At 39.9% G+C, this 72,089-nt stretch overlaps 3 protein-coding genes across 5 annotated transcripts; all 3 read left to right on the top strand.

Moving 5' to 3' along the window:
* Window positions 1-31,162: 31,162 nt before the first annotated feature.
* LOC133823067 (binding partner of ACD11 1) lies at window positions 31,163-33,274 on the top strand. Of its 2 annotated transcripts, XM_062255646.1 has the most exons (4): window positions 31,163-31,522; window positions 31,672-31,747; window positions 32,430-32,543; window positions 32,654-33,274. In XM_062255646.1, exons 1-4 carry the CDS (start codon window positions 31,407-31,409, stop codon window positions 33,080-33,082), a joined length of 735 nt encoding a protein of 244 aa, XP_062111630.1. In that variant the 5' UTR covers window positions 31,163-31,406; the 3' UTR covers window positions 33,083-33,274. The 2 variants fall into 2 exon arrangements, with proteins under 2 accessions (XP_062111630.1, XP_062111631.1); XM_062255647.1 differs by lacking the exons at window positions 31,163-31,522; window positions 31,672-31,747 and adding an exon at window positions 31,804-31,935.
* Window positions 33,275-34,862: 1,588 nt separating this feature from the next.
* Window positions 34,863-39,853, top strand: LOC133823066 (sucrose transport protein SUC3). 2 transcript variants are annotated; one of them, XM_062255644.1, is made up of 14 exons: window positions 34,863-35,377; window positions 35,819-35,884; window positions 36,189-36,287; window positions 36,372-36,436; window positions 36,521-36,605; window positions 36,815-36,848; window positions 37,003-37,102; window positions 37,423-37,498; window positions 37,767-38,111; window positions 38,277-38,420; window positions 38,538-38,771; window positions 38,864-38,927; window positions 39,016-39,059; window positions 39,401-39,853. In XM_062255644.1, the coding sequence occupies exons 1-14, from the start codon at window positions 35,063-35,065 to the stop codon at window positions 39,569-39,571; spliced, it is 1,842 nt and encodes a 613-aa protein (XP_062111628.1). In that variant the 5' UTR covers window positions 34,863-35,062; the 3' UTR covers window positions 39,572-39,853. The 2 variants fall into 2 exon arrangements, with proteins under 2 accessions (XP_062111628.1, XP_062111629.1); XM_062255645.1 differs by lacking the exons at window positions 34,863-35,377; window positions 35,819-35,884 and having other exon boundaries at window positions 36,221-36,281; window positions 36,397-36,436.
* An 8,646-nt stretch (window positions 39,854-48,499) lies between these two features.
* LOC133823065 (homeobox-leucine zipper protein ATHB-13-like) lies at window positions 48,500-50,852 on the top strand. Its single transcript, XM_062255643.1, has 3 exons — window positions 48,500-49,043; window positions 49,146-49,525; window positions 50,130-50,852. The coding sequence occupies exons 1-3, from the start codon at window positions 48,872-48,874 to the stop codon at window positions 50,508-50,510; spliced, it is 933 nt and encodes a 310-aa protein (XP_062111627.1). The 5' UTR covers window positions 48,500-48,871; the 3' UTR covers window positions 50,511-50,852.
* The last annotated feature ends 21,237 nt before the right edge of the window (window positions 50,853-72,089 follow it).

Raw genomic sequence — 72,089 nt, 5'->3', positions numbered from 1 at the left:
AGGCTTAGGGGAAAATATTGTTCTTGATAAAACACGAGCTCAAGTGCCTTGTTCGCAATACTATTGGCAAGCAATGAATGACGGTTATTAAATCCTTGGAACGATGTATGAGTTGTAAGGTTTGTAGCTCGAGTAAAGCCTAGCTAAAATTAGGCATCAAGGAGATCGCCTATAAGAATCAATCAGATATCATGGAGGTCGCTAAGCACTTTTCTTAGAACATCTAAGTCACATCTCAAGCATCTCGATGTTCAGGTAGTTGAAGCCTACAACCCTCCTCCTTAAAGAGTGCATTCAGCTCGCTATAAAACTTCGGAATGCGCAGGCTTGAATTCCTAAGGACTTGGAGATGTTACACGAATCAATGACATATGTAACTGTTGTAATACTGTAACGCCCTACTTCCTTAGAGCCATTACTAAGTGAGTTTTGAAGGCGAAATAGTGTGCAATGAACTCGCTAACCGAGGTTTTGAGCAAAAGTGTGACTAATTAAAAGTTAAGGCTGTAATCTTTGAAAATGCGTCGTTTCATTAAAACTTCTATCATTAAACATTTGGGATCCCAAAATAAGGTTTGAAAACTGATCATATCTTGAAATAAGGTTACAGTTAAGAAATCATAAAATCATAGATTATTACAGCCATTTTTGAATAAACCCCCAACCAAAGCAGCCGGGCAGGCCAAACATGTACGCGTCGCTTCACGCTCTCCGTACTCATGGTTGGTTGACTCAGTCATTGCCCTTACCTGCAACACAGAGCACCCGTGAGCCGAAGCCCAGCAAGAAAACTCATGCAGAACATAACATATGCAATGTATACAGTTTATCATAACAGATAATCCACAATAAACAAGTTAATCATTAGACTAAGCAAACACGGCCAAGCCGCCCCAGAGCCTTACCGAAGCCTGGGGTATCGGTTCTCACCGCGAGGATAACTCATGTATCCCTTGGGTCCCACCCTGAATATAGCATAACAAATGTATCCACCGGGCCCCGCCCTGATTATAGCATCCCATGTGCTAGGTGTTACTTTCGGCCCACGGCCGCCCCGGCTTACGCCGTACTCGGCCCACGGCTGCCCCGGCTTACGCCGTACTCGGCCCACGGCCGCCCCGGCTTACGCCGTACTCGGCCCTTGCCGTTCATTTCATCATAATCACACATATAGTACATTTGAAATAATCATTCACACACATCATGATTCATTTAAGGTTAAACATTTGCACATAATACAATCTGGGGCCATGCCCTAACCTCGGGTGTTATAGTTTTCTTACCTGTATTCCGAGCCTCCTGATGCACTAAAGCCGCGAGCACGGTCCTCTAGCACGAGCCTCACCAACAACCTAGTCACAACACACAAGAAACATCCCTCAATACTAATCAACCCAAAACCACTTCCCGGGACCAATCCCGCACTCTCGGGACCTCTAACCTTAAAACAACACCCCGGAGACATCCCCCGAACCCCCGGAGCAAAGGCCTAAAATTGCCAAAAAATGTGAACCTGAAATTTGCCTTGTGCCGCGGCACACATCAGTCAGGGACTCCCTCGCCGCGGCACGAAAAACCTGTGTCGCGGCACGCCTTCGCAGACCCAGAATTCTGGGTTTTTCCCCTGCATTTTCTCCGAGCTAAAACCTCCCAAATCGTCCCAAACTCACACCCAAGCTCCAAAACCAACTCAAAACTCCAAATAGACCATACATCAACCCATAAACATCATAACCCAACTCAATAACACAATCACACTCAAAATCACCCATTTGATTCCAAATTTCAGAAAACTCAAACCCAAAGGCCAAAAACACAACCCAAGCTTGACAAACCTAAACCATGGCTTCAAAATCTTAAACCACAACAGAAAAGAAAACCCAAGGATGTTTAAAACTCTTACCTCAATCAAGAATCCAACCTTAAGCTTCCTTGGTTCATCCCCTTAGTCTTCAAGTTTCAGCTCCCTTCTTCTTCTTCATGCCCTAGCTTTTTCCCTCTCCTTCTTCTTCTCTTCAAATTATCAAAGCATCAAATGACCAAGCCCCAAACCGTGTACCCCTTAATACCCAGCTGCCATATATCCAATTCCCAGCCAAATGACCATTTTACCCCTCCTTGCCTATCCTTTCCCAACTAACCTCAAGGGCACTTAAGTCCTTTTACTTCTATTTCATTTCTACCATTTTCTATCTAGAACTTGTTACTCTCAGTAGTAACTAATGGTTACCCAGGTTACTCAATCACCAATAACCATTACCCGCTAAATCTCAATCTTAGCCATAAAATTCCCGAAGTACCCCTAGGCTCCTCCCGAGCTGGGTATAGAAATCCCGTTGTGACTCTTAAGTTAATTTGCTCTCTAGGACCGTCTCGTCACGTGCATCAAAATAATACCACCACACTCACGTGGTACAAATCACGGAATACAATTATCACATATATGCCCTCAGCGGCTAAAATTACAATTATGCCCTTCAAACACAATCAGGGCCTACATGCATACTAATACACATAGTCATGCATCTCAGATAAACAATTAGTCAAATAACATGCTTTAAATCATAACCATGCATTTAACTCATAAAATCACACATAAATCCCAACATGCCTTCCTGGCACACTAATCAAGGCCCTTAAGCCTTAATAGCGATTTTGGGTCGTTACAAATACCTTCCAGTTAAATGTATAATATTAGGTAGTTAATGTTTTTATTACATTTATTTGTACGTTTGGAGAGTAACTCAAACCTGTATGCAGGGGTGGACAACATCCAATCCAATCCAATCCAATCCAATTATAAATAATTGGATATCCAATTACAATTGGATTGGATTTTAATTGGATGGATGGCACTGTCAAAATCCAATTAAAAACCGTTCCAATCCAATTACGTATAATATATATTAAAATTATTTAAAAATATTTATATTTTTTAATATATTATTATTGGCTAACTATCAATCTTCCCCTACACACTTCCACACCTAAGTGGAGGAGAAAACACTAAAAATATGCATCTATTCTCCTCATTCTCTCTCTTTTTCAATACTACTTCAAATATTTAGTTCGATTAAACTTGTAAGGTTGATAACTTTATGTAGTTTGAACCTAAATGAATTGTGTTGTTTAGTTTTAAGTGAGTTTTTTTTGTATATTTTTCAATTAATATTAAAAATCAAGTTCCAACTCAGTTAAAAAAAATCAGGTTCCCACTCAAAATCCAATTAAAAAACCAAACCAATCCAATTACTAATTTGATTGGACTAGATTGAATTTTGATGCTTAATTGAATTGGATTGGATTAGATTAGTACAAAAATGTTGGATAGGATTAGATGCCCATTCCTACCTGTATGTTACTCATATGTAAACGGTCACTGAATTATGTCCATTGAACCCCTATAAATAGAGAGGGAATGGACTTAAAAAGGGATCGAAATTTTGTATGTCGAAAATTTGCTAAAATTGTCATAAACAATTTTCTCAAAAATCATAGAGGAATAATACAGACTCGTGGACTAGGTGAACACTGAACCAAGTAAAACTTCTAAGTGTTCTTATATATGGTTTATATAAAGCCTAATTCCTCATTCTCGAACTTCTTAGTTCATTGTTGACGAAAAACCGCGTCAACAATAACAATTTAAAATTCTTGTATAAAAACAGATATTTTCATGAAAGATGAAATTACATGTTTTATGGCTTTTTTTTAACAAATTTATAAAAATATGGTTTTTTGTAAAAAAAAAAAAAACTTATTTATGACTTTTTTTAAGAATTTTAAAGTCTATGGATTTAGTGTACCATATTTTTGTATAACAATTGGTATGCCATATTTTTACTCTTAATTAAGTGTATTTAGATTAGGAGGTTATTTTAGTCATCTCAATATTTTTTATTTGATTATTTATATATTAGTTTTATTATACAATGTTCATTTAATATAAAATGGAACTTAAAATATTTTATTATTTTTATATTATTTAATCTTTATTTTTCGTAATTTAACATTACAATTCAAAATCACAAATACATTTTTACTTTATGATTTTCAGTTTTCATCTCTTCAACTTCTCTTCTCTGTGAAGTCTTCTTTCTTCTCCCTCTTTCGTCGAACCTTTTTGGAGAAAGCCTCCTATTCAGTCGTATCATCTTCAACTCAAAATATTTCATTATTTCTTATCATTTTTAATAGTGTACTTATTTTTTTACTATATATATAAAAATTGTTGACGCGGTTTTTAGCCAACAGTGGATTATGAAAATAGCTGGGATAGATTAGTGCTTAATGGTAAACCGCAATAAGAAAATAATACTTAAGAATACCAGAAAAGGTCTCTCAAGAACACTTGTCTTTTTTACGTGGTTTGGGGGTTAAATCAACCTAGTCCATGAGTCTATATTATTACAGTTTTCCTCTCTAAATTTTGACAGAGATTTTGTATTACAGAAAATCCACCACCCTTTTCTATCCAAGATCCTAATATTTATAGAGAAAACCCTTGATAGGCTATGAGGTCATCACGTGACTTAACCCCCCCAGTGTGATCTGTACCACATAAATTATAAATATTACAATTTACCCTAAGGTATGGTCATATCATTAGGTAGAACTAATCATGGATCCTCAGAGATAATCAGACATGCGATGCCTGATCATGCATGATTATATTACATGTCCGGGATTTCAAGGATTTGTGGACGTGCTATGTCTGACCATGCACGTCTATATAATGTATTTGGGTTTATAAAGACCCAAGGATACATCAAGTCTCTAGCGTACCTCGAGCTGAGTGCATCGTCAACTCGTGTCTCGGATGCTATGCCTTATAAACGTTACAAGCTCGTGCTTATCGCTTTGCATTCTCCAGCTCGTGCTATTGACTTGGGGAACTGTGCTGCCTTTATGGAGGGAATGCGGACTTATGGATCATTTATTATAATTCTTTACTTGCCAGCTGTACACGAGCTGACTAAAAGACTCATGCTAAATCTTAGGACGCACATTTGCCCCCCAAGTCCTTGCTCGTGTTTTATGACATCATCTCCTGACTTACACGGTGGGGACTTTTAAACTTCCGTCGCTATTGCCTAGTCTTGCCCACTATTCGAGTACTAGACACGTGGAACGCTACGATTGGCGTCTGTTCGGGTTTCGAGGACTGCAATAATGGTCTAGCCAACTTTTTGCTGCCGTTTCGTCTTTCGAAACAGTACCCTCGGATCTTGGACTGGTTTGATTGGATGGTCCACGTTGTTTTATGCCTTTTATGTATAAAAAGGGACAAGTCAATTCCACAGTTTACCATCTTTCATTCGAAAAATTTCCTCGTCTTCTATCTTCTGTGTTCTTAAACCTTCTTCCTTTTCAGAGAAAAGAAAAGCCTTCAAAAACCCTCTATGCCCAAAATCTTTCGAAGACCCAGCCGTTCAGCTACCCAGGAGTGAGTTTTCCAAACCGTATGAAGCACACCTCTTACATCACTTCTTATGGGCTCTTTCCTTATAGATTTCTGCATTTCATTTGTCACGTTCTTTCATGCTTCGCCGTAGTCAATATTAGGGGGTCTTCTTAATTTTTGGCACATAGGTTTCAATTTTAGGTTTACACAGAAGGTTTTGAAGCTTTCCTAAGATTATGATATTCATAACATAGGATATTTTCTGGGTGGATTTGGGTAACCTTTGACAACTTTACCCACTCGGTGTATAGAAGATGAAAGGTTAGGGTTCAAAGAAAATCAGATTGCTTAGGAAACACGTTTTTTTTTTTCTGGGTGGTCTTTCTCTAAACCCCCCCAAGGACAATAGTGGCCGGATTTTCTGACACACGGATCCCTAAACACCAAGGGTCTGTTGGGAAACCTAGGCGCGTAGCATAGGTAGCACGTGGCATCACGCAACGGGCTAAAATTAACTTAGCTCGGGCATCAAAAGCACCAATCTTCCTTCGTGCTTTCTTGCCTTTATCTTTATAAAATATTAGGTCGCCTATTACGTGACTCGTCATTCTTGCTCGCTAGGCGATCTAATGGCACCCAAGAAGAGTGCAGCCGGCTCATCATCTCAACAAGCCAACAAGGGAAAGGAGGTCGCTTCTAAATCCCCTACTCCTCATTTCGGTCCCGTGGTGGAGAAGGAGGTCGTGGTCGAACCTAATGCATTCTTCGAGGCAGAGACAACTGTCTCCAAGATCACGACCCAAGGAAGAGTCAACAAGATAATGTTGTCCCATAACATTGAGGTCGGGACCGGCGTCCTTATAGCCCGACCTCCGTATGAAGGGGAAAGGAGCTGCGCGCCTCTCCAGGATGACTTCGCAGCCTGGAGTGACGAGCATCTAAAGGTGGGGGCCTTCCTTCCTCTAGACTAGTACTTCGCTGACTTTCTCAATTACGTGAAGTTGGCGCCGTTTCAGCTTCCCCCAAACTCATACCGACTGCTGGCGAGGTTGAAATATCTCTTCTTGAAGCATGAGTGGGAAGTCCCTACTCCAGCGAATATTCTTTATTTTTTCTTCCTCAAGGCCAGCCCAGAACAATGTGGGCGAGGTGATGGGTTTTATTATTTGACTCATTTCTCGAACTCGCCCTCGGTCATCGAGCTCCCCAGCCATCCCAACGACTATAAAGATCAATTTTTTATGTCGAATGGGTTCCGCAACTGCGAGCATCAATACTTTAACCATCCTCGTAAGTCTCTTTTCCTGGATCTACTTCTCGTGTATATACTAATTAAGTAGTATTTTTGTGCAGCCATATTCACGAGGACTGACAAATCTGTGACCCTCGGGGGTCAATATGACACGCTATCTAGGCTTTCGCCTAGTTTGAAGGATTATCGCCAGCTCATGACCGAAGACACAATGTTGGCATGTAAGTTAATCGCTGAAGGCCAAACTCTGGCCTTGAGGAGGACACGAGCTAATCTCCTGGTGGTCCGCGAACTCCCGCCTATCCCCGAAGGGGATGCTGAGGCCGCTGAAGCCGAGGAGCAAGAAGAAGTGGAAGTACCTCTTGTCCAGAAGAGGCGGGCTCCCGAGGCTACTCGGGACCTTGTGCTAGAGCAAGATTCTTCGAGGGCAGTAGCTGGCCCCTCTGGCCAAGGTAACCCATACCCCTTTAGGGATTTAGACAGGGTTGTCGCAGACCTTAGGTTAGTTAGGTTTAATCCAAACCAGCTCGTGCATCGCCATCCTAATGACCCAGACCATAACATAACCCTGCTCCAATGCGTAGAACACTTAGTGTTACGCCATGACATGGGCTATCCTAGAGGCACCATAGTTGTAGATAACACCCTATCCTTTAGGTCAGTCTTTTTTGAAGAGTATGGGACCAATCTCAGGTCGTGGCCCTCTTTGCTCCAGGGTATCCTTGCCCCTGGACTTAGGCAATACGTAGAGGAGTCTAGCCCCGAGATAGAACCCCAGCCTGAACCTCCCCTAATTCAAGAAGTTGTAGACTTAAGCTCCCCCTCTCCTCCAGCGGTTCCAAGGCCGGAGGTCGTGGCAATAGACTCCTCCTCTAGCCCTAAGGGTAGGACCTTTTATTGTACTATATACGTGTACATATTTTATGTAAACTGATAACCTTATATGTATATTAACGTATTTCTCATTCTTTTCAGGCGAGGAGATGGCACAACCAAGGGTTCTCGATATCCGCACGATTTTCCAGGAGGGAAAATCCAGCTCGGGGCCAGTTGTAAAGAATCCCCGGTATACAACAAAGAAGGCACCTCCTGCGACAGAGACTACCTCCAAATCCCTGGCTAAGGGGAAAGGCCAGAGCTCGGCAGCTCCAGCTGCTGATGCTCAGGATAAAAGGGGTCCACCTCCGCCTCCTCCTCGATTTCCACCTGCCTCTGCTCGGGATCAGGTAGCACCAGCTGATCCCACAGTGTCTATTGTCCCTGCCACCACCGTATGCATCCCAGTCAATGCCCAGGACTTGGAGAAGATCCCTGATACCTTTCGGGGGACTCTCTACGAGACGGCGAACCATGTTGTGGAACATATCTACTGTTAGAGAATATATATTATTGCTCAATGGAATTATGGAAAAACCAAATACAACTCTATGCAAAAATACAATGGACAAGATAATATTGATTAAATAAGTATTACAACTCAATTGCTCAAAATACAAGTAAATAAAAGGATGTAGAAGAAGAAGATTACAAACTCAATACTATAATAATACAAGTAAATAAGAAGAATAAAAGAATGAAAACACAAACAAACTCTCACACTCAACCAAAGTGTAGAGTAGTGGGGATCACCAACTTGAACAAGGCTCAAGACCTTTGTCCAAAAGCTTATTTCCCCCTATTCTCTAAGAACTAAGGGATCTCTCAAGGAAATAGCTCTCTGGAATTATCAAGCCTCAAGGTGTATTTTTCAGCCAAGTGCTTTGTGGATGAAAAATGGTGTTGTCTTACAAGTGAGCATTAGGCTCCTATTTATAGAGTTTGAGATACCCCTTTGAATTTCAAATTCCACCAACCCTCATGGTTGTTACCAATGTTTAATTGGATGTTTATGGAATTAAAATGGAGATTTGGGAGTTATTTGGGATGTTAGAACCGTTCAATTTGGAAAAAACTGAAAATTCACATAGGCTGTCAGCCTCACTGGCCGCGGCCACGACTTTTCAGTGGCCGCGGCCACTAGCTTCTGTCCCTCAGGGCGCGGCCACTGAAAGTCAATGGCCGCGGCCACAGGCCATTTTCAGCACAAAAAAGTCATTTTTCCAAAACGTCCCAAATCCTTTCCCACATGATTTTGTAACCTCTAAACACCTATTGGGAGTTAAAAACATGTCTCCAACAGTCATATATCATCATGACTTTGTGAAATCCAATCTCAAATGTGTAACATATAATATACACATTATTGGGTAATATTTGGGAGTTACAAATTTGTAACTGATTTTGTAACTCCAAAATATGTCACATTTGGGCACACACATGTGTCTAATTTTTGTGACTCAATAATATGTTACAAGGTGTGACAAATCACATTTGTGTGACAAATCACATTTTGTCACATTATTTAATCTAATATTATATTATATGAAATAATATAACATCTACAAGGCCAATATGAAGGACCTGAGGGTAATCAAGGAAAGGAGCCCGGAGAACGTCCTGGAATCCGCACTAGGGATGAATCTCACAGTAAGCCAACTTTCCTTAGCTGAACATACACTCTTTTGATTTTACCCCAGTATGTGCCTAACTTGTTTCCTTGCTTTTTGCATTTGGTCTTGGCTCAGCACCGTAGCATAGCTCATGCCAGGGCTAGGAACGAAGAGCTTCGGGCTGAGCTCCAGGCTGCTCAGACCGCCCTAACTGTTGCCCAAGCTGCCCTCACAGTTGCTCAACAAGGCGAGCTCGATGCCAAGGCTGCCCTTGCATCGTCTCAAGAGAGCGAGCAGGCTACAGAGGCTGCCTTGGCTGCTCTTCAAGTTGAGGTCGCGGAGGCCAAAGCCAAGCAGCTGGAGGCCAAGATTGCTACTAAGGAGGAGAAGGCGGCCTCACTATCCTCCATGGAAAGCATGCTATATCACTACTGGGCCTTCAACTAGGATGGCAACTTCTCCTTCCTAGCTTATGAAGTGTGGGATCCATACCTTGAGAAGTTCAAAGCTCGGATCCTACAAGAGCAGTCTGAGACCGGCGATGCTTCCACTGCGGGCGAGCAGGAGATCGAAGAGGTTACATCCTCAGAGCGCCCTGGAGGGGCTTGATTTTCTTTTTCTTTATCTTCTTTTTTTTTTTGTAAACATTTGCTATTTGGCCTGGTGCGAGGTTATTTTTCCTCAAGACAAACTTGTATTCAGTTTTTATGCCTGTCTTTTTTTATCTATTTATCTTTTCCTTAACTGTCTTATGTTTATGCCTTCTCAGACTCGTACATTTGAGATTTTAGGAATCGATTTTTAGATCGGGATAGAAATTTTTAAGCTTAGTTATATCCAAACTTATTTTGTTTGATTTATATCATATCTGTTAGGAATCAGGCCTTGGGCCCGGTTGTGTTCGGGATTTTAAAATTTTCAAAACTTAGTTCGTGTTAGATTTATTGATATCTCGAGCTTCTAGGGAAGCTATCGAATTTTCAATTTTTCTAACTTCAAAGTTTTGGACCTGGTTGTATCCACGGCTTTAAACTTAGTTCGTGCTAGGTCTATTGACATCTCGAGCTCTTTAAAAAAGCCGTCAAATATCAATTTTCCAAACTTCTAAGTTTTTGACCTGGTTGTATCCAGGATTTTAAGTAATTTAAACTTACATCGTGCTAGGTCTATTGACATCTCGAGCTCTTTTTTTTTTTAAAAACCGTTAAATATCAATTTTCCAAACTTCTAAATTTTTGACTTGGTTGTATCCAGGATAGTTTTGTACCTGGTTATGCCCAGGATTTTTAATGATTTAGATGTTCAGATCCATCTCAGGTTATATGCCCCCTAAGTAACCAGAAAGTGAACTTTCTCGGGTGCTTGGACAAATGCTATCACATGAACTAATATCTAAATGAACTACATAAAAGACAAGAAATACATAACGATCCCTTCATTCCTTAATTAAATGGCTTCTATAACTAAGACTTACATAGATGGATGGTATCATCATTGATAATATTTCTTCAAGTGCATGGTGTTCCAGGTCCGTGGGACTGTTTCTCCACTAGGTCGAGCTAATTTGAAAGTTCCTTCACACACGACCTCCATTATCTGATAGGGCCCTTCCCAGTTCGGACCTAAAGCACCGTCTTTGGGGTCCTTGTTTGCCAAAAAGACCCTTCGGAGGACTAGGTCGTCCAAACCAAAACTACGCCTTTTGACCTTGGAATTAAAATAACGAGTGATTTTTTGTTGGTAATGCGCGAGCTGTAGCTGCGAATCCTCTCATTTCTCATCAATTAGGTTGAGAGACACATTGACCAACTCATCATTCCGCTCCTGGTTGAACATCTGGAGCATGTGCGTGGTTACTTTTGTCTCGACGGGAAGGATGGCCTGACTCCCGAAAGTCAGGGAAAAACGGGTGTGTCCCATGGAGGTCCGGTGGGAGGTTCGATATGCCCATAGTACCTACGAGAGCTGCTCAGGCCAGACTCCCTTGTCTTCGTCTAACCTTTTCTTAAGGCTTGCTTTGAGGGTCTTATTCACGACCTCGACCTACCCATTGGCCTGTGGGTTTGCAACCGAAGAGAAACTTTTAATTATGTCGTGCCTCTCACAGAACTTGGGGAAGAGATCGTTGTCGAACTGAGTTCCATTATCTGACACAATCTTCTTGGGCAGTCCAAATCCGCACACAATACTCTTGACTACAAAGTCGAGGACTCTTTTTGAGGTGATTGTTACCAGAGGCTCGGCCTCCGCCCACTTCGTGAAATAATCAATGGCCACCACCGCATAGCGAACTCCTCCTTTTCCCGTAGGTAAAGCTCCTATTAAATCAATTCTCCATACTGCGAATGGCCATGGGAATGAGATCATTGTTAGCTCGACTGGTGAAGCTCATGCGACTGTGGCAAATCGATGGCATTTGTCGCACTTTCGGACATGGGAGATGGAATCATTTGTTAAAGTGGGCCAATAATAACCCTGCCTTAATATTTTTAAGGCCAGGTTTTCCCCCCAGCATGGTCCCCACAGAAGCCTTCATGCACCTCCTCTAAAATAGTTTTGGCCTCCTCTAGCAGAACACATCGTAGAAGAGGCAGGGAATGGCCACGTCGGTACAACGCTCCATCCATGATTACATACCTTGGAGCTTGATAGAGTATCCTTCTCGCGTCTTTTCTTTCATCAGGCAACTTCCCTGTTGTAAGATATTCTATTATGGGGGTCATCCAGGTCGGCCTGGTGTCGATCATCTTGACCTCCATCATGCTTCCTGCCACGCTTGGACTCTCCAAGAATTCCACCGGTACTATGTTCAAAGTCTCAGCTTCATTGGAGGTGGCGAGCCTCGCCAAAGAGTCTGCGTTAGCGTTCTGCTCGTGAGGGATCTGTTCGACGGTGCCATATTCAAATTCTGATAGCTCTTTCTTCACCTTGGTTAGGTAATCTTCCATCTTAGTCCCCCGCGCTTGGTATTCTCCTGACACTTGATTTACCACGAGCTGGGAATCGCTATAACACTGGACGGCCTTGGCCTTCAACACCTTTGCCACTCGAAGCCCGGCCAACAAAGCTTTGTATTTGGCTTTGTTGTTGGATGCTTCAAACCCAAATCATAGCGCAGAGTGGAATCGATGCCCTTCCGGAGATATCAATATGATCCCAGCTCCGAACCCGTTCTCGTTAGATGATCTGTCCACGAATATTCTCCACAACATATGTACTAGTTCTCTCAAAAGCTCCTCCTGAAACCTGGTGCATTCAACCATGAAATCAGCAAGGGCCTAGCTTTTGATTGTAGTCCGTGGTACGTACAGTATTTCGAACTGGCTGAGTTCGATTGTCCATTTTAAGAGACGTCCCGACGCTTTAGGTTTCTGCAATACCAGCCTTAAAGGTTGGCCGGTCATGACATGGATTGAATGGGATTGGAAGTACGGTCTAAGCTTCCTGGAGGCTAGAATAAGGCAGAACGCCATCTTTTCCATTAAGGGATACCGCGATTCAGCTCCGAGAAGTCTTTTGCTTATATAATATACCAGTTTTTGAACCCAGTCTTCTTCCCAGACCAACACGGCGCTGGCTGCTTTTTCAATGACAGCCAAATAAAGGAAAATTGGCTCCCCCGCCACTGGTTTAGACAATACTGGGGGTTTGGGCAAATGTGTTTTTAGATCGAGAAATCCTTGTTCGCACTCCTCAATCCATTCAAACTTCTTATTTCCTTGGAGCAAGATATAGAATGGCAGGCACTTGTCAGTGGACTTTGAAATGAACCAATTAAGGGCTGCCACTCTCCCAGTCAAGCTCTAGACATCTTTACGCTACTCTATCCCCCTTGTGTTGACTATGAATCGCAAAAACTTTCCTGATGCCACTTTGAAAGTACACTTATGGGGATTCAACCTCATGTTATATTTCCTTAGGATCTCAAAACATTCCTTCAGATCGGGAACATGGTTATCGGCAGTCTTAGATTTGACTAGCATATCATCGACATACACTTCCATGTTTTTCCCGATCTGATCAACGAACATTATGTTGACCAATCGCTGGTAGGTAGCCCCAGCTTTCTTCAGCCCGAAGGGCATAACTTTATAACAGTAAACATTCGTTGGAGTCATAAAGCTAGCATGCTCTTGGTCTGCTAGGTTCATCACGATCTGGTTATATCCAGAATACGCATCCATGAAGGACATGAGCTCGTGCCTCGCAGTGGCATCTACCAACTGATCAATTCTTGGCAATGGAAAGCAATCCTTGGGACAAGGTTTGTTTAGGTCGGAGAAATCAATGCAGGTCTGCCACTTTCCATTTGGCTTTGGGACCAGGACAGGATTTGCGACCCAGATCGGATATTTAGCCTCACGAATAAACCTGCATTTTAATAGGCGAGCTACCTCTTCTTCCAGGGCCTCAGCTCGGGTTGTACCCAAACGCCTCTATTTTTGGGATTTCGCAGGCACGCTTTTATCCAAGTTCAGGGTGTGCATGATCACACTCGGGCTTATCCCCACCATGTCTTCATGAGACCAGGCGAAAACATCTAGATTCCCTTGTAAAAAATTTATCAGCTCCACTTTCCTCTCATCGCCAAGATTTTCCCAAGCTTAACGACTCTAGAAGCATCTTTGGGATCAATATTTACCTCTTCGAGCTCTTCAATAGCTCGGAGCTCAGATCTATTTTCGCCCACTTGCATATCAATATCATCACTTAGGGTGATACCCCTGCCATTGGCTTGCTGAGGTTCTTCTGTTCCAGAAGCAGCCCCTACTTCCTGGGACTCCTCGCCTTCGTCCTGTATGGCCATTGTTTGCTGCCCGGGTTGTGATTTTCCCTTCATGGAAATGTTGTAGCATTCCCTGGCAGCAAGCTGATCGCCTCGGATAGTGTATATTCCCGCAGATGAGGGGAACTTGATCGCTAGGTGGCGGATAGATGTTATGGCTTTGAATGCCATCGACGTAGGTCGGGCCAAAATTGCATTGTACGCGGCCGAAAAATCGATGACCACAAACTCGAGAAGCTTGGAGACAGTCTGTGATCCTTCACCCGAGGTTATCACTAACTCGATTATTCCAATAGCTTCCAACCCTTCACCAAAAAACCCATACAGAATCATGGAGGTTGCCTTCAGCTCTGTTACAGACAATCCCATTTTTTTCTAATGTGGACATGAATAGTAGGTTCACAGAACTTCCATTATCCACTAGTGTCCTCCTAACTCTCCGGTTGGTGAGCTGGACGGTTATGACTAAAGGATCGTTATGTGGGAATTGGACATGGCTGGCATCTTCCTCAGTAAAACTTATTGGTTGTTTCTCCAATCATTGTTGCTTAGACAAACACTGCTCTGGGACTAACTCAACTCTGTTGTGAGATTTCAGCTCATTGATATACCTCTTCTGGGCACCTGTGCTCGTGCCTTCAAGATGAGGGCCTCCAGAGATGGTTGTTATATCTCCTCCTATTATCAGAGGAGAGGTATCCTGATTCACCTGAGCTCTGGCCTAACTCGCTGGGGCCTTCAAAGTTGACGGAATGTTTTGTCCAGTGGGTTGACTGGGAGTTATTCGATTTCGGGCATACTGAGTCAAAGGTCCTGCCCTGATGAGTGTCTCGATCTCACCCTTCAAGTGCCTGCAATCATCAGTGTTGTGACCGATATCATTGTGGAATCGACAAAATTTTGAGGGATCTTTCTTTGCCCTTTGATTCTTTAACGATTCTGGCTTTTTCCACGGTCTCTAGTATCCGTGAGGTCAGCATAAGTTGTATAGATCGGCTTAAACTTCTCCATGGGTTTATTTTTCTTTAAACTTCCCTGGCCGCCCTCACCATTTCCCTTCCTCTTGTTATTTCCCCCTTGGTTATTCTGGGCAACGGTTTGAGCCGTAGCTGCAACATCTGTTACCGCTCCAACGGGCTGGATAGGGACTTGGCTGGTTCCTGTGACTGAAGCTCATGATTCTTCCCAGTTGATCCACCTTTGAGTCCTATTCAGGAACTCATCCATGGTGTTGACCCTCTTTCTTTGGAGTTCTTTCCATAGGTCACCCCCAACAAGAATTCCTGTTCTCATCGCAATGAGCCTAGAACTTTCATCTGCGTCTCTAGCTCGCACAGCAACATTGGCAAACCTACTCAGATATGCTTTCAGAGGCTCTCTGGGCTATTGCTTTACATTTGCGAGGGAGTCCGCCTTGATGTGAGCCGCCTAAGAAGCCCGAAATGCTTTCTTGAAATCAGCGGAGAAACTCTTCCACGAGCTGATAGAATGATTTTTGTATTGCTTGAACCATTGTCTAGCTAGCTCGACCAGAGTCGAGGGGAATACTAGGCACCTCAGCTTGGGTCCAATATTGTGGGCCATCATCAGGGTGTTGAACATTCCCAAGTAGTTGGATGGATCTCCATCTCCATCAAATTTTGACAAATGGGGAATCCTGAAACCCGGCGGGTATGTTGTTGCTGCGATGCTTGGGGCGAAAAGTTCGAGCTCATCCCCTGAGTTATATTCATCTTTTTCCTTCTCTAATAGGAGTCTTTTCATTAGCTCCTCCATTTGGGCTAACCTTTTGAGGGTTTGGTCCTTGGTTGTTATGGGGCTGTTCAACAGCTCCCATCCGGTTGTACGCGTTCGGCGGGTTATTGTCCCTCCAAGCTTGAGCTTGGTTTGGTGGGACATTCCCGTTGTCACGTACTTCAAAAGGACCTTCCTCATGGTGAGTGTAACTGACTCCACCGCAGGCTGAGTTTCTCCTTTGTGAGTTTAGGAGATCTCACAGATCGGTCTGTGGATCGACTCGAGGGCTCTGAGCCGAACTCAAATGATTTCTCAAATCTGTGCCAGTCCTACCACTTCGATGACTCTCAGTCCAGTAACTCCCATTAGCGAAACTCGGTGCTCGTGGCTGAATATCTGGGACATTGCCGTGTGCCCGGGGGACATGGGTAGTGGCAGCTGGAGGAGGATTTCTCCTGCTATCCCCATAGGTAGGGACATTTCGTGTAGAAAGGGGTGGCGTTGGATGCCTTATAGACGATGGAGGATGTCTGACTGGCGAGGCTATTCTCATCCCATCAGGGCAGATTAAATTAGCCCGTGGTCATTCTGTTCCTCCATCTCTAGCTCTCTGCGTCTGGCGATCTGATCGTGACGTCGGAAGGTTAGATGGAAAAGGCTGCCTTCGGGGGTTTTCTCCTACCCTTCCTCGCAAATTGCTGCGAACATTCCCAAGCACATGCGATGATGGTACTGAACTTGGGGTTGAGGTTCTAACTGATCGGCTGTCTTGCCGATGATCCCTGGGAGGATTTTCAGGTTGAGCATTTCTTGCTGTGGGCACAGAACTTGGGGTGGTAACCCTATTTGACCGATTTGGTTTGGACTGGTTATTCCTGTGGGTTTTATGAGACCCACTTTGCCTCTTCCTGACATTAAAGTCGGTTGCAAGAGGAGGTAACCGAGCCAAAACCTCCTCGATTTGTTTGTTTTCCCTGGCCAGATGGCTCCGTAACTATATGTTTTCCATTTCTACGGCGGTCAGGTAATCGGGGTTTGGATTCGGAGGCAGTGACGCCGAAATTCCTGTATCGCCATGGCCCATTGGTTGTTTTCTCGATCGTTGTTGAACTTCCGGGACATGCTCATCGGAGATAGCGATATGGTGGGCCTCCTGCCCATCAGGCTGCTCCATTTCACTCTCGTGTCTCGAGCGAGTAATCACCATGATGAACTTTGATCTGAATCTTTTACAAAAGCACTAATCCTTTTTTTCTCTCAATGACAGCACCAAACTGTTGACGCGGTTTTTAGCCAACAGTGGATTATGAAAATAGCTGGGATGGATTAGTGCTTAAGGGTAAACCGCAATAAGAAAATAATACTTAAGAATACCAGAAAAGGTCTCTCAAGAACACTTGTCTTTTTTATGTGGTTCGGGGGTTAAATCCACCTAGTCCACGTGTCTATTATTACTGTTTTCCTCTCTAAATTTTGACAGAGTTTTTTTATTACAAAAAAACCACCACCCTTTTCTATCCAAGATCCTAGTATTTATAGAGAAAACCATGGATAGGCCATGAGGTCATCATGTGACTTAACCCCTAGTGTGACCTGTACCACATAAATTATAAATATTACAATTTACCCTAAGGTATGGTCATATCATTAGGTAGAACTAATCATGGATCCTCAGAGATAATCGGACATATGATGCCTGATCATGCATGATTATATTACGTGTCCGGGATTTCAGGGATTTGTGGACATGCTATTTCTGACCAGGCATGTCTATATAACATATCCGGGTTTATAAAGATCCAAGGATACGTCAAGTCTCTAGCGTACCTCAAGCTGAGTGCATCGTCAGCTTGTGTCTCGGATGCTATGCCTTATAAACGTTACAAGCTCGTGCTTATCGCTTTGCATTCTCCAGCTCGTGCTATTGACCTAAAGAACCGTGCTACCTTTACGAAGGGAATATAGACTTATGGATCATCTATTATAGTTCTTTACTTGCCAGCTATACACGAGCTGACTAAAAGACTCGTGCTGAATCTTAGGATGCACAAAAATCAAATCAATTTTTTTGTTCCAGCTTTTTCTTTTACATTTTTTTAAAGATCATTACTATTTTTTCCTTATCTGGGTTAAGTAACTGATTACTTTCACGTTTTCATATATGATTTTTTTTTCCAGATTTGAATGTTCCCATCAGGGTAACTGGTTACTCATTCACGTTTTCAAATCTATTTTTTTTCTTTCCAAATTTAGATGTTCCTAACAGGGTTACTAGTTATCCATTTAAGTTTTCGTATATTTTTTTTCCAAATTTGGATGTTCCCACTAGGGTAACCGGTTACCCATTCACGTTTTCATTAGTTTTTTTTTTTTTTTTCTATTTTGATTTTTCAGATTTGAATGTTCCCATCATGGTAACTAGTTACTCATTTACATTTTCATGTCTAATTTTTTTTCTTTCTAAATTTAGATGTTCATATCAAGGTTACTGGTTACCTATTCAAGTTTTCATATCTAATTTTTTCCCCAAATTTGGATGTTTCCACTAGGGTAACCAGTTACCTATTCACGTTTTCATCAGTTTTTTTTTTCTTCCAGATTTAAATGTTCCCATCAAGGTAACTGGTTGCCCATTCATGTTTTCATGTCTATTTTTTTTCTTTCCAAATTTTGATGTTCCTATCAAGGTTACTGGCTACCTATTCAAGTTTTCATATCTTTTTTTTTCCAGATTTGGATGTTCCCACTAGGGTAACGAGTTACTCATTCACGTTTTCGTATCATTTTTTTTTCCAGATTTAAATATTTCCATCAGGGTAACTGGTTACCCATTCACGTTTTCATATTAGATTTTTTTTTTCCATCAGGGTAACTAGTTACCCTGATTTGAGTGTTCCCATCACGGTAACTAGTTATTCATTCGTGTTTTTATATCTATTTTTTTTTTTCAAATTTGGATGTTCCTATCAGGGTTACTGTGAAAAGAAAAGACATAGAAAATTGATTATAATTTTTTTACATATAGTAGAAAATTTTGTTAAAAAAAAAAATAATAAATGACAAAAAATTAAAAAAAAAGTAAAATAATTATGTAATATTAAAATATATGTGAAAAAAATGGAGGAAAAAAAAGAAAATGGAAGGGTAAAAGTATAACTAGAAAAAAAGAAGAAAAGACGGAAGGAAAAATATGAAAAAAAAACATTAAGAAAAAAATGAAAAAAGAAAGAAAATAAAAAGGAGGAAAGAAAACTAAAAATATATATATATATATATAAAAACAAATGATGAAATAAAAAAATGAAAGAAAAAATAGAAAGAAATGAAAAGATGGAAAAATAAAAAGATAAAGGAAAAAATGGTAGAAAAAAATGAAAAAAGAGAGAGAAAAAGGAAGGGAAAAAATAAAAATAAAAAGAAAAAAGGAAAGGAAAAAAAGCTGGAATAATTAGAAAATGAATGAAAAAATTAAAAAAAAATTACCCTCAAAATCCAATAAACACATGACTATTGTTGACCCTCGTTTTGGTGAACAACATGGAGTCAGATAAACGACAGGAAAATAGTACAAAGCTTGAGAAAACAATCTAGTGGAAAGTAAAGAACACAAGGAATTATAGTGATTCGGCCCCAGTGATTGGTAATGACCTACGTCCATTTGATACTATTATTAATATTGAGCTTCAAAGGTGTGATCAAAGAACTAGGGTTCCTGAGTTTCACAGACCTTAGAAGGAGAAAACAATACAAACGATGGATAATAGTAATGTAATTCGGAAAAAGATCAAAAGATCCCCCCTTGAGTTATTTCTTGTATATTTATAGGCTCAAGGAGGGGTACATGATTCAATTAGTCATCTCTTTCCTTATTAAACGAATCTTCAGGTTATAATGAAGAGATATTCTCGGATATCATTACAACTGTACAGATTTATTCATAAATATACGAAGTATGCGACCAGTCTGGTCGTATATAAAACTTGAACTTCGCATATGGAAATATCTATGGTCGATAGGCGAGCAGCATCTCTGCCACGTGTCGACCACTTGTCAAAAATTATTGCCACGTCATCAACAACTATTTTTTGGATAAACATTTGCCCCCCAAGTTTATTTATAGAGACCAACAATAAGTAAACTTAGGAAACCAACTTTTCGTATGCCCCACGAAATCTGTCAGAGTCCTTCGTGCGTTCTTGAAAACTGTGATCTAATCACGTCCAATCATGCATTTTCGTTTTCCAAGTAATCCATCCGACGACTATTACACTCCCCCATGCCTTGAAAAAGGTAACTCATGATTACCCATTTTCAACATATCTTAGCCATTATAAATAATCCCCAAATTTACCTTTTAACTTTTTACTAGCCATTTTCTTGCCAAGAACCTTCAAGAACTCCACCTCAGAGCTCAAAAATTTCGAAGATCTTCCATCACTGTTCTAAGGATTCTCCATTCGTACGTCCAAAGTCACTTCATTTCAGAACCTCCAACCTTCATCTAGGTAAATTTCTTCAACTTCCAAGCCCTTTGACATGCCATGCATACTGCTATACGACTGTTTTGAGTTCTGAAAAAAAATTGTGTTCTTGGGTAGAAATGCATGAGGATTGTGGGAATGTTGATTGATGCTTGATAGGGTAGTGTAGTTTTGCTTTGTAGGAGTTAGGAGCTAGTTTGATAGTCAAGATCGTAAGTTTAGGGCGTAAAATCGAAGTAAAAATTTGATTTTTAGGCTAGTTGAAAAACTGGGTTTTTCCTGCCCCTTCGGAGTCGAAAAAACTTTTTTCCAAAAAACTTTTTTATTTCCGCTTTTTGATCTGTTTTTCAAACTGCTCGCATTGAACTTAGTGTTTATGTTAGAATGCTGTTGGTCGTAGACACGAGCAACGTTATTCCAACTTTCAACATAAGCTCCCATGCTGTGCGTCTTATCTCTTCCTTTCTCTGTTCGCAGTTTACATGCAAGATCCATGGGGAGGAGAAAGACCTATAGACGACAACCTATTGGCTCAATTGCTCGAGGACAAAGAGCAACCATCTTCACTGATACCTGACATCCCATTATCTCGTGTCAATCCAAACACTTCACCTGTCCCTGTTCAAAGTATGGCTCGTGCCAAAACCAAAGCTCAGAAAAAGAAAACCCCCACTCCTTCACATCAGCCTGCTCCTCAGGCTGAAATTCCCTCGACCAGTGGTCGAGCTGAAAATGCTCCTGACCCCAACATCCAAAGGCACGCTCAGCCCCAACATGCCATTCAGCCAGATGTTGAGTGGCATTTAGTTCCTGAGAGCAGAGTGACGATCAGGATGATCGCCAATTATATTAGGAAGTACGGTCTCACGGGGGTGACCTTAGTCAAACCTAACCAAGACCAAAGGGCAAACCTGCCCAGAGGCGCCTTCAGCGCCTGGTCGAGGTTTCACATCGAGGCAGGGGCTACCTTGCCTCTTCACTCATGTTTCCAAGGGGTGGCCAACTATTTCAGAGTTTCCCCTTTTCAAATAACCCCAAACGGATATAGGATGCTCGCTGCACTCTATATCCTATACAGCCACAAGAAATGGCCCGTGCCAACTCCTCATGAGGTCAATTACCTATTCGACCTCAAGTCCAACCCCAACCAAGACGGCGCAGGGTTTTTTCACTTCTGTCATCAGGAAACCGGGCGCACCTTCCTGACTGACACCACCCATATATCAAATGTGGGGAGGCACTACCAGGAGTACTTCCTCACAACTGACATGATCGCAGACAACCTGGCCTTCGCTCAAGGAGGTAAAACTTTCGTACCACTGGCTGTTATCCTTTATTTAGTGTTCTCCTTCACCATCTCTTAAACTTTTAATGCTTTCCAGGCCCATGGCTGCGACCAGACCCAACTCCAGATATGGAGTTGAGGTCTGCCCTCTTGGCCAGCATGATTGACGTAGAAAAAAGCGTCAAACATCTGGTCACAGAGGCAAATCTCAAGCTAGTTGGCCTCTTGGCCCCTCATCAAGACATGAGGGAGTCAACTAAAGGGAGTGCCACAGCCGAGGAGGAACCCGAGAAGCAACCGCCAACATCGCCTCCATGAAGGAGGCCGACCGGGGTCACGATCAGGGAACCTGCTGGCACCCCTCCAGCAGAGAGGCCCTCCGTCCCCTTGGGGAAGGGAAAGAAGAAGGCTACCGAGCCTATCGAACACTCGAACGAGTCCTCAGACGAGAATGGTACAGTTATTTTGCTTTTAGATAGCTTGCCAATTCCCTGTCACCTATTCGACGGGGACGACAATTTTAAATATGCTCCAAATTTAGGTCCAGACTTCTTCATGTCAAAGAGTGAGTATAAGACTAGTAGAGTCTATAGGATAGCGACTAGTAATAATAGCTCGGGTATTTGACTTTGCAATCTTTCTTTATTTCTTTTCCTGATGTTATATACTTAGTCATTTATGCTATCTCACTGTTCGATATTTTTCTTCTTTTTCAGATATGGACTCCGTAAATGTGTTCGATATTTACAGCACTCCTGAGGCTGCCGCAGTTCCCCCAAGCAAAAAGAAGACAGGCAAGAGGCACCATAGGGAAAGTAGCAAAGCTCCTCAGCGCGAACAAGCCTCGCAATGCAGGCCCTCTGCCACCACAACTCCATCCTCTCCTCGCGAGCAGCAGATTCCTCCTGCTCCAGCCGGATCGACTCCACCTCCCGCGGCCCCGACCGACCAAACTCAGCAGGCCGATCCTGCTTCAACTGGGGTGACATAACTGGTCGTGCCTTTAAATTGGTCAAGGAGAGGGTCGCTAAGATTGTGAAGCACGACCGCTGTTGAGAGGCAATGGCTGCGACAAACGATGGATGTTGACCTGATCCTGAACCGCGCCCTAAACGAGTTCACCAATGTAAGTCATCTTTTTCTGCGGAAACATGTCTTCTTTATTTTATAGTTAGTCTAACTTCTACTCCGACTGCAGGCCATGCTGACCCTCACTGCCGGCCGTATCCGCTCGGGTGCTGTCACCGAGCAGGCCAAAACTTTGGAGCAACGACACCAGAATGAACTTAAAGCTGTCGAGGCAAAATATGCTGAACAACTGACAGTGGTGCTTGAGGAAAAGGCTAAACTGGCTAAGGAGTTGGAGGAGAAGCAGAGGTCTCTGGACAAAGCTCGTGAGCAGAAGGACCAATTTAAGGAGTCTAACTGCTTCAATTTCCACGCTGCCCAACAGCTCGAGAAGGACTTGGAAGCGAGTAGGCAGGAGAATACTACCCTGGAGGGCCGGATCGAGGAGCTCGAGAAAGCCAACGCCAGCAACTTGGAAAGGTACAAGAGTGCCACTCTTCGATGCTTCTATGATTTCTGGAAGCATAACCAGGGTGCAAACTTCGACTACCTTCCCGAGAATGTGAGAGACGCCGAGCTTGCTCGCTACGCTACTCAGCTGGCCAAGGAAGAAAGGTCAAGGGTTCCTGCTTCCCCTGAAATCCCGCTGGTCGCTGGGATGGATGGGGCAGACAACGAGGCTGCAGGCGTCGTTGATCAGAACCCTTCCCAAGATCCTCCGGCTCCTCAAGATCCTTGAGCTCCTTAGTCTTTTTTGCTTATATTTCATCTTTTTAACTACACGACCTACGGGTCGTGATGTAAAGACAATATAATTTTTTGTTGCTGCATGGACAGCTTTTACTTTTATTTGAACAATTACATCCGAGCAGTGACTGCTCGCGGTGTAAAAGGATTCGTTTTGATATTATAATATGTTTGCATATTATTATAACATATGTTCGCATGACTAAACTTAGCATAGCACTTTGGTTTGATTTAATAAAATAACAACATTTTGAAAAATACTCTAAGTGCCCTAGCATGCTTTCACTTATTTTGCTCATGTGTTTACATACCTTTTAACGATATGCTTTGCTTACTTGTACCTTATATGCCCCCCAAGTGATCGAGGAGCTTTAGGTCCTTGGTCACTTGCCTTGACCAGAACCTGCTCGAACATTATTTCTTGTAGCAATATGATTAGAATTATAATACAGCAAAACAACACACGTAATGAGCAAATACTTGTAATAAATACAATAGTTGGCAAGAAATGACTGGCTGAGCACAGTCCCTTTTATTTCTCGTAATAAATGGACTAAACATGTCTGTACGAGTGATCAATAAGATCTTACACTTTTTCAAAACTTGTAAAAAGTAAAATTTATACAAGCCAATTCTTTAAGAAGAATTGTTCATTGGTAATACTTGTGCAGGTGTTCTCCATTCCCATAGCGAGGAACGAGATATCCGTTTAAGCGTGCAAGTTTATAAGTGCCTGGGTGAAGGACCTCATCAAACAGGTATGGCCCTTCCCAATTAGGCCCGAGTACTCCAACAGCTTGGTCGCGGGTGTTTAGAAAAACTCTTCGGAGTACGAGGTCTCCAACACTGAATTTTCTTTCTCGCACTTTAGAGTTGAAATACCGGGCGACCTTTTGCTGGTACGCAGCTACTCGGAGCTAAGCTTGTTCTTGCTTCTCATCAATTGAGTCCATGGATTCCATCAATAGCTGGCTGTTAGAGTCTTGGTCATATGTCAATCTGCGGTGCGAGGGTGGATCTAACTCGACAGGCAACATAGCTCTTACCCGTACGCCAAGGAAAACAGGGTATGACCTGTTGCTGTTCGGTGGGAAGTTCTGTACGACCAAAGAACTTCAGGCAACTGCTCTGGCCATGCTCCCTTAGCTTCTTCAAGTCTTTCCTTTAGGGTATCCTTCAACGTTTTGTTAACTACTTCGACTTGCCCATTCGCTTGGGGATGAGCGACTGAAGAAAAGCTTTTGATAATATCATGCCGTTTGTAGAAGTCCGTGAATAGATCACTGTCAAATTGGGTGCCGTTATCCAAGACTATCTTCCTTGGTAATCCATAGCAACAAATGATGCTCTTTATTACAAAGTCAAGCATTTTCTTGGTCGTTATGGTTGCGAGTGGCTCAGCCTCGACCCATTTGGTGAAGTAGTCGACGGCAACCAATGCATACTTTACCCCATCTTTTCCTGTAGGCAAAGATCCGATTAGATATATTCCCCAAACTGCGAAGGGCCATGGACTCTGCATTTGCTTTAACTCGTTGGGAGTTGTTCGTGGGATTTTAGAAAATCTCTGACACTTGTCACACCTCCGCATGAACTCCATTGAGTCTTCATTCATGGTTGGCCTAAAATAGCCCTGCCTTAGGATCTTTTTTGACAGACTTTGCCCCCCAGCATTGTCCCCGCAAAAACCTTCATGCACCTCTTTCATCAATTCTTTGGCTTTTTCCTTGGTAATACATCTGAGGAGTGGCAGTGAGTATCCTCTTCGGTACAGGATCCCATCGACCAGGATATACCTAGCAACTTGCCGCTGAAGGGTCCTGGCTTTGTTCCTATTCGCTGGTAGTACGTCGCTTGACAGATACTCTAGATATGGTGCCATCCATGTATCCGCCATCTGGATGACCAGAGTGGTTTCTGCTGCTTGGATGCTTGGTACTGATAGTCGCTCGACTGGCACTATGTTAAGAGTATCAGCATCTTTTGCACTTGCCAACTTTGCCAAAGCGTCCGCGTTGGAATTCTGATCGCGAGGTACTTACTGGAGACTGTATCTGTTGAACTGGGCTAACAGATCCTTTGCTTTGTTCAGATAGGCGACCATCTTCGAACCTCGCGCCTGGTACTCTCCCAAGACTTGATTCACCACCAGTTGTGAATCACTATAGATGTCAAGCACTTTTATGTTCATATCCTTGGCCAACTGCAATCCAGCGAGTAGTGCTTCATATTCGACTTCATTGTTAGAAGCAGTGAAGTCAAATCTGATTGCACAGTGAAATTGATGCCCTTCTGGCGTTATCAATATCACTCATGCTCGTGCGTGGGATTCGTTGGATGAACCGTCTGTAAACAATTTCCATGAGGGTGCTTGGATTTGACACTCAGGCTCGCTGGGCTCTTCAGTCTGCTCGCCATCCGCGAGCTCTGTAAATTCGGCGATGAAGTCAGCCAAGTCTTGTCCTTTTATCGCTGCTCGCGACAAGTAAGATATGTTGAACTGCCCTAGTTCGACTACCCACTTTAGTAATCTTCCTGTAGCCTTTGGATTTTGCAGGACTTGTCAAAGAGGCTGGTTGGTTAAGACCGTAATTGGATGAGCTTAGAAGTAAGGCCGCAGCTTCCTAGAGGCCAAAATCAAATAATAGGCTAACCTTTCTATGGGGGGATACCTCAACTCTGCTTCGATCAGCCTTTTGCTTACATAACAGACAGCCTTCTACACACCTTCTTCTTCTCTTACTAGAACAACACTAGCAGCGTAATTCGTGATTGCCAAGTAGATGAACAAAGTCCCTTTATCGACCGGCTTTGACAGGATGGGTGGTTGCGCCATATGCGTTTTTAGTGCTTGAAAGGCCTGTTCACACTCATCTGTCCATTCAAATTTCTTATTGCTTCTGAGTAGATTGAAAAATGGAACGTACTTGTCTGTCGATTTCGAAATGAATCTACTGAGAGCAGCAATCCTCCCGGTCAGGCTTTGGACATCCTTAATCTTCACTGGCGACTTCATCTCGATCAGGGCCTTTATTTTCTCGGGATTAGCTTCAATTCCTCTCGAGTTAACTATAAATCCCAAGAACTTTCCCGATCCTACTCCGAAGGAGAATTTAAGGGGATTTAACTTCATCCTATATTTATTCAGGACGTTGAAGCATTCCTGCAAATCCCTTACATCCCTTCTGCTTTCTTCGACTTAACCAGCATGTCGTCGACGTAAACCTCCATGTTTGTGCCCATCAGCTCCTTAAACATGTGGTTGACAAGTCTCTGGTAAGTCGCACCGGTGTTTTTCAAACCGAAGGGCATCACCTTGTAACAGTAGAGCCCTGTATCAGTTCGAAAGCTAGTGTGATCTTCATCAGGGGGATGCATATTGATTTGATTATACCCGGAGTATGCATCCATGAATGAGAGGATCTCATGCCCTGCAGTGGCATCGACCAGCCGGTTGATCCTCGGGAGTGGGAAATAGTCTTTGGGGTAGGCTTTATTTAGATCTGTAAAACCCATGCACGTACGCCACTTGCCATTTGGCTTGGGCACTAGTACGGGATTAGAGACCCACAATGGATAAAATGCCACCCTGATGAACCCATTCTCCTTCAGCTTCTCGACTTCCTCTTTCAAGGCCTTTGATCTATCTTTGTTGAGAAGCCTTCATTTTTGTTGCACTGGTGGAAAGCTTTTGTCGATGTTCAGGACATGGCTGATGACTGCAAGATCTATTCCGACCATGTCTTTGTGCGACCAGGCAAAGACTTCCTGGTTCCTTCTTAAGAACTCCACCAGTGCTTGTTTCGTTGTTGTCTCTAAGTTTTTACCGACTTTCACAACTCTGGTCGGATTTTCCTCATCGAGTTGGACCTCTTCAAGGTCCTCAATGGGCCCCACTTCTTCTTCGAAATCCCCAAAGCGAGGATCTAAGTCTCTGTCCTCACTTTGGGCAATGCCCTATTTGGTGAGATTATCACCTGAGCGGGCCTGAACATTAGTTGCCATTTGCAACTCCTTTCCGGTGGCATCTTTCGATACACCCTTCTTTGCCTTGGTGATTGAGGCGTTGTACCACTCCCTCGTTTCCCTCTAGTTTCCCAACACGCATCCTACCCCTGCGTCCGTTGGGAATTTCATAGCGAGGTGCCATATAGAGGTGATGGCTCGCAGGTCGACCATAATTGGTCTCCCTATCACAGCGTTGTACGCTGAAGGACAATCAACTACTATAAAAGTAGTGAGTAATGTCCTGTTAGCAGGTGCAGTGCCTGCTGTGACTGGGAGTCTAATCGACCCTACTGGGGCGAGCCCTTCTCTGGAAAAACCATAAATGGTTTGGTTGCATGGCTCCAGGTCTTTCACGGAAAACTTTATCCTTTCCAGCGAGGACTTATATAGGATGTTGACTGAACTTCCTGTATCGACCAACACCCTTTTCACCATCATGTTCGCGATCTGTACGTCCACGACCAGTGGATCGGAGTGTGGGAATCGCACGTGCTGGGCGTCGTTGTCAGAGAAGGTGATCAATTCCTCCTCTGTTCGAGCCTTTTTTGGTGCTTGATCCTCAACACTCATCATCTCGATGTCCTGGTCGTGGCGCAGGGTTCGAGCATATCGTTCCCTTGCTTTCCCACTATCTCCTGCAAGATGTGGGCCTCCACAGATGGTGAGTAGGGTACCTGCCACGAGAGCTGGCTGTAAAGGTGGCGAGCGTTGGCGTGCAGGCGCCGACTCGTTGCCACCTTGAGCCTCTCGCTGAGAACCTCCCGCGGTTTGTACATATCTTCTTAAATGTCCCTGTCTTATCAGGAACTCAATTTCATCCTTCAGCTGGTTACAGTCATTAGTGTCGTGCCCGTAGTCGTTATGAAAATGACAGAACTTTGTTGAATCTCTCTTGGAGATATCTTTTCTTATTGGTGCGGATCGTTTGTAGGGCACGCTCGAGCTGGTCGCCTGGAAAACCTCGGCTCGGCTTTCAACAAGAGCAGTGTAATTGGTGAATCTCAGTTCATACCGATTACCTTTGGGGCGCTTACTCTCGGAGGTCGAGGGTTCGTTGCTCGCCCGCTTTCCACCATTCTTACCATTGCCATTCCCGTTGCCTTTGCCGTTGCCATTGGGCTTCGACCCGTTGGCGGCTTTGGCGGGTTCTTCCTTGGGCCCCTTGTCTTTTGCTGGCGATTTCCCTTCATTGGCAATCGCATCCTCGAGCTTGATGTACCGATCAGCTCGATCTAAAAACTCCTGGGTACTTTTAACCCCATGTTTTCTGAGGCTACTTCAAAGGGGAGAATGGCACCTAACCCCAGCAGTTAGGGCCATCATCTTGCCTTCATCGCCCACAGTCTTGGTTCCAGCTACAGCTCGCATGAAGCGCTGAACGTATTCCTTCAAGGGCTCTCCCTTTTCTGGCGTATCTCGACCAGTTGGTTTGCCTCGGTGGGGTGCACATGACCCGCGTAGAACTGTCCGTAAAACTCCTTCACGAACATCTCCTAGGATACTATACTTTCAGGAGGGAACTTAAAGAACCACTCCTGGGCGGCATCAAAAAGTGTCACTGGGAAGATCCTGCAGTGAGCATCTTCAGAGACTTTCTGAATGTCCATTTGTATCTCAAACTTGTTGACATGAGATACTGGGTCTCCATACCCGTCGAAATTTCGCAGTGTCGGCATCTTGAACTTACTGGGGGTTTCTGCAACAGCAATCCTCTGTACGAAAGGGGTGCCTCTCCTCCGATCGTACTCAATGTGTGATGTTCACCCCCCGACCAGCTGCTGCACAGCCTGGTTCAGGGCATCGTGCCTTTCTCTGCGGTCGTTGAGTACATCCCTCAAATCATCGTCTCTTCGTCGCTGCTCACTGACTTTGAGCCAACTAAAGACGTTAGTTTGCCTGAGCTGCCCCCTAGCGTTATGACCTGCTGGTCGGTCTTCTCTAGGTGGGGGGCTCCTGCCTCCACCTCTCTCTTCGTTCCTTCGGCCAGCATTTCCTCTGCCTGAGTCAGCTTCATTGTAGCCGTGGCCATCTCTGAACCGTGGCTGGCTATGGTGCGACCGACTATTCCCTCTGTTGCCTCCTTGGGCTATCATTTCCCGAGCGTTAGGGGGAGGCCTGCGCTGGTCGGTGGGTCCCCGTGCATTGTCATGCCGTGGGGGGGCCCTGACCGCAGAGCTTGTCTCTAAGTTCCTCATGTTGGCAGAAGGACGCTGCCCCTTGCTCGGTGGGTGCGGCTCTTCACCCCCTGGGCGTCTAGGGCTGCGGGGCTGTTGCCCGGCCCTATTCTGCCTCGAGCGCGGGGGATTGCCTCGACCAACCTGAGACGGAGGCTGCGTCTCAGGATCCCTAGGTGGGACATCATCCTGAGGCATAGGCGGCTGCTCCGGCCTCTGAGGGCTTATTGGCTGGAGCGGAGGACTAGGATTGGGGCCCCTTTGAGGTGGCCCGTTTGGTGGCTGATCTGGTTGGGAGGCTGGCGCAGCCTGATTCCTAGCCAGCTGGATGGATGCTTCAAGGGCTGCCATGGCATCCCTCTGTCAACGGTCCATCTCCGCCCGCCGCTCGCTCAGTTCCTGGCGCTGGCGCTCTATCTCCCTTTGCTACAACGCCATTATCTCGGCAGCATTCTCTTGATTGGCCCTCAGATTGGCCAACTCATCTTGCAACACCCCCAGTGTTGTCTTCAGGGTCTCAGAATCCAACTCCTCCTCATCAAACTCCAAATGAGGTTTGTCTTCAGCCACATTTGGGGGAGGAGGCTGGGATGGTGCAGCGGCAGCCTGTCCAGTCTTCTTGGTAGTTTTCGCCATTAGATCTTTTGTCAAGCTCTCAATGAAAGCACCAGAATGTTGACCATCATTTTGGTCAACGACACAAAGTCAGATAAATGACAGGAAAATAGTACAAAGCTTGAGAAAACAATCTAATAGAAAGTAAAGAACACAAGGAATTATAGTGGTTCAGCCCCAGTGATTGGTAATGACCTACGACCACTTGATACTATTATTAATATTGAGCTTCAAAGGTGTGATCAAAGAACTAGGGTTCCTGAGTTTCACAGACCTTAGAAGGAGAAAACAATACAAACGATGGATAATAGCAATGTAATTCGGAAAAAGATCAAAAGATCCCCCTTGAGCCATTTCTTGTATATTTATAGGCTCAAGGAGGGTTACATGATTCAATTAGTCATCTCTTTCCTTATTAAACAGATCTTCAGGTTGTAATGAAGAGATATTCTCAGATATCATTACAACTGTACAGATTTATTCATAAATATACGGAGTATACGACCAGTCTGGTCGTATATAAAACTTGAACTTCGCATATAGAAATATTTCTGGTCGATAGGCGAGCAACATCTCTACCACGTGTCGAAAATTCTTGCCACGTCATCAACAACTATTTTTTGGATAGACAACTATTATTATAAATATGGCATAATTATATATATTTTTCAAATATTTGAGAAAAACAGCTATAAAAAATAGAAACTTTGAATTTTCATATTTTTGTAAAGCAACTCAAAAAAACCATAAATATGAAGGAAAAAAAATCTACATAGGTAAATTCACTAAATTTTAGGAGAAATTACACATAGCATTGAATTTTAAAAAAATAAAAAATAATGTATTTTATAAAAATATAAAAATACAGATAATAATTTGTAACAGTTCTATACTCGCTTATTATTAGTCTGTAAATATTGTTTACAAAATTGTAACATATAGTTTAGTTTCAAAATTTTAAACTTTGGTTACAAAAATATAAATTATATTGTTATAAATTTGTAAACTTTGTTTACAAAAAAATGCTCTTATGATCCTCCATATTTTTAGTAATTTTTTTCAAATTCTGTATTTTAAGTTTTAAAAACATGTTCAGGTATTTTTGTGAACTCTCTTAGTTTGTTTGGTTTGTATAAATTACACGGAGTGCCGATTTCTAGAAATGCCATTTAATTTTTAATTTTACTGAAACAACAGCCCAAGCCCAGTAACCAATTCGAAAACTAGATTGTCGGGGCGGGCGTCGTCATCCAAGATCTGTGTTCGGAATTTTACTGGTGAATACCTTTTCTTCGGAATTTCGAATTCTCCTTCCAAGATCTGTGTTCTTTGTTGGATCGAGAATTAAAAAAATAAGAAAATGAATGAAGGTGGATATTCAGTCGAAGTTACGGGCTTGTCTCCGAAAGCCACAGAGAAAGATGTCTATGAATTTTTCTCTTTTTCCGGTAACATCGAACATGTCGAAATCATCAGGTACCATTTTCTTCTTCGTTTTGTTATTTATTTATTTCAAAATATGTATAATTGAAGAGATACACTCAAATTTCTATTAAATTCGTATATGGTGTTTTATCGTAACTGGAAATTAAGGTTCTTTATTATTTATTTTTGTCAAAGAATAGATCAGGTGATTATGCTTGTACTGCCTACGTGACCTTTAAAGATGCGTATTCTCAGGACACTGCGTGCTTGCTCAGTGTGAGTACTTTCGCTCCTTGCATATCAACAATTTTTTTTTGTTGATTTATTTATTTATTTTTAAACATTTGCTTGAATATACAATTATCAGCTTGGGTTACCCAGTTATAAATTTTGGCCTCCCTACCATGCGGATTCTTGATAGAATCTTTTGTTGCATACTTTTAGTAAGCGTTTTGGACACCAAAGTAAGGAACCTCTTTATGGATAATTTCTTTCTTGATTGGCACCAGAATTTACTCATTTTTTATTTATTTATAGTACCAGTAATTATTCTCTGCAATGAAAAATTTGGCAGACGAAAGAAGCGAAGAAAATGCCTTGAGTTCAAGAATTTACCTCATCTGTTTCTCTGTTATAATATATTCAGAAATTCCTCTATGGAAAGGGTTCGGTTTAACTTTGTCTCATGCAATCTGGGTTTGATTCCTCATAGGGAACGACCTAACTATTTGCAAGGATTTCCCACCTTTAGAAAATTGTAGGTTAAGTGAGAGAAGTACAAAATATAAAATAAAAAAAAAATAATGGTGTATTCCAAACCATTTTTAGTCTTTTATATGGTTACATTGGTAATGAGGCTCAGTTACTTTCTTTGTATTCCCTTCTAGTGATGATCCAAAGTTTCTAGTCTTGGATTTTTCTTTCTTTGAGGTATGTAGTGGTCTTCTTATTGTTTCAGGGTGCTACAATTGTAGATCAACGTGTATGCATAACACGATGGGGGCAATACAGAGATGAATTTGATTTTTGGAACGGGTCTTCTGAAAGTCGTGAACATGAGTCTAGTTCCAGTGTAAGCAATTTTTTTTTTTTAACTTTACAAGTATGTTGGTAAAACAAAAGGAGGGAGTCTTTTGTTTAAGGTCATTTTGAAGTAATTTGTATCTCTATACTGCTATAAAGGTTCCACAGAGAAACCAATTTGTTTCAGATGCTGGAGAAGCAGTGACTATGGCCCAGGAAGTGGTTAAAACTATGGTGGCCAAGGGCTTTGTTCTGAGCAAGGACGCATTGGCTAGGGCCAAAGACTATGATGAATCTCATCAAGTTTCGGCAACTGCAGCTGCTAAGGTTGCTGAGCTTAGTCAAAGAATTGGCCTCATGAATACAATCTCTGCTGGAGTTGAAGCTGCTACATCTGTTGATGAGAAGTACCATGTATCAGAGATGACCAAATCAGCTGTATTAGCAACAGGAAGAACTGCCTCCGCAGCTGCAAACTTGGTTGTAAACAGTAGCTATTTCTCGAAAGGTGCTCTTTGGGTCTCAGATGCTCTAAATCGAGCCTCTAAAGCTGCTGCTGATTTGGGTGGCCGTGGTGTTCATCAATGAGATGCTTTAGTAGTTGTTCTGTCTACAAAGATTCTAGATAGCTAGTTCACTGCTGTTGTGTATACAAAACAAACTCGCGTACTAAGCTTTGATGACCACACTTACATCTGAAAGGAAAAAACTGAATGTCATACTATGTGTGTATTCTTTCTTTTTCTGTTTATAATAAATCAAACGTTTTACTTTCTGCTATGTAATTGGAACGGATGACCGATGGCTTTGGTAGCACGGTGGTGCACCGCATTAGCGTGCCATGTGGGTTGGCCATTTATTTTATATTTTTTGGGTCAGCAAGCAACAAAATCAATCCGTTTGTCATAATGGTTTTTCTCCGATGCACTTGGGCAAAATTCATTTGGTGGTCAATTAGGAGTGAGCAGCTTATATTTCCCTCCCCGGACCAATTTGTCAAGTGGATGTTAGATCCCCCTTCTCTACATAATAGGAGTGCTTCTCACAAAGCTAAGTTCTCTCCGTTTGCTGCTTACCCTTGCTCCCCCACAAGGGTGATGCCGCCAGAGCTCAGCCCTTCCCATGAATTTCTGGGATTTTTGTTGATGTTGCTTGCATGGGAAGCCTTGGTTATGCAGGAGTTATATGTAGGGACGGTTTCGGCATGAAAGAAAAAAAAAAGGTTTTGAGACTAAGATCTTCTGCAAATTAGACAAAGGAAAGAAAACTACCAATGGTCGGTGTTGAAAACAAGAACCTCATAGAAATCACCAATGCTAGCCCAATCAGCCGCCGGAATGTCCACATCTATTGATGAATTCCTTTTAATCCATCTTGTTCATCATGTGAGGGTTGTTTTGGCTGCCACTTTAAGTTAATCAGTAATGAGCATGTGAGATTGCCATTACACGAAACTAAATCAAGAAAAAGAGATATCACAACTGCACCATAATAATTTTTTTTAAGTAATATGGAAATCCCAGAAAAACAAGGGAAGCATAACTCTCCCAAGATCATAATCAACAGGCTAAAAGTTGTGAAAGACACAGCAAGATTATAATCATGAAAAATAATCCAACCCTTCCAAGGAGACATTTTTATTGTTAAGAAGCATTTTCATTTGAGTAGTGAAATCCTGAAAATGATTTTTTCTTTTAGATTTTGAGCTATATTTTACAATTTTAGATATTATAGCTCATCTAGTCTAAATGCTCTAAAATATTAGACTAAAAAGTGAAAGAAAAAAATATAAATAATAATTAAACATGCATTCATTTAAATGAATTCATATAATTTGTTTATTGTTCATACTCCATCAAGAATATAAATAAGTATGCATTTTGTTGGACGGGAATTAAAAGAAAAACTATAGTATTTTTATGGCCACGTACATATTTGCTTAGTAGCAACAGAGATGTCTTAACGACATCTTTGAAAAGAAACTACTCCATGTAGTGAGTTGTACACTGTTCTACTATTTTTTATAAGCTACAGCTAAACCTTTTTTTGTTGGATAAAACCACAGCTAAACCTTTGCTTACGCGTCCTTGATTTTTCTACCATTAATTTCAAACTTCGGCGTCGGTCGTTTCACATTTCGCTTAATGACAAAGGCATGTTTAGATTGACTTTTACTTTCCCTCAGATCGAACGGTTCCCTTCCTTTAACAAAACCAAAATAGACGATCATGATTCAAGATCTTGGTCAAGACACTGTCGGTGATGTAACATTCGACGTTGTGGTTTTTCTGGGCCCAAATGTATTCATTTTTGGCCCAATACTGTCATTTAACGGCCCATATCCGCTGTAGTCTTCATGGTGGTGCAGTGTAGCAAAAATCTGCCCGTAATGAGATCGGACATGACTCTTTACCACCCGCCCAAATTTGACCAGCCTCGAAAACATATGTTCTTTGTTCTCTGAAAAGGAACTCTGAAATTGAATATTGGCTGAGAAAAACCAGATCTTTAGCATTGATTTCGATGACTAGGGATTAAATTTGAGTATTCGACTGAGTCATCGATAGAATGTCGGCGAGGACGGACTCAGTGACGATTCGGGTTCCGTACAGGAACCTGAAGGAGGCAGAAATGGAAATGGTGGGAGTTGATGAGCCTCATCATCATCATCATCATCATCAAATCGAGCTCAATTCTCTTCCTTCTTCTTCTACGTCCTCTCCTAGGGTTCCTAATGAGACCTCTGATGACCTCTCTTCGGCGAATCCTCCCAGATCTAATAAGAATTGCAGTCTGGCCACTTTGGTTCTTAGTTGTACTGTAGCCGCTGGTGTCCAATTTGGTTGGGCGTTACAACTTTCACTTTTGACTCCCTATATACAGGTTCTTTTATCTTATACTATGCAATGATTCATCGATCGTAATTGAATTGATCATATCATATAAATTGCTTCCTTGCCTTGCATCGACCCCATTATCTGTATACACGCTCTCTCTCTCTCTCTCTATATATATATATACAATGTATTGATTTGCTACTTTTTTTTTGGGCTGGGTGGGGGAATAATTTCTATGAATATAACAAAAGCAACGTATGGTATTGGGATAATCTAGTTAAAATAGTGGACTTTAGTTCAAAAGATTGAATTGTTTATCTAGATTAAATTCTTATATTTAGACAGTGATAATGGATACGAATCATAAAACTAGTATTGAAAATGCAAGTCTTACATATTGTTCTCTACCATGATTGCTTGTCTTAGTTGGGATTTCTTATCACATTGTATCGTTTTTTGGTTAATGACGCTCAATTTATTGTTTCAGACACTTGGGATAGGGCACGCTTTTTCTTCATTTATTTGGCTTTGTGGCCCCATTACAGGCCTTGTGGTAAGTTACAGCAGCCAATTTATATTTTAGCTGTAATTTTAATATTATTGGTTATGGTTGTTATGACTGATTTGGTTATTTTAAGGGTAACCAAATGTATTCATTGTGGTAAATGGCATTATGAATTGGCTATCCTGTTTTTAACTAGCCTTTCATTTTTATTATCTTTAACGGAAAGTAGTTTGTTAAAGACCCTGTATGATCTTTTAGTATTGTCTTACAGGTATAGTGAGAGAAAGTAATTGTTTAACAATGTTAATTTAAGAAATTTAGTTGCTTAGGCTATTTGCTTTTCTTCTTTTAGGTTCAACCCTGTGTTGGTATTTGGAGCGATAAATGCACTTCAAAATTTGGAAGAAGACGTCCCTTCATTCTTGCTGGTTCTCTCTTAATTTCAGCTGCTGTAAGCATTAACACCTTTCGTTCTTAGCTCTCACTATTTAGTTATACCGTGATAAACATAACTAAACTAAGCCTTGTAATATAGGTGGTATTAATCGGGTTTTCTGCAGACGTCGGATACTTGTTAGGAGACACAAAGGAGCACTGCAGGTTTTTGTTGCCTTCTCTTGAATCTTGGTACTGTATACTACAAACATCCATTTAAGGTTGATCAACTCATCTAAGGAAATGCAGAACTTTTAAAGGTACCCGGACAAGGGCAGCTGTCGTGTTTATAATTGGGTTTTGGTTGCTTGATCTTGCCAACAATACAGTGCAGGTGAGTTAATAATTACTGTGTGAACCACAGGCAGTCAATAGAATATTTTTGATACATTAAGGGGACTAGAAACCCCCACCACGCATATACTCACCCACCCAAACCACTTGAGCTAGCCAGCCTCAAGTAAGGCAGTTAGAATTAAGTACATGGAACTTTTTTCTTTTACTTATTGTGTTAATAAAGAATGAAATTTATATTTTTTTCAGGGACCAGCGCGGGCTCTCCTGGCTGATCTAGCTGGTAACTTTATATTCCCATCTTTCATATTTGTTTGCACGGCTCTGCAATTTAGCACTCATGAATTACATCTGGTATTTATGATTTGTTTTTTCCCACATTACTAAGTATTTTATACTAATTGATTGATTACATTATTGTCTTCATTTTATTCTAGGCCCTGATCAACGCAATACATCAAATGCTGTATTTTGTTTATGGATGGCTGTTGGTAACATCCTGGGATTCTCTGCAGGAGCTAGTGGACAGTGGCACAAGTGAGACTTTGATTTTAGTTTATTTTCACTTTATGTTGCTGATGTATGCAGGGGTCATGTTATTGTTAATTTTGATCACTCTCACAATATAATGCTTTTCATACCAAGTTGGATGAATGAAACCTTTTAATTTCATGCCACAAATTGTGCTGTATATTAATTTAATTTACTACATTTATGATCTTTCTATTCCGATTCTGTGGGCCACTTGGGGTTAACTCAAGTGGTTGGGTGTGTGAGTGTGTGTGGGAAGGAGGGAGGGGTTCAAATCCCCATTGTATTCCATTTTTGTGGTACTAATTAAAATAACTTTTCGGCAGATGGTTTCCCTTTCTGTTAACAAGAGCTTGCTGTGAAGCTTGTGGAAATCTTAAGGCAGCATTTCTTGTTGCTGTGGTAAGCTTTTTAATCCAAGATTACGTTGATAAAGCATCCTTGCAAAGTGTATATTAAATTAATTAATACGCAATGACTAGGCGTATCAATGGATTTTCGGTAAACAAAGGAAACCTTAGATTCATTCATGGAGTTTGAAGATTTTTGTTATGCTGGCTTGCTAGCTAGCTAGCATCAATATTTTTTTTTATTAAACATTGAAATTGTTTGGAGCTATTAATTTTCAAGCTATCCTGCAAATCTAATACTCAGCTTGGGATTCGTGCAGGTATTTTTAACTTTTTGTACACTTGTAACTATATATTTTGCTGAAGAGGTTCCACTCCCTGTGAAAGAGCCCCGTCGTTTATCAGATGCTGCTCCTTTGCTGGAGGATCAACAACAAAATGGAATTGAGAATTTAAAACTAAAGCATGATATCTCAGCCATAAATGGTGCCAATGTGAAGAATGTTATGGGTAGTCATGAAAGCAATGCAAATTCAAAAGTAGAGGAAGAACAGAATATTGGGCATATTGATGGCCCTGGAGCTGTTTTAGTCAATCTGCTAACTAGTTTAAGGCATTTACCACCTGCAATGCATTCAGTGCTCATTGTTATGGCTCTCAGTTGGGTGGGTACTGCTATTAGTTAATACACCACATCTCTGTTTTATAACAATATGATCCTTGTCAACTACCTGGTGTATTTGTATAGAGTTTACAAGTGTTGTTGATTATCAAGGTTTTTTTCTTTCTTGTAATAATCTAATGTTTGGCACTGATATTAATTTATGCAGTTATCATGGTTTCCATTCTTTCTCTTTGATACGGATTGGATGGGAAGAGAGGTTTATCATGGGGATCCAAAGGGAAGCTCAGCCGAAGCAAAGGCTTATGATCAAGGTGTCAGAGAAGGTGCATTTGGTTTGCTATTGAATTCAGTAAGAATTCTAATTTGAGCTTAAGCCCTTTGATTTTTTTTTTTGTGTGTGGGTTTTTTTAATTTCCTTGAATCCTCAGAAATTATGTTGATGCTAATGGTTATTTGGTATTAATAGGTTATTCTGGGAATCAGTTCTTTTCTTATTGAACCTATGTGTCAGCGGATGGGTGCTAGACTAGTATGGGCTTTGAGCAACTTTATTGTGTTTGCCTGCATGGCAAGCACCGCCATCATAAGTATGATATCAGTTGGGCAATATTCTAAAGGAATTGAACATGCAATTGGTGGGAATGATACTATTAAGACAGCTTCCCTAGTTGTGTTTGCTATTCTTGGCTTCCCACTTGCTGTAAGTTGATGTTCTCATAGCAGACAGTAATTTTAGGCTTTAATGTTTCTAATAGTTTGTGTTTGTTTATGTTGATTGCTTGTCTTTTGCAGATTACCTATAGTGTTCCATTTTCTGTGACAGCACAGCTGACTGCAGATTCTGGTGGTGGCCAAGGTTAGTATGGCTTTTATGTTGAGCCGAGCATCTACTTTCTCCCTTTCTGCTTTCTGATTTTTGAAGTTTGTATTATATTATTATGCAGGACTGGCTATAGGTGTTCTGAATCTGGCAATTGTTGTTCCGCAGGTAGTAATAGTGCACTCCTTTTAAAGCTTTTCCCCTAGTTCTCAAATGTAATTTTTAATTGTCACCTTTTTAATATGTTGGAAAGAAAGAATTTGTTTAGGTTAAAAACGTACTTCTGCTTAATAATGTTGAGATGCTTTTACAGTTAATTTCTGAAAAAAAAGCGTAAGAAGAAAAGACACCATTTCTTAATTTTTCTTTTTTTTCCCTATATACGTGAATCAGTATTTGCTTTGGCTGTCCTTGGCGAAAATGATTCTTTCATCTGGTTTCCTTATTTGGTTTCAAGTCACTTTTACAGGCTTTCATGTGATTATTGATTATAATGTTGTATTGATTAGATGATTATATCACTTGGAGCTGGACCGTGGGATGCTTTATTTGGCGGAGGAAATATACCTGCATTTGTTTTGGCTTCCTTGGCTGCACTTGCAGCTGGTGTTATTGCCGTTCGCAGGCTTCCAAATCTATCTAGCAGTTCATTCAGGTCATCTGGTTTTCATTTTGGCTAATGACCGTCCGAATCTAGGCAACCTGATGAACAGCTTTTATATGGCTCTCGGCAATTGTGTCGGGAGCACTTACTCTCAGAGAGTTGGCCCCTTGCCATATAACGTACCTGTAATATTTCACATGAAAGAATGCAATTACTTACACAAATTCATTCATTCTTTTCCCACGTTTGTGTGGGTATTTGTAGCTTTTTGTAGTGTGTAAATTTTCATTTATACGGAAAGGATATAGAGATAATGATTGATAAGTATAATAATATCATATTACCACGAATTTATTCATTTCACTAAGTCTTAATTTACTAATTAGAGACATGAGAATTATTAGAGATTCTTTGATACGTAAAATGGTGGTGATCTGTAAAGTGTTGAAAGCGAGTAAAAAATTCCAAGGAAATAATAACCTCTACATTACGACATTTTAAGGCCGGCTTGGAATACAAGTTACAACCCGTGATTATAGAACGCGACCTTACTGTAGACAATATTATGCTAAAATTGAACTGTTCTTCGTTTTGCTGAACTAGATTTTGACACAGCTGTTGTGATCAATTAACATATTTTGACACACCAAACTGGTTGACACAATAGTTACTTATAGGACGAAGCCTTTGGATTTGATAACTTAATTATCGTAATATGGGCCTTTTGCTTTTGTAATCCAGGGCCGAGGGTGTGGGGTGGGGACATTGAGCGGTGGATGGAGTATCTGACGTTCTGACTATCTTTTGACTTTGAAGCGTTCTTGCAAAATCAAATTGGGAAACTTTGAGGGTGTTTGACACATTAATTAAAAAATTGTTTTTTGTTTTTAAAAGCTAAAAACAGTTTTTTGAAAACAAATGGAGTGTTTGGCATTGTTTTTAGAAAACAATTTTTAAAAACAAAGTTACAAAAAACAGAAAATTTTGAGAACAAGAAAAAGTTGTTTTCTGTTGTTCTCAAATTTTCTCACTTCTTATTTTTCATCATTTTTTCTTTCAAATTATTTTATCTCATTATTTATTACAAACTTTTAAAATATTTTTCTCTTCGTAAATATATTTATTAATTTTTTATTTAAGATTTAAAAAAAATAAAATTAAAAAATTGTTTTTAGAAAACATTAACCAAACACCTCTTGTTTTTTAAAAACTACAAAAACAGTTTTTTATTCTCATTTCTAAAAACACAATTTTAAAAACAAAATACAGAGAACAATACCAAACAAGCCCCTTTTGCAAGCTTCTTTCTTCGACTAGAAAGTAAACATAATAAAAAGGTCGAACTGACTCTGGTTTTCCTTTCCAAGTGGCCCTCTGGCCTGGAAATAGTAGTGAACATCTTCAAAACAAAGTCCGAGTGCTTTTTTTTTTTTGAAAAAAAAAAACATGTTTGTAAATGAATTGCTTGGTGATTGATAGCACAGTAGAAAATAATCAAGATATATATATATATATTTATATATTTAGAGAGAGATCATGCACCTTCACTTACCTTCACTTTAGACTACACAGATACGACAACAAAATCTAAAACGAAAAATAAAATTAAAAACATATAATAAAAAAATGTTAAATCAATAGATATTAGTTGACTTGAATCATTAGTGCTATACCTATACGTAACTTCTTAAAGATCTCATGCCAAAACTAGTATCAAGATTTTGCCAATCAAAAACTTTGAAAAGGAGACTTACGAGTTTGCCTCTTAATAAAATAGTCTTTGTTTAGTCATTATTAGTTAGTGATTGTTTGGTTGGCAGAGTATTTTGCACTGTACTGGTATATTACATTGTCTTAAACCTCGATCCAAGACTACTTAGTTCGCGGCAGATAATAAAATATTTTTATTCTAATGAAGAAAAGAACTTACTATTTTTTTTTCATATTGGATCACGTCAATTACTAACCAAGTTTTTAAAAAACAATAATTTATGTATAAGTATTTTCAGTGTGCTTAAAGACAACCGGGGGGGGGGGGGGGAGATGTGAATGACGTCTTAAATGGTTGGCAGGTCAATTCTCAGTTTAAACACTTTTTAACTTTATTTCATCTTAATATGTTGGAGCTCTAAAAATGTCAAACCACAAAAGACTTTTTTTTGTTGTTGTTAATTTTCGTATGTTTCACTCCCACTTCAGCAACCAATATACCTCCCATTTTGATACACAATTATATAACTTTGACTACTCTTTCTTCCTTTCTCCACAAACTTATTAAAGTGACATCTTTGATCGCATAAAAGATGCAAAGTAACAATCCATACATGTAATATGATTCTTAAAGAAACCATGGAAAAAATCTTGTTTTGTTTTTTCATTTAATGATCAATTTTACTTTATATGCTCTTTTTTTTTTTCTTTCTTTGTTTATTTATTTTCTAATTTTTCATGTCGTGGCCAACTCAACCCATGGAAATGTCCTGCGAGATGGACGGTTTCTGATTAAATGGGCCAGCTCCCTTAAGAAAAGTTAAAAAACATTGCCACGAGGTGAAGACTAAATAAAACGAAAACATTTCTGGACCAGTGGTTGACGAATCATTATCAATATAATATCTCCTCCTCCCAAAACCAAATCCAAATAAAATAACAAATATATTTTTATTATATTATCTAAAATATATTTTTATTATATTTTCTAAAAATATATAAAAACTAGAGAAGATTAAATGACGTCAACCGAAAGAAGGCACATGGGGATTCAGACCAAAATGAACAAAGCAAGAGCATGAGAAGAGATGAGGACATATGGAGGAGTAGAGAAGATTCACCATTATTATTATTATTATTGTTATTGTTATGTTTGAAATTCATTATTAGGTATTTTAGGAAATGCTTTTCATTTCTTTTGTTCAAACACTTTTAAAAGTGAAGAAAATATAATATGAGAAATTGAGGGATTGAGGGGGAGTAGAGGTAATAAGGAACATGGATCCACCCCATTCCAATAGGCCCATGAGCCATCCAAGTCCAACCAATAAAGTCATGTGATTTCAGCCAAGAGTCTCTTGTCATTTCCTTCCAATAGTAAAGCAAAGCAGCATAAAGGTAGGACCCATGAAAAGTCCCATCATCACTAGAATGCAGATTAGTGGGACCCAACCCTTACTCCTATCTTACTCCTAGAAATATATCCCCAGTTTCTCAGAATAAGGGCAGCTAATGATTTCTGCATCAAAAGACACACTTGACCATATCCCATAGCTGCTTTCGCTCCACTCCACTCCACTCCACAAGGGAATCTCAGTAAAATGTTTTCTTTTTTCCTCCTCACGGAATACTATTCTATTCCATTCTACTTCTCCTTTTATTGGAAAGTAACTCTCAATAGTCCATAACGTTTTAAATACTGCAACGCCATTTTTAAGCATTCGAAAACACTCAGAGGATCTCCAACCCATTACCTCATTATGGTGTTGCACCAACACCAAAATTAAAAAATCTTAATACCATATTTTTTTTCCATTCCAATCACAACACCAAAAATTACACCAAAAAATATATTATTTATTATTATATTATATTTTAATTATCTTTTGTATATTTAATCAATTTCAATGTTAATTTTATTTTCTTATAGTGTAGAGTAAGAATTTTCACACAAATTAAAATAAATTATATAAAAAATTAATTATGAAATATTTGAAATTTTATTTAAAAAATTAAATTATATATGTATTTATAATTTAAAAAACCCAACATAAAATATAAACCAACGTAATACTCATAATACTCATATGTTTATATATATAAATATATATATAAGATATAAATATATTTATTTTAATTAAAAAAAAAATGCCGTGTGAACAGTGCACGACATATATGCCGTGGCACTGTTCATCAACGGGTAAATGGGGGCACTTTTGGAATTGGGTTGGAGATGGATTTGTGCTCTTCACGGCATATATTGCCGTAATCCCGTCTGATTGCATATGGCCTTAATGTTTCATTTTATTAGCATCCCTTACTATTTTTTTTTTTTTAAAATGTAAACAATTAATAATTTATTTAATATAATCTATCTATAATTAAATAAAATTTAACAGATCGATAAAATGTCAATTATGTACACATTTTGGCTAACATATGAGTATAATTCAAAACACTTTTAATATTTTTTGACACAATAAATTTCAATAAGATAATAATATTCTCACTTTATTTATTTGAAATTATTTTTATATATATTTTTGAAAATATTATTTCATTTGAAATAAAATTTCACTCTAAACTGTTTAAATAAATTATTTCTTCAAAAATATTTTTTTTTAAGAAAACATATTTAAAAATTTTTAGAATGGTCTTTTTTTTTATATAATATAGTTTATTTTTTATTTAAATATAATATTTAGAAAATATCAAATTAATTCCAAGTAAATAAGAGGGAGTATTATTATCTTATAACAATTAATTTTTACAAAAAATAAAATGAGTAAGGCATTTTGATCTAATGGGTTAAGCACATAAATAAGGCCTCAAAAATGTAAGTATGTATTTAAGCAAACACATGAATGTAAAGTAGTATATTCTCGTAAAAGATTAATATGTTATTTGTTTGTTTTTTCTCTCCTTTTTCTAAGGTTTGTTATAGTGATTTTACTTTTTGTTATCCACAAGTGTTATTATAGCTTCACATTGACTAAGATCCGTCAATACAATACTTGTTCTTTTCTATGCATACATTTTTATATATTGTTTTTTTAGGGAATATACCAATTTACACTCATGTATTGGAATATTTATAAAAAGATCGGTTATTCTACTTATTTATAATTAGTTTAGTTAGCGATCCATAAATTTTAACAAGATATCATAACACTACTATAGTAAAATGAATTTTTAAATCGCTTGTTATATACTAATTAATAGCTAACTTTTCACAAAATAAATGTGTCCTAGAATCGATGTAAAAATGCTATACATTAGTTTTTAAGTTGAAGGAATATATTACATGTACACGATTCTATAATAGAATATTACATATATAGCTTGGCCTGGATCAAGCACTTTTCCATCGATTCTAGCACATAACCGACGTAACCATTTTTTTTCCATCACCTTTTCTTGAATTTTCTTTAATTTCAGTCTCTTGTTAAAAATAGAAATTTTTTTAACTATAACTTTAATTAGGACGGCTAAGGCTTCAATTTACGTGGTACATTATTATAATTTTTATTTTATTTTATTTGTATTTATGTTCTTTGTTTCTTCAATCTCAACCTACACATTGTAAAATAAAATCTTTATTGTTAGGTGCATATGTCAAAGGTGGTACTTTTTTTTTTCTTTTTAGAAAGATTGAATAAGGCATGTGGCTGTTTGTTTATCAATTTTTTTTTTATTTCAAGCCTTATTTATAGTATTTGTTAGCAAGCTTAAATATTGTGGATGAGTAACTATATCCGCAGGGGATGTTCTAGCAATTTTTTTTAGACTTAGAGCAATAAAGTAGTAATTTTTGTTTATTTATTTAGGGCCATTCGGTAATCGTTATAAAACAAGTTTCTCTCTATATAAATAAAAATCTGAAAAAAATTAAAAAGTATGTTCGATAATGTCTTAAAATAATTCAAACGAGCATCTAAGTAAAAATAGTCACGAATGAATACATAAAAACTATTAGATATTCTTAAGAACTAGTGATAAAAAAAGAATTACTATTTTTTAAAGGACATATAAGAACATTTATGAAACATAATGAGCTACCCCACTCACTGTCGCAATTGATTTCAAGATAAAATTCTATGAATCTTAACACATTCTCACCACTTATATTAAACTTTTGGTGACTTCTAAGACACTTAGATCAATTTCATTTTAGTTACGCTTCTTTCATTTCTCTTCGTATATAGTTTATTTTAAAATTTTGACTCCAAATTAAGTATCCGTGTATTATTTCTTTAGTTATTTATTGTTTATACATTATTAACTAATTGTCATCAAGATTCAAAAGGCAAAATAATATAAAATAAAATAAATATATTGTTTTTTTATCACATAAATAAATAATTTTATTTTGACTTTAAGATTCAAGAGAAACTATGTTTACAAAATTGGGTGGGAATATTGCTTCTTCATTATTATTATTATTATTATTATTTTCCTAAAAATACAACCGGTGACAATTAATTTTTTCTACATACTTAATTTGCTAGAATGTAATTGCAATTAATGATTTTATAATTTCATTTAATGCCACTAAAAATAGTGTAGAAGAAATAAATAAAGAGTAATGTGGCAATAGATCCATGCTATAAATTTTGAAAGATCTAAATGAGAAAAAAAATCGAGTAAGTGAAAACGTTAAGGTGATCAATTATAAATTTATCTCATTCAAATGGCTTCTAATGAAATTTTAGAAGTAACTGAAATGTTAGGTGTACTTGAATGCTATAAAATTATCTATTGGTGTCAGTTAGTGTTTCCCATTTCATTTTAATCCACTAGTTAGATACTTGACTCCCCCAAATTAAGTAACAAAATAATAATTGAAGCAAGTGTATGTTTCTGATGTTAATTAATAATATTATTTTTAATTACGTATTTCTTTTTGTTTTTTGTGTGAAATTAGCTTAATTAAACCAACTAACTAGTCATGTTGATCCTTAATGCTGGAAGTGGAAGCTCCTCCAAAGCTTAAATTCACAGTTTTTTTTTAATATTCATTCGATTCATGAAAGAGTGAGACAATTGTCTCATGGCACTAAATGGTAGACTAAGACTGAGTTTAGCCCAGTTTGGGACCATATGTTTGAACACTAAGTTTCTTTTCATGGGTCCTCTCTGTCTGTTTTTACAACACAAGAAAAGTCTCAGTCTAGAAACACCTATACATTATTATTGTTTACCATTGACCTTGTTTTGTAAAGAGAAACCATTACAAATTAATAATACAAATAGTGATAACTATTTAGCTGAAGCATGCATTGATAGCTAGAAGTGATTGTATGAATATAAGATGTTTGGTTATGTTGAGTAAACAATCGATGATGAAGGTGGAAATATAAAAAAATAAAAAAACCGAGACACGTACGTAACAAAAGGTTAAAACTTTTGAGCTATACAGTTCGTTATATGCCCGCCTGGTGAATTTTGTGTACATTTAATATGTACTGTAGCTTCGCATAGATTTGTCCAACAATAATAATTATTGGCACTGAAGCACTGTTGTTATTATTATTTGAATAGGTCGATATCGTGTAGGCTAAAGCACAAGTACTGTGTGAGAGAGCGAGAGGTGGTATATATATAATATAATACACTGCCACTACCCATATATCGCAAATTAAACAAGGCCATTTCAATTGGGCTTGGGTTGGGGAGAGTTGAGGATATTGAAGTGTTTTGGAAATATAAATTGATCGAGGCACCAAGACAAAAAAGACCAGCTCTAGTAGGGTTGTAACAAAAGCTTTGCTTTTTAAAATCCCTTTCTCTTTCTCTTTCTTTCTCTCTTTCTCTCTTTCTCTACACGTAAATTAATATATGAAACTTGATAGATATGTATAACATAATATGAAATGAATCTATATTGATATGTATAGGGAGAAAGAGAGAGAGAAGGGTTTGGAATTGAGGTTGAGGTTGAGGTTGAGGTTGAGGTTGGGGTTGGGGATTTTTGAAACTGAAACTGATGGAAAGGGATAAATGGGTGAATGGTGATGGGAAAGGGCTTCGTCCAGATGCACGATAGCTGTTGGTGGGTTAGGTAGCAAACCCTGCCCCCCCCCAGCCCTAGTTGGACCCATCCCCCTAGATTCCTGCTTCTCTCTCCTCTTTATTAACTTCTTTCTTCTTCTTCTTCTTCTTCCAAATACAATCCCCTTTCAAGTACTCTCTCTCTCTCTCTTGATAGATGGACAATTTGTTTGGCCCTTTAGACTCTAAAAAAACAAGCATACAGCCAACTGATTTCTCTTTTTTTCTTAAGTAATCCTAAGCTAAGACAAGCATGTCCATATATGACGGTACTACTCATCTAGTCATCTGATCTCTTGGTATTATAGCTTCTTTTTCTAAAATGTCACATTAGTCCTATACCAAAACCTATCTACCTTAGTTTAGTTTAGTTTAGTTATCTATGCCCAATTCCCAACATATATATTTCTCAATTTAGCTTTTTGGTTTCAAGTTTCTAATTGTTCAATCAATCATAATTTTAACAGTTCCTAAAAATATATATTTTATATTTACTTCTACTATTAAATCACCCACTTGGCTTCAAATTTAAATAAAATATGAAATCACTTCCATTTTCTTTCTCCTTTAACCAAGGAATCAAAGCTAGCTACCTGAAAAGTGTTTGCTTCTTCCCCTGAAATAAATATCAAAGACAACTGTCTATATTAAGAAAAACACCTCTTACTTTGTCTTTTTAAGAGTGAAAGGCACCTTTGTGCACTGTAAATGATTGTACACTTATTATATTGATGACTAAATTAAGTTCACGATAATCTAAACGCTACTATATTTATTTCATATCTCATATGGCTCATCTCTCTCTCGCTTAAAATATATTATATTCATAGTCTAATTAATATGTTAGTTACCTTATCTTTTCCTATTAACAAAAGAAGCTAGACATCACTGTTACATCAAGTCTAGCTCACAACATATGTGTATGTCTCTTTGTATTAAACTTTAAATTTCAACAGATAAAATTTAATAAAAAATGGTTATATCTTTGCATGAAAGGATGTCTAAAAAAATATATAAGATAAGGTTTAATTAATCATTCTTCTTTCCTCATTCGGAAATTATTAATAAATGAAAAATATATATTTAAATGTGAATGTATAAAATAAAATCAGAGAAGTAGACCCATAGAACCCCTCATCTTGCTTCTCCTAAACACTTTTTTTTCTTTCTTTTTTAAAAAAATAATTATAAAAGAAAAGTAAAATCTTCCTAGAAGCTGGTAAGGTATATAAGCCATAGGAGAGTCAGCCAATTTTGCTGCACTTGCTTCAACTAGAAGAGTTTAAATCTCCTGTTAATTTTTTTTCTTCTCTCTCTCTTTTTTTTTACCAAAGGGTTTCATTCTTTCTTTACTTGCTTAAAACTTGATATATATACTTTCAAGTTCTCTCTCTATCTGTCTTAGTTTTTTCTTCTCTTCCATACTAGCAAAGGCTCTGAAGAGCTGAGCCTTTCTGCCACCTTCTTTGCTTAATATATTAGCTATTCAGGCAAATGCCACCAAGATCAACATCTCAATTCCTTATATTGGTTCTTCATGCTTAGGTGATCTCTTTCTCTGAGAAGAAGAAGAAGAAGAAGAAGAAGAAGAAGAAAGCTTATAGCAGTGATCATCATGAGTGGAAATGGCATGGCCTTCTTCCCTACAAACTTCATGCTTCAAACCCCAAGTGAAGAAGATCATCATCATCATCATAATCATAATCATAATCATAATCATCACCATCACCCTCCGAGCTCTCTCAATCCGATCAATCTGCCTCCGTGCACACCTCAAGAATTTCATGGTTCTCTTCTCTTTTTCACTTTGTCTCTTCTCTGTTTTCTTCATTATGTGTCTACCCTTTAATGATATTAATTTTCTCGGTGGTCTTGTTTCATGTTGGCAGGAGTTGCGTCGTTTTTAGGTAAGAGATCGGTGTCGTTTTCGGGTATCGAGCTAGGAGAAGAAGGTAATGGAGGAGAAGATGATTTATCCGATGATGGATCTCAAGCAGGGGAAAAGAAGAGGAGACTTAATATGGAACAGGTTAAGACACTTGAGAAGAACTTCGAACTGGGGAATAAGCTTGAGCCAGAAAGGAAAATGCAGCTAGCTAGAGCTCTTGGTCTGCAACCGAGACAGATTGCTATTTGGTTTCAGAATAGGAGAGCTAGATGGAAGACTAAACAGCTTGAGAAAGATTATGATCTTCTCAAGAGACAATTTGAAGCTATCAAAGCAGACAACGATGTTCTCCAAGCTCAGAACCAGAAACTTCAAGCAGAGGTAATTAATTATATTTAAAATTAGTGATAAATACATTAATTGATATCACTGTCTTTGCATATTTCATATATTCTCCCTTATTTAGATATCCAAATTATTGCAAGGGATTATATTATTTTGATTCTCTAGAATATATTTTGTAGTTTTAACGGGGGCAGCTCTCTACTAGACTTCTCCTACTCACCTAGCAAAAGAATCAGTTTAATCACTTGAGAATTCTTTTCTCTGTTTTTTTTTTGGACTTTAATTATTATTACTATTTTTATTAAATGTTTGTTTTTTCTTTCTTTTTTATGTCTATCATGATTTTCAGAACCTTAATTTTCTGTGGGTGAGCAGCCAGCCATCTTGAACCACAATTCTAACGAAGATTAGTACAACACCATTTTCTGATAATAGATGTTTTAGCTTTTTTGATTGATTGATTGATTGATATAGTAGTTTGATGATCAGAGGCCTAAAGTGTAATGATATATCATCAGTAGCCAATCTTTCTTAACACAATAAATACTGATACAATATATTGGTCATGATTGGTATGTATGTTTGTGACTTGTTTTAATAACTATTTTTAATATTTTGTAATAATAACCCTTGGGCACAGATATCGGCTCTGAAAAATAGAGAGCCAACTGAATCAATAAACCTGAATAAAGAAACAGATCAAGGGTCTTGCAGCAACAGAAGTGACAATAGCTCAGATATTAAGTTGGATATCTCAAGAACACCGGCAGCCATAGACAGCCCACTTTCAAGTCATCCAAGGGCTCTCTTTCCAACCTCCATGAGGCCCAGTTCGGGTCATCATGTGGCTCAGCTCTTCCAGACCTCGTCATCAGCAAGATCATCAGATCAACAGCTCCAATATCAGAAGAATGATCATCATCATCACGTGGTCAAAGAAGAGAGCTTAAGCAATATGTTTTGTGGTATTGATGACCAATCTGGGTTTTGGCCATGGCTGGAACATCAACATTTTAATTAAGTTATGTGGTCGAGACTCTTTGAAAGAGAGAGGACATCTTAAGAGTCGAATATATTGGGTTAAAAGATATATGTTACACCACCATGAATGTGCGCAAGGTGATATAAAAGATGATCAATACTGCAACCAACTGCCATATCTGTAATTAATTAAGTTCGATATGTCCATGTTTTTTGGTACTTGGCCGGGAGAGTGTTGTTGTATAAAGTAGATATATATATATATATATATATTATATCATCACCATTAAGTCTTACTAGCTACTTGAGTTTTTTTTTTCTCCCAGTGGGGGCTGATTACAATCTTTAATGGAGGATTAATAAAGGGTTCTTTGTTTTTGAATTACAAGTTTGTTTTTCTTTTGACCTGCAGGGGTAAAAAAAAACAAAATCCAAAAGATACAATTTTATTTGATAAATAGTGATTTGTCGTAAGTATTTAGTTAATTCCAGCATGCATGAGGGCACAAAATAAAAGGGATTCTTTCCTTAGCCCTTTTCGTTGTTGTTCCTATCTTTTCTTTTCTTTTTCTTTCTTTAAAATCATGTCTTTTGTACAGTTGAAGAAAATATTGTATCTTTGGTTAGGCTAAGGCAATGTGGTTTGAAGAGAGAGGGGGGCTTGGAATAATGAATGATTGTTTCGCTGATGTCATAATTATAAAGCAGCATCAGTGGTGATCGAACGCAATCTACTCTGATCGAAACCAACCAATTAAGAATATATATATGTATATATAGAGATCAAGTTCTATGGAGCAGTGTAGAGAGAGAGAGAGAGAGAGAGAGAGAGAGAGAGAGAGTGATGAGGAGTGTAGTGTGTAGTGTAGAGTATCAAAAGCACACATTCCAAGAGGAAGAAACGACAAGCAGATGGAAGAGAAGGAAGAAGAAAACAAGAGGAGTTGGAAATGGGTCATACTCGTGAAGGGGACGTTGGCCAAATTTTCATACAAGCTGACAAACCAAGGAATGGGGTAACAAAAACCCATGTGTTCCCTGTGCACACACACACACTCACTTCTTCACTATTATATATAATAAATCATTATATTATTTATTAATTTATATTTTCGTTTATATACATAAGCAGAATTTGCACTATATATATATTTACATTTTTGTGTATAGGAAGACTTCATGTGAACGCCCCACTGTCACTGTCAGCTACAACGACCTTTTCGCCTTTATTTCTACAAATGCATATACTTAAACTCATGCACTTTTAAGAAGCTAGCAGCAAGCTTAGTAGAACTTAAAGACAGTGTTAAGTTTATTCTAGGGGGAAAATAATTAAAAGGGTTTTCTAAGTTTAATGAAATGTTATTTAAGCCACTGCTATATCAGTAGTTCCTTAACTTAACATGCATCAGAACTAGGCCAGACTGCGTGCTTTAAACCATATCTTGTAATTACAGATCGAAAGTTAATTCTTTCTCTCGTTATATATATGAATATTTTTATTGCAGCATATATATTATTTTTTTGTTGCATATATATATGTATATATTAATTCGAGGACATTCACAGAATATACAGAAATTTTATAGTTAAACTGTTACATCATGAACGTCTGAAGAAGACTGAAGCCAACTATATTGCAATAAGATATTTTCTTTTAAAACTCCTAAAAATAGAAAAATTGAACTATCACCCTAGCTACTCTTGATGACCCCACCTTAATTATTCGCTTTTATTTTGAATCATATTGTACGGAAATTAGTTCTGATCACACACCATTTGTTTTTTCTTCCTTCCACTATTGGCTTTTATTTGGAAAAAAAATCCATTTATATACTATAATCATAAGTATTAATCACTCTTTAAAATATTAACACTTCCACCGATATTAACGTAACGATCATATAAATGTATATAGTTTTATTGATTACGTAACATATGTACGCCAATATGGCATACAAAAATATATAGCAATTCTCATTTATAAGAAGTACAAATATATATTGAATAATCTTTACAAAAATAAAAATAACCCAATCTAAGAAAAAGCATGTGATAAATCAGCCTACCATTGTGGTAGTCTATATTTAATTAGAGGTTGACAATGAAAGAAAGCTATAAATGTGAAGATCAAACATGTTCATATATATATATATATTTATATCCCGGCCGTTATGCAAATTATATAAATATATATTTTCAATTATTTTTCATGGGATCGTGTGTCAAGGGGTATAAATAATCAAAGCTTAGGCAGCATATTGGCTGGAAAAACTTTGGCATATTTGGTGACACTTTTACATGCCAACTATATATATTAGTTGTTAATGTATCCTATAGTGCCAAAAACTAACAATTCTTAGTTGAGAATGTGTTTGGTGGCCACATGCAAGCATACTGGTTTAGTGTCTAAAGTAAACATTTATAGGGTTATAATATTAAAGAAATCCAAATCTTTAATTATTTTCATTATTTTTTGTTAAAGAAATGCCTATCATGTTTCGCTATAGATAACATTGCCACTATAAAATATAGAGTGACCATGTGGCAGGCAATGAAGTTAAGTTAATAATATTAAATATGTATTATTGATGTGCACTTAATTGGTACTGTATGAGGTATATGTGTTTATATAAAAACTATAAGCACTTACTAAAGAATGTGCTTGAGTTGTGTCAACGGCTCTTGCATGATATACATTATATGAGAAACTTTCTGGTATGATCGTGATCACTTAAAAAATACTAGATTAAAATTCATGAAAAGGATTCCTGATCACATTAATATCTAAACAACAATAGATGCATATGTTAAATTTACCTCATCTTTCGAGGCTGATCTCTCCTTCATCCCATTCTTAGTGAGCATGTTTTATTTTTCTTTGTCTTTTGTTCTCTCTCTCTCTCTCTCTCTTGGGTGAATCTATATATAATGTCATTTAATGGATTTTGTGTTAGCGTGCACCTGGTAATGTGCAGGATATGCACAAGTATTCCACTTGTATACTAATTGAGATAATGGGCCAGCAAACACATTCACTATAATTCAATTATTAATCGTACGTTGTCTTCTAATGTTTGTTAATTAATATATGTAGTCGAACAATATAAGAAATACTGGAACGAGATTCTTGTGGAGGAAGTCATTGATGATGTACTGTTGCTCTAGCTGCATCAGGCACGGATAGATACATCATATACCATTTAATCAGTATTCATTATATTATATTATGTTGTTATTTAAGTTCATAATCCTTACTCAAAATCTTGTTAGCCCTGCGAATTATTAAAAAGACTAATTCATATAAGCATGGGCGTGGCCCTCGTATCAAGGGACAACAATTATTATTTGAGCTCATTTCAATTAAAGTCCTAAATTGTGTAACCTACACTACAACAAAAAAACTTGACTTTTGCCGGTGCATTTTTGCGTCGGCAAAAGCTGACAGCAAAAGTCCATTGATAATAGGATTTTTGTCGCCCCAAAACGAACTGCACCGGCGCAAGTAACTTTTACCAACACAAAAATGCATCGGTAAGAAAATGGACTCGTTAAGAAAAAAAGTTTGCACGAAATGGTAAAAAACACTTTGTGGCGCAATTTTGCGCCGGAAAAAGTCTTAGCCTTTGCTGGTGCAAAATCACGCCGGCAAAAGTGAGACTTTTTAGCTGCATAAAATTGCACTCACAAAGGCTAAGACTTTTGGCAACACAATTTTGTGCCAGCAAAAGTTTAACGTTTTCCGGCGTTACAATACACCAGCAAAAGTCTATTTATTTTTCTTGACAAAGCCTTTTGCCGATGCAATTTTGCGCCAGGAAAAGTAATATTTATTTATAAAATTAAAATATTTTATATTTATTAATTTTAATTTATATTAAATTAATTAACTTTAATTCATATAGTGATTATATTAATTAAAAATAAAATAAAAATTCATTTGTACTAAATAAAAATTAAATTAGAACTATTAATATTAATTGTCTCCACTAAACATGAAAATATTAAAGTAGTTTAGTAAATTAAAATAGAAATTGTCTATAATAACATAAACTACAAATAAAGAAAAAAAGTTCTACAAATGAGTACTGGTGTCCTCATCATCCTCGCCCTCGTCAGTTGCACCATTGTCATCTTCATCTTCAAGATCCTCTTCTGGCAAGTCCACAGTAAAACCAAGCGTCATAGTGCCCATCTGCTTCAACAAAGCATTGATCAAGAGATTCAGATGCCGATGATGACTTACAAGTTTTTGATTATGCTTCTCAAGTTACTGATTATGCTTTAGTATGGCGTCCATTAAAGGTGGCACTTGCTCGAACATTTGAGAAGAAGATGATGAAAGTCTTGTCCTTTTCCCGCCAATTTTCTTTAGCCTAGGCAACGCCCAAAACCTTTTCTTATAGTGCGAGCGGGGCCCAAGGACATCAGTGACAATGTCCATATCATGCGGGAATTGACCGTCGACATTATCGTCGACACAAGAAGCAGCAGATGATGCACCAGCCGTACTATGAGATACTCGACGCTCGGTTATGTGATGCACAATAAAAAACACATATATTAGATCACAATATAACATTAAAAGAAAACCTAACTTAGAAAGAAAATAAATAAATAGTATGAACATTTCTAAAACAAAGTTATGAATTATATAGTTTCAAAGTATAATTTTATTATCTGTCTGCCAACATTCCACCATTAATGACTACAGACCAGTGATTAGAAAAGCGTGTAAGTAATTTTGTTCTTGTATTTGGGAGCAAGTGAGCTAAGTTAATTGGGTCAGCAAAATCCATATCTAAATAAAAAAATATGTTGATATTGCTGATATATATGGTAAGAGCGGTTAATTCCATTCACGAGGGAATTTACGTCTCTAAACATATATATCAACAATATATGCATATTTTTTTTTATTGAGATATGAATTTTCATGACCAAATTAACTTAGCCAACAAGCTCCCAGATACGGAGACAACATTAATTATGTTCTTTTTCTATCTTGGTTCGCAATCATTAATCATAAAGATACTGGCACATAGATCATACCATTTTAATTGTTATAAATTTAATTAATAATTAATAAGTAATTACTAATTGATACCAACCAATTAGTAATTTCTATTTATTAATTATTTACTAATCTTTTAGTTTTTTTCAACTAAACTTTAAGTTAAATGGTAATAAATTTTTAAATTAATACATACTTCAAATTAGTTAAGGCTAGGAAACTTACATATTTCATCGGCGCTTCGTCGCTAATCCACTTATCCTTATTCCTGTGGAGCTGCTTGAATGTATTGATCATGCTCGACAACTGGCCAGTAGACAAGTCGATCTAAGAAAAACAAATTATTAGAAGATTGTAATCCCTATAATATTTTCGTTACCATAACGATATTAGTTATTATAACTTGTGTGATCATAAACATGTGCAACGATGGATTTTGAACCGTGTCCTCCTGGTATGGTTATTTTGGCTCGAGCTTCTTTATTTCTCTTCGATATACACTGAAAACAGAAAATAATACTCATTAATTTAGATTGTAAAATTATAACGAAACATTAATTTAAAAACTAAACTATATATCTTGAGAATCAAAAGCCCAATAATCGCATCGAATTGCCCAATCAGAAGAACTTACACCATTATAAGGTTTCGCCTTCGCTCCCTCGTTGTCCACCTCTCCCCCAACATGTACCCAGTGCTTCTTCAATATGGCGTCAATCACTTAGATGCTTTTCCATCTGTCTTACCATGGCATCGTTAATTACAGGATTTTCTTGTGGATAAATGAATTTGTCTTAAAATCACAAATTTAGAATTTGTTAAAATATTATGAAGATGGAAAACATAATTAATGGTGATTTCTTTGAAATTTACAAAGATACTTATAGATAACCTCTACTGAATAACTTCTCGATCAGCTGGCGTTACTTGTTCCCAAGCTAGTGTAGTTAGGGGTACGGTGTCACGCAGATAATGAGACATGGTATTGTTGAACCACTTGTCGTACATTTGAACGAATTTTCCAGTTTGTTCATCAAACTCTACTTTAAGGTGGCTAACGTTTTTGATTGCGAGCTCCTTCTCAATATTGGCACCATAATAAGTCCCCCCGACCCATCTTGGAACCACTACCGGTGTCATTACTTGGTTCGACCATGCTAAATTAAAATATTCATTTATTAATTAATTTTACTATTATAATATTATTTTTATGAATATATATTAACTAAAATGATGCAATGAAATGATAATAAATAGAGTAATTGATTGAATTAAAAAAATTACAAATATTCGTTCAAATTACATATCACCATCCTCAACATCACTAACCACAACATCATTGCAGACACCACTATCACTATCACTATTGACTAGTATATTAGCGTCATTCTCATCGTCTTCATACTCGACCAACATGTCGTCTTCGAATTCAACTTCATCATCAACAACAAATTCATCTGAACATTCGCCAACTAAATCATCGACGTTCTACACTTCAGTCGGATTGACATCAACCCAATCATACTGAAGACTGTAAAAAATAGTAAGTTCTACCCACAACTGAAATGCTGAAGAATTAACTTATTGTAATATGAGTATATCATTTGTGGTATCCGTATCATTGACATCTCTATTTGAGAAATCCAACACATTCCTCAAAATGTATACATTAACGAGACTCCAATCATCCCCATTTTCTACGTCCCGAAGATAATACACCAACTTTGCTTGTGGTCCAAGAACGAAAGTGTAATGCCTTGTTAGCCAAGATAGTTACATTGTGTATTTTAAACAGTGCTAGGGTCGCTAAACGAGTCATTTGGGCATAAACGTGTACTAAACATAATTAACAGTTTAGGGTTAAAATTTTTGGTCAAAAGGAATAATCATTTCGTTAAAACATTAAGCTGTACATGGGATCCCGTAATAAATGTTTACAAAGTTTTTTACAGTTCCAAAAGGGTAATTACAACTCAAAAGTAACAGCCCGCCAACCTAAGCGGCAAAAATAGGGTTTAACCCTAGTTCCTTTGAGCAACCTTTGCCGTTGTGGTCAAGCGGATGCATATGTACACGTCGCCACCTAAGCTCTGCAACTCATGGCTGGTCCAGCTTCCCTTTCCCCTTACCTGCACCACATAACACCCGTGAACCAAGGCTCAGCAAGAAAACTTAAACATGCTCATAAATAGTTAATAATACATTACCAAACCACAATAATCATGCCCAACAGTAATAACCCTACTCATGCATGCATAACATTCATATAAATGACTACAACATCATATGGGGCCAGCTGCCCTAATTACATGATTAATGTTCTGGGGCCCGTTGCCCAAAACACATGATTAATAAATCACACTGGGGCTCACCGCTCTAGGATATGAGACTAATAAGTCACCTGGGGCCCATTGCCCTATCCTTTGTATAACCAGCCTTGGAGCTGGCCCAGCGTACCTGTCGCTTAATTTTCCACTACCATTGGGTAAAACAAGCGTATGATGCTATTATCGAGCACGACCAGCGCTCAGCGCGCTATTATCGCTCTTGACTCATAAGTCAATACTTTTCGACCATTGCTCAGCACTATTGCTGTCCTTGACTCATAAGCTAATGCTTTTCGACCAGCACTCAGTGCTATTTCCGTCCTTGACTCATAAGTCAAGCTTTTCTCAATTATATAATGCTAACAGGCATTGATCATTTAACAAATATCCATGTAAAGAGCATTCAACATGCTTAATCAATCATTTATAGGCATAATCATAATCATGCACATTTGCGGGGGTCCAAGCCCTAATCACATTTGCATTCAACATAAATCACATATTGGGTGCAGTTTTCTCACCTCAGGTCCAAGTGTAAAGTAAAATAAGAACGATCCTCGAGCACGATCCAGATCCCGAGCCCCTAGTGATAACCTAGTCACAACAAAGTACATAATCCCGTCAAAAATGAATAAATAAAGGCTTATGGACCGAGTCCTAGCCTCTGAGATGTCAAATCCTACTAAATCAGGTAGTAGGATTGATCCCGAGCCCCTAGGTTTGAGTTCCCAAACTCAAAACCCTTCCAAGGCTCAAAATCTCTTAAGTGATGCGACCCCCAATCATTTGAACCATAACCCGCCCAAGTTAGAGGCCCAGTGTAACGTCCCATATTACCTATTAAGGCTTAGGGCCTTGATTAGGGGGCCAGGATGGAAATTTATGAGAATTATGTGTGTATGTGATATATATATATGTGTATGATTATATGATTATGTGAGTAATATTATAATATGACTAGATATGCATGTTTATGTGTATTAAATATGCATGTGGGCTCGTTTCTTATCAGAAGGGCAATTTTCGTAAATTGGCCCGTTATGGATATATTTGGAATATATGTGCATATATGTGAGACCACATTATTATGTGGATATATTTGTGTTACTTGGCATGGGTGATCCTAGGGAGCAAGTTAGCGGGAAAGTCAAAACATGATCCAATACCCGACTTGGGGTGAGTCAAGGGGTATATTAAGTATTTAGCACATTACCGAGATATCGGGTAATGGGAGTAAATATTTGAGGATATATTTGAAGTTAGTGAGATTAGGAGAGAATTCCGGGAGTTTTGGCTATTTTGCCATCGGGGACATTTTTGGGACCCTAAGCCTCAGGATTTGCTTAAGGTTACTTAGAGTCTAAGTAAACCTCACAAACAAAAAAAACTCTCAGCAAGCACGTTGCTTGAGGAAATTCTCTTAATTGCGAGGAGGAAAGGCTGAATCAAGGGGAATCGAGGCAAGTTTAGGCTCGGGATTGCTTGGGGAAAAGCTTAGCATCGCTTAGGGCAGTAGAGGTAATGATTTCTAGCCTTAATTCCCTGTATTTTTTCTCGTTTTAGTTAAGTTTTGGAGTTTAGAAGCCCAGTTATGAATTTTGAGATTTGAGGAGGTTTTTGGGCAAGCTTTCGCATGGGTTTTGATGATATTGGGCTGCTGAATCGTTTGGAAACTTTGTTTTTGGGATTGGGATATGTTTGTATAGGTTTATGGAGGGATTTGGATTGAGAAAAATGGAGGAAAAACAGAGTTTGCAGGTCAAGCCGCGACCCTGTTCTTGGGATTTGGATTGAGAAAAATGGAGGAAAAATTGCACTTGGTCTGCGTTTAGGGCTCAACTCGATTATATTACAGAGTTAATGTTATGTTGAGATTGTTTTATTAAAAATATTGAATTTGTTGTGTTTACCTATGTTATGCAATAATTGTTGAGTTGTATACCTAATTGGGGAAGCTCAACTTATAAGTTGAAGGTCTATCTATGTTATCTGATGAAGGGCTTGATTTAACAGTCAAGGGTATAGTCGGTTTTAAAGGACTTGACTTATCAGTCAGATGTTGAGACTAGACTTATCAGTCGAAGGTTAAAACTTGACTTATCAGTCGAAGGATAAAACTCGACTCATCAGTCGAAGGTTAAGACTCGACTTATCAGTCAAAGGTTAAGACTCGACGCATCAGTCGAAGGTTGAGACTTAACTTATTAGTTGAATGTTAAGACTCAACTTATTAGTTGAATGTTAAGACTCGACTTATCAGTCGAAGGGTAAGAATCGACTTATTAGTTGACGGTTTAAGGCACAACTTATCAGTCAAAGATTTAAAGACTCAACTTATTAATTAAAGGTTAAAGGACTTTGCTTATGAGTCGAGAGTTTAAAGGCTCGACTTAGAAGTCCAGGGCGGTAATAGTGTGCTGAATGCTAGACGATAGGGTTAAGCCAACTCAGAAGCAAAATACACGCTTGAACGCCCCTAGGGACGTCTAGAATGTGAAGTATCAGACGCGCTTGGCCAGCTCAAAGGATGGTTATGTGAGAGACGGGCACTAAAGCCCTAGTGTGACTCTATAGTCACTTATATGAGTTAATTGCATGCAAGAGTAGGGTTATTATTGCTGGCATGCTAGTTATGATTCTATTATCTGATAATGTACTACTTATAAGCATGTTTATGTTTTCTTGCTGAGCCTGGGCTCGCGGGTGCTTATGGTGCAGGTAAAGGAAATGAAAAGCTAGGCCAACCATGAGTTCGAGAGCTTTAGGGGTAGAGTGTACATATGCAGCTTGCTCGTCCGCCACGGCCGAGGCTATCAGTTGGAACTAGGGTTGGACCCTGATTTTTCTGCCTAGGTAAGATTTTGTATCCGTTTGGGTTTGTAATCATTTTTAACTATGATGTGATTGCATGTATGGAAGTTAAACGCTTTTAATAAAATGGTTGACTTTTGACTGAAATTTTTAGTACCTAAACCTCTGGTTAGTTTAATTACACGATTTAAACTCAAATGACTCGTTTAGCGAGTTAAGCACTATTCAAACTACATAGTGTAATAGTCCTTGAATAAGAGGATGTTACAACTTAGTATCAGAGCGGTTTAGGTTTATTGGTTCCTAAAGATTGGCTGGGCATGTAAACTCGTCGCTGAAGACAAGCACGACTCAGGGTTTAGTAACTATTTATGTTAATTTGTGTTACCTGCTTAATTGACTTATGGGTGTCTTATTTGCATGCTTGTTTAGGGAGCATGAGTCATACTGATAGGGCCCGACCCTTGAATGTTATGTGTATGAGAAGAATGTGTTTATTAGCACCCTAATTGAGCATGAATATAAAATGAGTTGCTTATTAGCACTGTTATGGCATGTGTATGCTTAATTGTCTAGTTTTGGACCATGGGAGTGGTATTGGGCACTATTATTGCTATTTAATGTGCCAAGTCATTGATTTCAGATACACTTGGAAGTATGCTTCTAGGGCAATCAAATAAGCCAACCGACACTAAAAGTCAGGTTAGGGATGAAGACCAGGGTAAGAACCCTCTGTCAGCTCCTGAAAACTGGCAACATGTGCTTGTTGATATGCAAGCCATGATACAGAGGTAGGACGAAGAAATCCTCATGTTGAGGCAGTTGCAGGTTCCAGCAGAGAACGCTACATCGGTTGTGCCACCTGCTGTGGCACCAATATTACAGGAACAACCAGGGGCTGAGAATAGGTGGAAGCCTCTCTATGAGTGCTTCAGGAAACAACACCCCCCTACCTTTGAGGGAGGGCCAGATCCGCTGCGAGCTGAGCAGTGGATGGGTATGACCACCTCCATCCTCGACTTCATGGGGATGGCAGGTAATCATAGAGTGGCCTGTGCCACATTCATGTTTCAGGAAGACGCCCGAATCTGGTAGGAAGTGGTATCTCAGACAAGAGATGTGAAGACCCTGAGTTGGGAAGAATTCAGAGGACTATTCAATGAGAAATACTATAATGATGCAGTCAAAGCTGCAAAGGATGACGAGTTCAGCAATCAGGTGCAGGGCACCATGATCGTTACAAAGTATGCCCTAAAATTTGACAGGTTGGCCAAGTTTGCTGCAGACTTGGTAACAAATGATGTGATAAGGAAGGAGAGGTTTGTTTGAGGGCTAAATGTTATGATAGCCTAGGATGTTAAAATTACTTTAGTACCTGGAGTGACGACTTATGCTCAAGTAGTGGAGAAGAACCTTACTGCAAAGGGCGTTGAAAATAAGATTTGGCGCGAGAATGCGGCTAGAAGAGACACTAGAAGGGTGGGACCTCTCTTTATTGGAGCTGGTAGGGGCAGAGGCATTAGTGACCAGAAGAGGAAGACCCCAAATACCATTACAGTTTCAGGCTCAGATAGGAGGCCTTGGGATACACAAGTTGGCCGCCAAGGCGGCAATAAGAATTGGAGGACTTATGCAGAATGTGCCAGATGTAGGAGACGTCATCTGGGAGAGTGTCGGGCAAGGGCCTACTTTTTATGCGGTATTGTTGGGAACCTCAAGAAAGATTGCCCAAGGGCGAAGAAGGAAGAACTAAAGAAGGCAGACAACTTGGGTCTGACTTGAGTGTTCACATAGACACAATCAGAGGTTGAGGCTCGACCCTTAGTAGTGACAAGTCAGCTTTCTAGTGCTGGAACTTCTTATTCAGTTTTGATTGATTCTGGGGCTACACATTCCTTTATATCTAGTAGGACAATCGATAGGTTGTGTAGGCCATGGTAAAACTATGCAGTGGGTTTTGGAACCTTGTTGCCTGTAACGCCCTACTGCCTTAGAGCCGTTACTAAGTGAGTTTAAAACGTGCAATTAACTTGCTAGCTGAGGTTTTAGATTAAAAGTGTAGCTAAACTGTAATAAAAGTCATATAACTTGAAAATGTAGTTATTCACTAAAAATTATAAGCGTTAAAAATTTTGGATCCCAAAATACTGTTTGGAAATATTTACAACTCAAAAATATGATTAAAGTCGACTAAATGACAAAATTCAGACTAATACAAAACATATCCCAAAAATACCCCTGGCCGTGGCAGCGAGGTTGGCCAAACATGTACACGTCGCTTCACGCTCTCCGTACTCATGGTTGGTCGACCTTCACCTTGCCCTTACCTGCACCCACCATAGAGCACCCGTGAGCCGAGGCCCAACAAGAAAACTTCACACAAGCAATCAACATATGCATATCTATCATTCAACATATAGTAAAACCACCAACAGGCTAAACACATAATGGCCATGCCGTCCCAGGCTCTTTACCAGGCCCTGGGTTCGCGGTCTATACCGTGAGGATATCCCAGGTATCCTATAGGGGTCTCACCCTGGCAACTCGCACTCTATGTGCTTAACGCTACTCTCGACCCCTTGTCATACTCGGCCTTTGCTGTTCCCGGCCCTCGCCGTTCTCGGTCTTCACCATTCCCGGCCCTTGCCGTTCATTCAAAAATATGCACACATAGCATAATTTAACATATACTTAAACATACATAAACATAATCAATGGGGCTGCACCCTACATCACAATCACATAGGGTCATGCCCTGCAATACCAACTATAGGGCCATGCCCTGCTCTATGGGTACAACAATTTTCTTAGCTTTGTCCTGAGCTTTCCGAGCACCAATGTCCCGAGCACAGTCCCCTAGTCCGAGCCTCCCTGAAAACCTAGTCAAAACACATCAATAACATCCATCCATCAAGTTCTATTCTATTAAATAACTTTGGGTTATAATACTAGTCTCCGGGACCTTGAATTCTATCAATCCGGGTGATAAAATCCATCCCGAGCCTTAACTTTTGGATTGTCGAGCCTAAAATCTCCTTGGGGTCCAAAAACCAACTAAGCGTAGCGACCCCAAGATCCCATGCCGCGGCCCGCCTCAACTAGGGGCCCAGCCTCAAAATTTTGCCCATGCGCACCGCGATCCAATCCTTGGTGTGCCGCGACCCGCCCTTCTTCCTGGCCTCCCAATTGTTCTAGAGGGCCACGCCTCAGCAAGAACAACGCCGCGGCCCGACCCTTCGAACCCAGAAAAAATCCTCCATTTTCACCACCAAAACCAAGCCAATTAACCCCAAAATCAATCTAATAATACAATTCATTCACCACAGAAGTTCTACTATAATCTCAACAACAATACCTAACAAAAATTAACCCCAAACCTCATCTAGATACTCAAGAGTAATCCACCACCTAGCTCACATGCATAACTTTGAAACACCAACAAAACTTAGCATAATTAAGTTAATTAAGTGCTAGAATCCTTACCTCAATTGATAGCTTTGCCCTTGAGCTAATCCTTAATCACAGCTAGCTTCAATTCTCTTGATAAGCAAGCCCAAATTCTTTAGTAGATTCAAGTCTTCAAGCTTCCAAAGAGAGAGAAAACTCCAAGATAGGGAGAGGGTCAGTTCACTAAATTTATGAACGCTTCCAAGTTTTGTTTACTTAACTTAGGTCTCTAAAGTTACCTCCAAGGCTTGGGGCACCAAAAACGTCCCCGAGGGAAAAATGGTAAATTTCCCCGATAATCCCTCCTAAACGTTCTAACTTCAAATATATCTCTAAATATTTTTTTTCATAACCTGATAACCTAATAAAATGTCTAATGCTTGAAATACCCCTCGACTCGCCCCGAGTAGGGTATTCGACCCCGTTGTGACTTTCTAGCTAAACCGCTCCCTAGGGCTGTCTCGGATCGTGCAACACAAATATATCACAATATTCACAATAATCACATTTATTGCATTTATGCCCTCAACGGGCTAAACTTACAAACATGCCCCTACTAACCAAACGGGGCCCACATGCATATTTAATTCACCTAAACATGCATTTCTAATCACATAATCATCAAATTCACATATTAACATAATAAACCACTTATTGCCCTCCAGGCACGCTAATCAAGGCTCAAAGCCTTATTAGAAAATTTGAGACGCTACAACTATCCCCTCCTTACAGAAATTTTTTCCTCAAAATTACTTGAACAACTCGGGATACCGCTCCCACATATCCGATTCAAGTTCCCACGTCGCCTCCTCAATCTTGTTGTTCCTCCACAACACTTTCACCAAAGCGATGGTCTTATTTCGCAAAACTTTATCCTCCCAGTCAAGAATCTGAACTGGCTTCTCCTCATATGATAAATCCTGGTCTAGCTCCAAGTTCTCATAACTCAGTACATGTGTAGAATCTGATACATACTTCCGAAGCATAGATACGTGAAAAACATCATGAACCCCTGATAGAGCTGGAGGCATCGCCAACCTGTAAGATACCTCTCCAACCCGTTCTAGAATCTCAAAGGGGCCAACAAACCTAGGGCTCAGCTTGCCCCGAACACCAAACTGTTTGACTCCTCTCAAAGGTGAAACCCTAAGGAACACATGGTCACCGACTTGAAACTCTATGCTCCTGCATTTCATGTCCGAGTAACTCTTCTGGCGAATCTAGGAGGCAAGCATTCGAGCTGTAATCTTTCCTATCACCTCATTGGTCCTCTGAACCATCTTAGGACCTAAGTACCTCCTCTCACCCGTCTCATCCCAATGAATAGGTGATCTGTACTTCCTCCCATATAGCATCTCGTACGGAGCCACTCCGATAGTCGCCTGATAACTGTTGTTGTATGAAAACTCAATCAAAGAGAGATAATTACTCCAAGATCCCCCAAAATCCAGCACACAGGCTCATAGCATATCTTCCAGTATCTGAATCGTCCTCTTAGACTGTCAGTCCGTCTAAAGATGATAAGCGATACTAAACTGCAATTGCGTGCCCATAGCCTTCTACAAACTCTCCCAAAACTTCGAGGTGAAGGTGGGGTCCCTGTCGGATACTGTCGGCCTCGGAGCCCCATGAAGTCGAACAATTTCCTTCACATATAACTCGGCATATTGTTCCACAGTATAAGTCGTCCTGACAGGTAAAAAGTGGGCGGACTTGGTATACCTATCCATAACTGTCCCATGGTCCTTGGCAAACCAAGCTGAAGTCCATGGTGATATCCTCCCACTTCCACTCTGTAATCCTTAGAGGCTACAATAACCCTACTGGCCTCTGATGTTCAGCCTTTACCTGCTAGCAAGTTAAGCATCTAGCCACATAATCCACCACGTCCCTCTTCATTCCTGACCACCAATACAAGGCTCTCAAATCTTGGTACATCTTCATCGTACCTGGATGTAAAGAATAGGGAGTGGTATGAGATTCATCCAAGATCTCTCGCCAGATACCAGAATCCATCGGAACACAGATCCGACCCTTGTACTTCAGTAATCCCATCTCCGAGATAGAGAAGTCCTTAGCCGCCCTGACTAAGACACTCTCTCTGTGCCCTCTTAACTGGGAATCTTTCCTCTGCGCCTCCTTGATCCTCTCAAGGAGTGTAGACTGAAGAGTGATGTTGGCTAACTGACCAACCACCAACTCTATACCAGCTCTAGTCATCTCCTCAGCTAACTTATCAGATATCTGCCTCGAACTGAACAATTTTCTTGGGCCCTTCCGACTTAATGCACCAGCCACTACATTAGCCTTTCCAAGATGGTATAGGATATCACAATCATAATCTTTTACCAATTCTAGTCACCGTCTCTGGCGCATATTCAGATCCTTCTGAGTAAAGAAGTACTTCAAACTCTTATGGTTGGTGTATATCTCGCACTTCTCACCATATAGATAATGTCTCCAAACCTTAAGTGAAAATACCACCGCTGCCAACTCCAGATCATGCGTGGGATATCTCTGCTCATACTCCTTTAACTTTCTTGATGCGTAGGCTATCACCTTTCTGGTTGCATCAACACACCCCCTAAACCCTGTCTGGAAGTGTCACAATAAACCACGAACTTCTCATTGTCTGTCGGTAGACTCAATACTGGAGCGGTGATCAGTCGCCGCTTTAATTCCTTGAAACTGTTCTCACACCTGTCCATCCACACATACTTAGTCTTCTTCCTCGTCAATTAAGTCAGCAGTGTGGCAATCCTAGAGAACCCCTCAACGAACGGCCGATAATACCCTGACAATCCCATAAAACTCCTAACTTCAAGAACACTACTCGGTCTAGGCAAATCTCTCACTGCCTCAATCTTACTTGGGTCAACCAGAATCCCTTCCTTACTGACAATATGGCCCAGAAACGTGACTTGTGGTAGCCAAAACTCGCACTTGCTAAACTTAGCATATAACCTATGCTCTCTCAACCGCTGCAATACCAAACATAGATGCTGCTCATGCCCTGCCTCTGACTAAGAGTACACCAGTATGTCATCAATAAACACAATCACAAACTTGTCCAAATAGTCCTTGAAAACCCTATTCATCATGTCCATAAAAGCTGTTGGGGCGTTGGTTAATCCAAATGACATAACTAGGAATTCATAATGTCCATATCTCGTGCGGAAAGTGGTCTTTGGTATGTCCTCCTCTTTGATCCTTAACTGATGATAACCTGATCGGAGACCAATCTTAGAAAACACTGTCTTTCCTTGTAGTTGGTAAAATAAATTGTCGATCCTAGGCAGTGGGTACTTATTCTTGATGGCCAACTTGTTCAGCTCCATGTAATCAATACACATCCTAAGAGATCCATCCTTCTTTATAACAAACAACACTGGAGCACCCCATGGAGAGAAACTCAGTCTGATGAACCCCAAATCCAGTAACTCATGCAACTGAATCTTCAATTCCCTTAACTTTGTCGGAGCCATTATGTAAGGTGTCCTAGATACTGGCTCCGCCCCTGGCGCCAACTCCATAACAAACTCGATCTCTCGCTATGGCGGCAACCCTTGCAAAGGAGCTGAAAATAAATTTGGAAACTCACATACTAATCTGGTCTCACTCGGTCCAACCGACACAACCCTAGAGGTATCCCCAATGTTCGCTAGGAATCCTATGCAACCTTCATGCATCAGGTCTCTAGCCTTCACTGCTGAAATCATAGGTACCCGTGGTCCACTGACTGTCCCCACAAATACAAATGGTATCTCCCCTTCTGGTTCAAATGTCACCATCCTGCGCATGTAGTCAATCGTCGCCCCATACTTCGATAACCAATCCATCCCTAGAATCATATCAAAGTCATCCATCACTAGCTCAATCAGATCAACAGACAATTCCCTACCGTCTATCTCTATTGGCAATACTCTAATCCATCTCCTAGAGACCACTAGTTCCCCAGTTTGCAACAAAGTCTAAAAACCTCGAGCATACAAATCACTAGGTCTACATGGCTGATCTATCACTCTAGCAGACACAAATGAATGGGTAGCTCCCGAATCAATCAACGCAGTATAAGAAGAACTAGCACTAGAAATCTGACCTGTCACGACCGAGGGGCTAGCCTCCGCCTCAATTTGAGTCAAGGTGAATACTCTGGCAGGAGAGAGGCTGTCGCCCTGCTTCGGCTCCTCTTTTCTGGCCTGTGGGCAGTCCTTCTTCAGATGATTGGCACTTCCACAGATAAAGCAAGCCCTGATCCTGCACTCTCCCTGATGTCGTTGTATGCATCGAGGACACACTTGAAAACTCCTCCAGTTGTCACCTCTGCCCTGACGGCCGCTAAAAGCACCCCGTGCCCTCCTATCCGAGCTAGAAGGAACAAAAGAATCTGGGGCCTTTCTCTTCTGTTCAATGGGGCCACTACCCTAGCTGGATCCAGTAAAAGGAGGCACCGTCCTCGTGGCATCGCGCCTAACATCGCTCTCTCTCCATATCTGATCCTCGGACCCCTCAGTTGTAAGGGCTTGTCCACTACCTGGGCATGTGTAGCAGTCTCTGGATCCAAAGTAATCTTAACATCACAGGCGATCATAACATTCAACCCCCGGACAAACCAATCCCTTCTAGCCGCATCAGTCAGCACCAAATCTGGCGCGAACTTCGCCAACCGGTCAAATCTCAAGGCATACGCAGTAACTGTCAACCAATTATGAGTCAGGTTGATAAATGTGTCAACCTTCGTAGATCGGACTACAACACTGTAATATTTCTTATTAAAGATGTTTCTGACCTCTTCCTGTGAATGCAAAAAATTGACCAAGGAAAAAATCTTTGGTTCCTAGTTAGACCAACATGGCTAAAGGTCGGGTATTCATGCTATTGGGGTCGGACTTGTTGGTCTTGGGAATATGGAATAATTTTCCTTAGAGCTTTCCTCGATGGAAGTATGGAAATTATAGGTGAACATTTCCCTAGGCTAATGGCCTCGCGCCATTAGGGCGATTTGCGTCTCAGATGGGGCTCATGCCTAGAAGGGTGTCTCGCACCTGCCACACCTAGCCTCGTGCAGCGAGACACCACAGGCCATGTCTAGCCTCGCACAGTGAGGCGCTCCTTGCCTCAGCAAGCCTTAGCCAGCCTCGCACAGCGAGGCACTCTAGGCCTCGGCCAGCCTCGCACAGCGAGGTTCTCCTTGCCTCGGCCAGCCTTGCCCAACCTCGCACAGTGAGGCGCTCCTTGCCTCGGCCAGCCTTCCACAGCAAGGCACTCCTTGCCTCGGCCATACTCTCACAACGAGGCACTCCATGCCACGCGGAGCCTCGTGCATCCGATGGTCTCGCACCCTCGTACCCTCGCAAGCGCCTCACACCAACGTACCCTGGCAAGCGCCTCGCACCCACGCATGCCTCGCCACGCACCCGAGGGTCTCTCACCCTCATACCCTCGCATGCCTCACCATGCACCCAAGGGTCTCGCACCCTTAGACCAAGGCATGCCTCACCGCGCACCCGAGGGTCTCGCACCCTCGTACCCTCGCATGCCTCGCCATTTACCCGAGGGTCTCGCACCCTCGCACCAGGGCATGCCTCGCCCTGCACCTGAGGGTCTCGTACCCTCATACCCTCGCATGCCTCGAGGGTCTCACACCCTTGCACCCTGTCATGCCTCGCCATGCACATGAGGGTCTCGCATTACGTTGGGCCTCACACCCTTGCATGCCTCACATGCATAACCATCAGGTACAAAGCACCTGTACGTGTACGGGTGCAGGACGTACGACCATGAGGATGACAGAAGCATGACCATGACATCTGCATAACACAAGTAGTGGAGGTAAGAATTTGTACAGAAAGTGGAAGCACTACATGCATGCCTCTGACTAGGTACCAAGCCGACACCATGACCTTCTGCCCCACCACAACCTGTGTCACTACCCTGACAATGTACCTATGTACAATCTTGTCCCCAGGGACCACAATGTATGAGGAGCCATTAGAGCTCCAATATATATAGATCATCACCCCTCCAGAAAAGGGGTTGGAAAATTGATTGTAAGTAAGGCTGTTACGCAATATACAATTTCGACTCCATTGTAGTTCTGCATATCTCTCTTTCAAGTTTTCTCCATCTTCTTCTAAGATACATTTGGCAATACAGTCTTAGTTTTCTAACCTTATATCGTTGACGAGATTTCACCGTCAACAGTTTGGCACCGTCTGTCGGAAGAGCAAGCATCAAGCCAACGTTCTTTCATCACTTCCATAAAAGAAAGATGCCAAGGCGTTCACAACGCTTGCGGCAGCTACAAGACGTTGAGGTTCACCTGAACGAAGAACGAATGAGGGCTTCCAGGAAAGGCCCTCCTCCACCTGGTCATGGAGATATGCCAGAGGAATGTCCTCCCCTAGGGGAGGGGAAGGAAGCATCGTCCCTGGCTGTCCAGCCCGACGGAGGTTACTCAAAGCTGCCAGTGTACCAACATCCCCGGTCCCTGGTGGCACCATGCTCAGGCTACCAAGACCCGGGTCCCTCGATGCACAGGCCAGGCAAGAGTCCCCGAGTACACCCGGTAAGTTCCGGTTCAAGGACTCGCTTCTAAAAAGACTCGAAGGCTAGAAACCACGATAGAGAACATGCATGAGGTCTTAAACGACCTCCTGCAAGGAAAGTCAAGCATACCCCTTCCTAAGCGTAAAGAGAGGGAGCGTGAAAAAGGGGAAAATACTGTCCCTGCAGACGATGGGAGAACCCGACTCTCCAGTAGTAAAACTCCCCAGACAAAGTACCATGAGTGACCTAGGCCGACGAAATGCCCCTGGGAGCAAAGGCAGAGGGAAGACGATGGTTGTAAGAACGAAGCAGAGGTCACCTCAAAAGAGGCGCCCCCTGGCCTAAGAGAAGAGCTCCAAGGGAAGAGGTCAGAAGTAAGAAATGCACCCCCCGCGGCTCCCCCGAGGAACATAACCAAGGCAAGGGATCAGCCTGAGAACCCGCAAGACTCCTTATGCAAAAAGAGGATGGAACTAGACATCAAAATGCAGCACCCTCAAGGCAAGATTATTACCGCACCTGGGGGGCACAGAGATGATGAAGAATTTGACCATGATTCACCCTTCACAAGGGAGATCCAGGCTGAGCAAATCCCTGCCAACCTTAGAAAGCCTCGCATAACTCCATACGAGGGTACTATGGACCCAAAGTATCACTTAGACTACTTCAATAACTTTATGAGGTTAAGAGGGGTCAACAACAGAGCAAAATGTCATTTCTTTGTTGTTATACTTAAAAGGTGTTGCATACAAGTGGTTCAAAAGGTTAAGGCCAGGAACAATCAAATCATGCCAGCAATTCTCTAGCGAATTTCTTTAGCAGCACCATGTGGTCTGTGATTACGTTATGCCAATTACAAGCCTCTCTAGCATAAAGCAAGGCGAAAATGAAAGTCTGAAGAACTATATCCATAGGTTCAATATGGAAGCAACAAAGGTGGGGAGTTTAACCAAAGCAGAGCTCAAGATGGCTATTACAGTCGGAGTTTTTCCAGGAAGCAAGTTATGGGGTAGCATGCTCAAAAGAGAAGTTTCAAATTTAGATGATTTCTTCGAAAGAGCACAGAAGTACATAAGGGTGGAAGAGGGCCATACGAACTCGCATGTTGAAGAAAGTGAACCTTCCTCCAGTCACCCTACTACCAATACGTCTAAAGAGTCCATATAGAAGGGGACGTCATGCTAGAGGGGTCGCTGACCAAGTTTAAAATTGGATGAGGACCATCTAGCCATAAAAGTCCCGACACGAGGGGAGATCACCTCAAAAATTGTAAAAGGGTCTAAAAGTAGACGCTTGCAAAAAGGGTCTCAACGTAGACGCTTGCAAAAAGGGTCTCAAAGTAGACGCTTTCAAAAAGGGTATCAAAGAAGGCACTTGACAAAAAGGGTCTCAACGAAGACGCTTGCAAAAAAGGTCTCAAAGAAGACGTTTGCAAAAATAGTACTATGCCTAATGATGAGAAGGACGCTTC

The sequence above is a fragment of the Humulus lupulus genome, chromosome 3 (genome assembly GCF_963169125.1).
Source record: "Humulus lupulus chromosome 3, drHumLupu1.1, whole genome shotgun sequence".
Taxonomy (NCBI): Eukaryota; Viridiplantae; Streptophyta; class Magnoliopsida; order Rosales; family Cannabaceae; genus Humulus; species Humulus lupulus.
Note: the sequence above shows the minus strand (reverse complement) of the source record. Positions and strands in the feature narration are given on the sequence as shown.

Bases quoted from the DNA above. Each gene is read 5' to 3' on its own strand.
- LOC133823066 (XM_062255644.1), top strand. From the start codon at position 35,063: ATGTCGGCGAGGACGGACTCAGTGACGATTCGGGTTCCGTACAGGAAC. The intron at 36,849-37,002 runs GTAACTTTATAT...ATTTTATTCTAG, and splicing joins TCTCCTGGCTGATCTAGCTG to GCCCTGATCAACGCAATACA. The intron at 37,499-37,766 runs GTAAGCTTTTTA...GGATTCGTGCAG, and splicing joins CAGCATTTCTTGTTGCTGTG to GTATTTTTAACTTTTTGTAC.
- LOC133823065 (XM_062255643.1), top strand. From the start codon at position 48,872: ATGAGTGGAAATGGCATGGCCTTCTTCCCTACAAACTTCATGCTTCAA. The intron at 49,044-49,145 runs GTTCTCTTCTCT...TCATGTTGGCAG, and splicing joins CACACCTCAAGAATTTCATG to GAGTTGCGTCGTTTTTAGGT. The intron at 49,526-50,129 runs GTAATTAATTAT...CCTTGGGCACAG, and splicing joins ACCAGAAACTTCAAGCAGAG to ATATCGGCTCTGAAAAATAG.
- LOC133823067 (XM_062255646.1), top strand. From the start codon at position 31,407: ATGAATGAAGGTGGATATTCAGTCGAAGTTACGGGCTTGTCTCCGAAA. The intron at 31,523-31,671 runs GTACCATTTTCT...GTCAAAGAATAG, and splicing joins GAACATGTCGAAATCATCAG to ATCAGGTGATTATGCTTGTA. The intron at 31,748-32,429 runs GTGAGTACTTTC...TTATTGTTTCAG, and splicing joins ACACTGCGTGCTTGCTCAGT to GGTGCTACAATTGTAGATCA.